The sequence below is a fragment of the Manis pentadactyla genome, chromosome 5 (genome assembly GCF_030020395.1).
Source record: "Manis pentadactyla isolate mManPen7 chromosome 5, mManPen7.hap1, whole genome shotgun sequence".
Lineage (NCBI taxonomy): Eukaryota > Metazoa > Chordata > Mammalia > Pholidota > Manidae > Manis > Manis pentadactyla.
In genome coordinates, this window is record NC_080023.1 from 20,794,243 (window position 1) to 20,866,331 (window position 72,089).

General features: G+C 44.8%; 2 long non-coding RNA genes across 4 annotated transcripts; one reads left to right on the top strand and one right to left on the bottom strand.

Annotated features, from left to right (window-relative positions):
• Positions 1 to 772: 772 nt before the first annotated feature.
• LOC130683773 (uncharacterized) lies at positions 773 to 32,948 on the bottom strand. Of its 2 annotated transcripts, none has more exons than XR_008997708.1 (4): positions 32,853 to 32,948; positions 8,165 to 8,237; positions 4,124 to 4,311; positions 773 to 807 (listed from the first exon to the last, which is right to left on the bottom strand). It is a non-coding gene; the product is annotated as an uncharacterized LOC130683773 (long non-coding RNA). The 2 variants fall into 2 exon arrangements; XR_008997706.1 differs by lacking the exon at positions 773 to 807 and adding an exon at positions 1,568 to 1,753.
• On the top strand, positions 10,345 to 58,875 carry LOC118920119 (uncharacterized). Of its 2 annotated transcripts, none has more exons than XR_008997704.1 (3): positions 10,345 to 10,438; positions 22,714 to 22,803; positions 58,583 to 58,875. It is a non-coding gene; the product is annotated as an uncharacterized LOC118920119 (long non-coding RNA). The 2 variants fall into 2 exon arrangements; XR_008997705.1 differs by lacking the exon at positions 58,583 to 58,875 and adding an exon at positions 52,258 to 53,057.
• Positions 58,876 to 72,089: the final 13,214 nt, after the last annotated feature.

The following is a 72,089-nucleotide window of genomic DNA, read 5'->3' on the forward strand; positions in this document are numbered from 1 at the left end:
CTTCTATTATCAAGCATTTTGAGTTTTGTGCATGAGCAACAGGAGGGAATGATAATTTCTAATGGAAGGGTGAAGGAAGGCTTCCCGGAGGTGGCATTTGAACCAAGCTCTGATGGAACTCCTTTAAGAAAGATACAGAATACTTTCAAAACCAATGATTTAAAAATTTGTTCATCCTTCTAATCACTTAGCCCGACTCCTCAGGTCCCTTTTCCATCTCTGCATGCCATCATTCACCCCATCCTGACATTCGCTGTCCACCACAGAATTGGGGTAAAGGGGTTCACATGAGCTCCTTTTCACATTTGCTATCAGGAGGGGACAAGAGGCCAAGTCCCCAACTATTCATGGCATATTGAAAAAGGAAAGCAAAATACTAGCCCTGTAGTTTCAGTTGTCCCCCCAGTATTGTCTGTGTGTCACTGGGTGGCCTTGGTTTTGTCTGGCAAGAGTTTGTTTCTGTCGCTTTTCACATGCTTTGGGTCTACACTCATCTTGGCACTGAGATGTCCCTCCAGCCTCGCAGAGGATGCCTGGAACTGCACATCAGAATAAGCCAAGGAGTACAAAGAAATGTCTCAGTAATTTCTACGTTATTTTGTTCTTTGTATCAAGAATGAGTTAGGTGAGAGAATTCATTCATCTTTTACTACACTAAGAGGTGACAGAGGCAATTTTTCTCATAGTATTCAGGGCTAAAGTAGATTGTCTTCTGGACTTCCCTGTGACATTTAACTGAAACTAAAACTCACACACACACACACACACACACACACATACACATCTTCCTTTTGAGAAGATCACCCCCTGAAATAAAAAAAATAAGTAGTAGTTCACTGGAAGATGCAAAAACTTAATTTCACATGGCATTTTGAAAGGTGTGTGTGCACGCATGTGTATTTTAGGACTCTTTTAGTTGCAAGATACAACCCAACTTAAGGTGGCTTAAGCAAAATGGGGGTCTTAGTTGTTTATATAACAGAAAAGTCCAGGGTAGTTGGTCTTCAGTCATGGCTGTAGCCAGATGCTCAGATTTATGCAATGAATTCTTATCCTGCTCCATCACTCAGCTCTGCTCTGCTTGTCAGACAAGCTCTCCCCACCAGCATCTTCACGCTTAATCCTGTCAGCATAACAACCATGACGTAAGTGGGCTTCTTCCCCAGTTGTCCTTGCAAATGTCCCAGGCTGTGTCTCAAAAGCGTAAACTGGGTTTTGTGTCCATCCCTACACTGCTGTTGCTGATGGATGGAACAGACCTTGACCACACCTTCCTGAAGCAGGCTGGGAGGCAACCCCCAACCAAACTACAGGGACTAAAATTTGGTGGGGGGTAGGATTGATTCTGCAAAGAAAAATTAGATGGTATTACCAGAAGGGAAACTGGGCAAAAACAAGAGATACCCATTGCAATGGAATGCCTACTTCATGGTGACATACGTAAAAGAAAGAAAAAGAAAAGCAGATGCTGGCAAAGAGCAACGGGCAGGGCTCTGCTGGTGAACTGGGGTTGGCAGGCCTGATTTTCAAACCAGTGGCACTATTGGTAAAAACAATATCTCAAGACTCTAGACATTTCTTTTTTAATTTCATCTGAGTGTCCAATAATTGCTGATGTTCACAGATGTCACTGTCAACCAGGGTTGCTGGTCGACCATGAGCAGCAGGCTGTAAGCAGGCAGCTATCCATTAAGACTGAAGGGAAGAGGTTCGGAAGCCAAGGCAGAGAGAAGTCAGGATCTTGGCCTGTGCCCTGCACCATGGAGGAAGGAGGGAAGGGGGAGATACCTTGGCAATTTGTTTTTAATATTTTTCTTGTTCTGGATACCATGAAAACTGCATACATTGGCTTCTGACTAATGAAAACAGATAGGAAGCCAGGCTGGAAACCTGGCCGTGTTTCTGTGCACAATTAGGTTTGTTTGTTTAGGTTTCTTTTTATTTGTTTTCAGATGACTCAGATAGGAATACTGCAGGCCTTTCAAAGCAAAGTGTTCTTATGTGTGTTTTGGGTCTAGGGCTTCACCAGAGTGCAGAAAGCCTTGGCTCCCTGAGGCTATTTTCCTAGCCAAAGGTTTTTCAAACTTTCAAGTGGAGCTGGAGGAATGCCGATATGAGCCAGGTTATTTTTCTTAGCAGACCCCAGCTTAGGATTTCAGGGGATCAGGGATCACAAACATATAAACACAAAAGTCCCCAGACAGCACACAGGGCACCCGTTGTGCTGGTCTCTGGCACTGCCTCCCCTTGATGGCTTTACCATCTGTGCACGTCGGTCCTCTCTGGAAACCTTTTCCTGAAGCAGCCTCTGTCTCTCCAGACAACCAAGTCCAGAGATGGACTTACCCTTCCAATCTTTCTGTGTCTGTCTATAAGCCATTCAGCTCTCAAGACTCCTCTTTCATGCCGCAGTTTGGAGTCTGAAGCCTCCTGGGAAATGCAGAAATATTTACAATCTGGGAACCTGCCAAGCCCCTGGCTGAGCTCCTCTGCCTATGGGGAGAGATGTCCATGGAGATGGCTTGTTCCTGGCTAGGTGACCCCGAGTCCAGGGCATTGGAAAGGCCTTGGGAGGGGCTGAGAAGAAGTCTCTCTCCTCCTAGATGAGCAAAATGCAAACCAAGCAATGGGGAGACCACTCGTCTTCCTTCTTGGAGGCTTATTTCCAGCAGCCCTGCCTCTGTGTGATGAGTCAGAGGACAGAGACAGCCTGAAGTAGTCCTGGTTGTTTTCAAATACTAAGGATTTATGTAGGCAGCAGAAGCAGGTTTCTTAAGCATCCTGGAACTTACTAGGTCCCAGCCTGAGTCTCTGACAGTCACCGGTGCTCAGCTGCCAATGTTATATGCAGAACAGCCAACATGCTGGCTGGAGAAGCACTTCCATACTTGAGTCACTCCAGTGAAACTTCTGTTAACCAACACTTTGAGTTTTAATGCTCTTCTCCCTCTGAATGGTCTATAAACTGTTCCACTTTTAGGACTGTCATCTCCCAGTTTTTGAAGTTTGAAACCTCCTGAAACTTTTAGATGAAATATTTACTCTATCAAAATTCACACATTTCTGAAATTTCTTTTTCAAACCACTGTCTTCCAGAACTATATGCTGGTGTCAATCAGAATTGTACCCAGTCTCCTGTACCTGCTACAGCTACACTGGTGGGCCCCGACTGGTAGTGACTATGCCAATGGCTCTGTGTCTTTGCAGGCCTTGAGTTGGAGCCTGAGCAAAGGTTGTTTCATCAGCAGGTGAGCCCAGGAAGCATGTGAGGGAAAGAGGAAGTGACTCTGGGCATCTGGAGCTCAGTCCTGCTGGGGACCGTGTGAGAGGCTATGGGAGATATGCACAGATGGACCCGCTGGTAGGCAAGGAAGCTGGTCCCCATTGGCAAGTTAACTCCCTGTGACTTCCAAGCATGCTCCTGCAGCCAGAGAATGTGCTCAGGCAGAGACACGAAGCCTTAGACCAGTGTGGAACAGGCGGGGTCACTTCCAGGGTAGGTTGAGGGGATATGGGAGGGGTACCATATCTATATCATCTACTGTAACCTAAGATGACATAAGGAAGGACACAGTCATCAGCAAGAGGCTGGATGGTTTTCATTCAGCTATGCTTCTAAAGCGGGGGAGTAGGCTAATATTAATACCTATTAGTTGAAATGACAGGGCTGAGAAGCAAAAGGTTTTTGTTCAACTCTCAATTTGCTGTTAATCCATTTATTTAGCAAATATTTGCAGATTGCCTACTTGCTTCAGGCTCTGTGCTCAGTGTGGGGGTGTAGCAGGGAACGAGCCAGGCTCCGGCTTCTGTCTCAGGAGGCGACAGTCCACTGGAGATGTAAAGAGTTCATGGCAAGGGAGTGTGACAGTATGGCTGCCTGGGAGCCATCTTCCTTCCCAAGGCTGGGGAAGAGTTTTGCAGAGAGCAAGAACAGAATGTGAGAGTGCCCCTGGCACCAGTGCAGGGGGAGGAGGGTCAGGGCCAGTCAGCAGCAGGTGGCCTGATAAAGCTGGAGGCCAACACAGACCAGATCTATAGGACTTGGTCAGCCACACTTGTTCATGTTGCATGCCAGCGCAGTAAGGAATCGCTTGTTGTTATCACTATTATTGAACTAACTTACTTGTTTCATTGCCCCTTGAATCCCACCTCTTTTTTCTGAATTCAATTTCCTGCTTACTGAAGGTCACCTTTTAGTAGCTTTTCACTGATGTCTGTGATGGGGGACTCTCTCAGTCCAGGGTGGATGTGGTTTTGTTGGGGCCTAAGCTTATGCAGTTTTGCCCTCTCTTTAGGAAAAACAATTCAAACCTTGAAACACAAAATTAAGAATGAAAGTAAATATTGACAATGAGAAAAGAAACCACAGCAACATTTAGAGAGCAAATAAAACAAATATTACAAAATCTAGAAAATAACATTTTTAAATGGACTATAATTTTTTCCAACTTTTCTTCACATTGGTGACATCGGAATGACCATGGCCTTTTGGGGATGTGGCTGGGAGGAAGATGAGTCACCGTACATTGACTTTGAGTTTCATGGGATATATTAGGTGGTTTGTAGTCATTTCCCTATATAGTTCAATTATTGCTGGGTGTGAAGATTTTGGAATGGCATCTAGAAATTCTCCTACCATCCACATGCTGCCTTGCCTGGCACATAGTTCCAGAGACTGGGTGGAAATGCAAAAAGTCCTATAATGCCCAATACCAAAATTATGTGTATGGTAGAGAAATAAGGTTTCAGATATATAGAGCCATCTATATTTTGTAGACTGTGAAAAATTCTTCTAATACAGAAAGGTAAAACTGTTCATTCTTATTTAATGCCTGGTCAAAATAGAAGGGATTTTCAATCAAGAATATATTTGAGAATGCAGAACTCAGCACATACAATTATTATTATTTTTTTTTTTAGATAATTATTTTTTTATTGAAGGGTAGTTGACACACGGTATTACATTACATTAGTTTCAGGTGTACAACATAGTGATTCAACATTTATATACATGACAATTCTAGGTACCAGCTATCACCATACCAAGTTGTTACAATATCTTGACTATATTCATTACATCCCGGTTACTTATTATTTTACCATTGGAAGTGTATACTTTTTTTTTTTGTGAGGGCATCTCTCATATTTATTGATCAAATGGTTGTTAACGACAATAAAATTCTGTATAGGGGAGTCAATGCTCAATGCACAATCATTAATCCACCCCAAGCCTAATTTTCGTCAGTCTCCAATCTTCTGAGGCATAACAAACAAGTTCTTACATGGAGAACAAATTCTTACATAGTGAATAAGTTCTTACATGGTGAACAGTACAAGGGCAGCCATCACAGAAACCTTCGGTTTTGCTCATGCATTATGAACTATAAAGAGTCAGTTCAAATATGAATACTCATTTAATTTTTATACTTGATTTATATGTGGATACCACATTTCTCTCTTTATTATTATTATTTTTAATAAAATGCTGAAGTGGTAGGTAGATACAAGATAAAGGTAGAAAACATAGTTTAGTGTTGTAAGAGAGCAAATGTAGATGATCAGGTGTGTGCCTGTAGACTATGTGTTAATCCAAGCTAGACAAGGGCAATAAAACATCCACGTATGCAGAAGATTTCTCTCAGAACAGGGGGGGTGAGGTTCTAAGCCTCACCTCTGTTGATCCCCAATTTCTCACCTGATGACCCCCCTGCGACTGTGCCTGTCTTAGGTTGTTCCCCCCTTGAGGAATCTTAACCGTCTCTGGCTAACCAGTCATCTTCTGGGGCCATACAGGGAAATGTAAAGTTGGTAAGTGAGAGAGAAGCCTTATTGTTTGAAATGGTTAGCTTTTTATTTCTTTGCATATTTATGCCCTGTGGCTTCTATGCCCAGCATTTGTCTTGAGGTATCTTTACCACTTGGAAGAATTATGATACTCGGTAAATTTGATATGAGGCACGAATTCTATTTAAGGGTTGTAATTAGGAAGGAAGAAGAAAAGCTATAGAAGTAGCAGGCGGCAGAAAGCACATACAACTATAAACACACTATATATTTACAGCTTGTATGTGAAAGAAATTTCTAGAGGTTTTCCGAAAGTTGACGACAATCTGAAATATTTATGTGCCTTTAAAAAGAAAGAGTAATAAAGCTGAAAGAAAAAAAATCTAAAATAGAAAGCAAATTTGATTAACCATGAAAGAAGGAAAACTGATTTTCTTTTTCTATTCTGTCTATAGAATGTGTTATTACAAAATCATCACATGAAGAGGTGATTAAAGAATACATACCTAAAAATGGAATAAATCTAAATGCAATATAGTATCCTGGATTGGATTCCAGAAAAGAAAAAGGACCTAAGTGGAAAAACTGGTGAAATTGGTGAGTAAATTGGTAGATTATTGATGATATAAAAATTCAAGGATGTCAGGATGCCATTGAAGAAAGCATTTGAATATTTGGATTTCCAAATATCAAAGCTAAAGTAGAAACTAAAGGGCAGATTTAAAGAGCAAATGTGGAGGTTCATGTGTCACTTTGTTGTGCCCCTTGGATACAACCCAGCCCCCTACCAGGAGGGCCCATTCATAGTCTAATGGTCACTGCCAAGGCTGCAGTTTGGCATCAACTCATGTGCCAATTACTCGTGTGCTAACCTCTCTCTTTTCCAGTGCCCTCTTCATTTTTGACATGAGGGCACTCATCTTCCTTACAAACTCCCTTATGTGTTTGAATTTCTAGGTGTTTATACTGTGAGGGTCTCCAAGTTAGTTTAGCTCACCAAGTTGCCAGGCTGGGTTTCAGCAGGGGAGTGGCATGGTGAACTTGGTGACTTAGAAGGTAATTCTGGCTTCAGTGTAATGGATATGAGGTAAAGAGCAGAACAGAGACAGAAAGATCCAGTGAAATCCTATTGCTGTAATGTTGGCCATAGGCAGAGAAAGAGCAGCCTGAAAGAGTAATAATAGTGAGAGGGAGAGAAGTGGAGGAATTGAGATACTTTAGAGGTCAGAGGAGCAGAACTTGGTGGTAGAGCGGCTTTGACCACAGAGGGAGGGGGAGGGGTCGAGGATGCACACAGTGTGAGATGGGGCGGTTGGGTGGGTTGTAAGAGGCGGAGGAGAAGAACCCCTGTGAGGAAAGATGAGGAGTTCAGTGTTGAGCATGCTAAGTGCTAGGTGCCTGTGTGGCATCCAAGGGGACATAGCCAGTTTAAAGTATGACATACAGGTTGGGAAAGAGATCTGACCCACTAGACACGTGCATGTGGGACTTGCAGTGGACTTTCACTCTATGTAGGGCTTAGGATGGGACCTGGCACATGGACTGTGAGGATGGGCTGTTACTAATGGTCACTGTGGTAGAGGAGGCTGGCATCAATCACATTAGGTAATGCAGAAGTGCAACTCTGCTGAGCTGATGAAGAAAAACACAGGATTTTAGTAATCCTATAACGGGGACTCTGACACAATCAGGAGAGTCGAGGAGGGCTTCTTGGAAAAAGCAACACTTGAATGATCTGAAGGATAATTAGAAGGAATTTGACAACAAGAGGAAGGAAGAACATTCCAGGCTGAGGGAACAGCATGCCCGAAGCTCTGTGGAGAAGGGATTGTGGGCAAACATAAGAAGTTAAACCATTACTACGGCTGAAGAAGACCAGAGGAGCCTGTGCCTTAGGAAAGACAAATCGTCTCTCTGAGAAAATAGACTACACAGTTAACAAGTCCTCCTTATAAGTCTCAAATTCTAGAGTTCTGTGATCTTTTTAACTTCACATTTTTGTAAAAAGAACCCTACAGAAAAGTTGCAATAAAACAATGAACTACCATAAATCTTCACTAGGATTCATGAGTTGTTAACATTTTCCCACATTTGCTTTCTCTGTGATCTACCTACATATTAATCAATACACTACATATACATATATAATATCTATATCTATGACACCTATGATTAGTGTTGTAGAACCATTTAAGAGTAAATTATAGACATCATGACCTTAATCCATAAACATTACAGCATGTATTTCCTAAGAAAAAGAATATTCGCTTACATGACTATGGTATAGTGATCAAATCTGGGGATAGGTTTGTGAACCAGAGTTCTGTAACTTCTTTAAATATAGAGTGGATTCAATAGCAAACCTGTACTGAGCACCTACCGTGTTCCTGGTGTTATCCTCTGCACTGAATATTCAGACTGGCATGATCCTAATCAACAGGCAGATATTTCCACTGACATGCAGAGAAAGCAATGGCAGACATAATCAGGTGTTCCAGGGGGATTTACAGGAAGGAAATCTGAGCAGAAACATCTAGTTGTCTATCCTATATCCATTCGTCCCTTCTTTTTCACTAACTGAACCTCAGTAATATTGGGGTTACCAATGTATCCAACTCAAAAAATGCATTTTCTGATTTCTCTTTTGAGAAACCAAAGATATATAAGCAGAAGTCATTGATTGAAACTTCTGGGCAAGCTTATTAAATCAGCCAAAAAAGATGGAAGGCATATGCTTTAGCCCTTGACCCTTCCTCCTTCCTGGTGCTAGGAATGTCCTGTGGTAGCCAGAGCTTCAGTAGCCATATTGAGGCCACGAAGTGATCTTAAAGATGGAACCCAATCTTAGGAATGGTGGAAAGATAAACGGATCCTGGGTCATTGGTGATAAAGTAGAGCCACCATACCAACTCTGAACTGCGTACTCCAAACTCTTTCAGAGGGAAGAATTAGCTGTTTTATTTAATCACCATGAATTGGGGTGTCTGTTATATGTTGTTGAATCTAGTCCTAACTGATATATCACCAAATCCAGTTGGAGATCTAGGGACAATTCCCTGCCGATTATGAAAGATAAGTGGGAAATAGTTTGGGTAAAAGGGTAGGAGGCGGCTCCAGAGTGTATTTAGCTGAATAGCAACAGAGGTCACTGAAAGGATTTGAGGAGAGTCTCAGTATTGAATTTTAGTTTTAGGAAGCAACAGAGTAGAAGTCATCTTGTTGATAGCTACACTGAAGGGAGGGAAGCCTGAAGGCAGGGAAGTAAGAGAGATGATGTGACAATCTGTGCAAGGAATGCTGTGATCCTGAAACAATGCTGTACAAATGTTGAAAAACAAGGGCTCTGCTGTCAGCAAGACCTGGGGTCCCATCTGGGCTTTGCCACTTATTAGCTACATGACCCTGAGCGAACGACTTCTCAGTGCCTCAGTCCTTTCCTATTTTTGCAAGATTGTTAAGCGTGTTAAGCGAGGCCATATGTGCACAATGCTCAAAGCAGTACTGGCACACAGTAAGCACCCACTAAATTGTTATTGAATCCGTGGCAATGAACTATAGACTCTAGGCAGTAAGTAAAATAATGAGACAGGGACTGTGGGCTTAGACAGAATAGGGGGCGGGCTTCCAGAAAAAGCAGGGCAGGATATTTACAGTCAGAGCAGTGTCACTACATGCAAGGAAACCCCCCTCCCAAAACTCTGTGTTAAGCTCTAAAGTCATTCTTCAGTGAGATCAGTTAATATTCCCCAGATAAAGAAGAGTAGCACATGTGTTTATCATGCTAATCATTTGTAATCATGTGTAAGATTCACTTTAGCATGCTAAGAGGCCCAGGCCTATGTGCTGTCTTTCCTCCTTCAGATCTGATGAGATGATGTTGCAAACTGGGCAACTAATTTAGCATGCAGACCCAGCTGTAAATAACACAGTAAAAGGCAGGAAGGATTCCACCTTAAAGATAAGATTGCATTTTAACACCCAGGAAGTTAAGAAGTAAGATTCTTACTCTTTAGCAAACAATACCTCAGCCCACCTTGGGGGCTGGGCAGGTGGCCTTGTTTGATATGCTCCCAGACCAAGACGCTGGTATCTCAGAGAGAAATCATCAGAGCAGGAAGTTCCTTGTGTTAAGTTAATTCTAAATATTCAGGAACCGCTTAACAAGTCCACACCCCTAAGCCTTTTTTTCAGGTTCCCCAAAATCCTCAATTGCCTATAAAACCCCAGACAATGCACGATCACCGGCTCTCTTGTCCCCTCCTGACGTGAGCCAGGAGCTCTGTTCTCTCACTGTATCTCTCAATAAAAGCCTCTCTCTGGCTCTCCTACCTTGGGTGTTGGCGAAATTCATTCTTTGACTCCGCAGACAAGAATCCCGGCATTAATAAGAAGGGATCAACAGAATGCTGAGGCCGGTTGGATGATAGGAGGGGAGAGTAAGAGCCAAAAATGTGTTAAGACAGTCTTGTAGATTTGTCTGGAAGAACCAGCTTGGGAAGAGACACAGTCAGGACCTGTAGAGCTGGTAGTAGTTCTTGCTGTCCGCATGCAGATGACCAGTGTTGATGTGCATGGGCAGTGGGGCAAGTATTTGGACTGGAGACTGCCCGGGGTATACAGCTGGAGCCCCGGGGGAGGAAAGCCCAGCCCTCAGGTGAGTGTGGAATGCAGAGAGAAGGTCAAGAGGGAGCCCTGTGGCTGATGCTGGTGGGCAAAAAGGAGCCAGCAGGGCAACTGACGAGGACTAGGTTCAAGGTCATAAGAAAAGTAGATTGAGTGTCCCAGGAGATTCAAAGGAGAGAGGATATGCTGAACCAAACGTAGGTAGCACCAAATGATGCTGAGCCATCACATAAGGTCTGAGAAGTGGGCATTGGGTTGAGGGGTACAGAAGTCACTGGAGACCTCAGGGTTAACTAAGGGTCACCAGGGCCATCCAACTCAGGGTGATGATGGGTCTGGAAGGCAGAGCGTGCTCAGTGGAAAGGGAAATAGAATTACAGATCAGGGAGAAAGTCTGTGCGAAGGAGAGGGAGTTATACAGTTAATAAGGAGAAGAAAAAGGAAGGAAAGTGAAATGCTAGAAAGAGACTAGGAAGGTAGGTGTGGGACTAATGTCCAGGAGAGGACCCAGAGCTGGGCCTGGGGCTTTCCTGCGTGCCCAGAGCATGGAAGGTGGTCCATGGTGGTGCTGGGAAGCCAGTGCCCAGTGGGGGTACGCTGAAAAACTGGGGAAAATCTCCAGTCTGAGCTTCCGTGGACAGAGGAGGCAGAGAGACAGTGGGGAAGAGGCGGCGAACAGTGAGGATCCCTGTCCCTGAGACGCACCCAGTGCCGGCCTGGTGCCAAGCCTCATCCCTGTTCACCAGGGAGCACCCGAGGCCCAGGCAGCCTGAGGACCGGCGGGCCCCAGTGGAGCAGGGGTGTTAGCCAGCCGTCTGAGCGGGCGCGCCCCCTTCACCACCAGGCCCCGCTGTGTGCGGGACAAGCCGGGGAACCGCTGGCGCAGACACGGGCGGACCCCCGGAGCCAGCGCGGACTAAGTGACTAAGAGCGCAGGCACAGGAGGGCCAGGAGGAGCGCGGCCGGCCGCCTGGGAGGGGCCGCCTGGCGCCCGCCGCCCTCGCCCCAGGCCCGGAGTGCGGGCCGCGCGGCTCCCGGAGCAGCAAGGGCCGCGGAGCGCCTCCCGGGAGGGGGCAGCAGCGCCCCGCGGAAAGCCGCCGCTCGGCTCCCAGGAGGGGCTGCGAGGAGAGAAGCCGGTTCCCGGGGAGCCCCGGGGCCCAGCCGGGGAAGCCCTGCCCTGCCCTGCCCTGCCCTGCCCTGCTGTCCGTGCCCGCCCAACCGCCCCAGCGGGCGGAGGCCCGCAGCCCGCCCCCTGGGCCTCACTCGGGGGGGACCCCCTCCCCAAGCCCTGCGTCTGCCCCTCTCCCGGGGTGCGCGCTCAGGGCTTGGTGACAAGACTGCTCCTGCCCTCTCCGCCCTCCTCTGTCCATGGAAGCTCAGACTGGAGGTTTTCCCCAGTTTGTAGCTTACCCCTACCCAGGGCACTCTGGCTTCCCAGCACCACCACGGGCCATTTTCCACACTCTGGGCACGCGGCAAAGCCCTCGGCCCAGCTCCGGCTCCTCTTCTGGACGCCAAGCCCACACCTATCTTCCTACGCCTCTTTCTAGCTTCTTACTTTCCTTTCTTTTTTTGCCTCTTTACCTGCCACTACTGCACAATTCCCTCCTCTCCTCACCGCCCCCCGCCAGCGCCACCCCCCGCCCCCACCTCGGGAGCTGAGGCCCCTCTTTTGGCTCAGGCTGCTTTCCACAAGGCCTCAGCCCTCAGCACGACCTGAGTGGGGGGCCTGCAGCCTGCAGGGAGGCCGCCGCTCAGAGCCCACCATGTGAGAGCAGCCACGGGACCTTCCCCCTCGCCGGGCCAGAAGAGTCCGGCTTAGGAACACCGCTGAAGTCCCAAGACCTCAGAGCAGCCAGGTTGCACAAATACAACTTACCACATTCCCGATGTGAAGGGAAAATAGAGTATCATTATTTCGCTCAGAACTAATCTGGTCTTTCTCCTCTGAGCCCCACCCACTAGTTAGTGGGATGGGGAGGATAAACTAAATGTCAATTCCAGTTAAAGTCTGAGCTGATATTTTAAATCCTTCAGATACTGTTCAATCTTTAGGAAAAATACTCCACATCTCTGATAGCCCCTGCTCCCCTCAGCCTCCCACCCTAGAGTCACAGGTGGGTGGGGCCAGGGGGGCCTGCTCCCCTCACGGCCCCCGGAGCAGCGGGTTCTTTGGCCCCACAAAGGCTCTTGGATATGTGCTATCCTCTGTTCTTTGCGGAGATGTCCTTTTTCTTGCCTGGGCCTTACTTGACCTCCTGGCGTCCAGTACTGTAACTGTGGCCTGTTCTTACAGACCAAGCAGTGCTCTTGGTGGCAGTTTGGTGTCCCTCAGCCTCAGCTGGGCCATAGCTCTCTCCAATGGCTCTCCAGTCTTAGCTGGAAAGTCTGCTCCTTAGACATGGCGGGGAGATCTCTTTGTATCAAAACAGCTCACCCTTTGTCGGGCCCATTGGCTCCCAACTTAGCATCTCACTCCGTAGAACTGGGGGTGGCCTACAGAAGCTGACCTGCAGGCCTCCCCCAGGCTGACCCAGGGCTCCTTTTCTGTGGCTGGGCCCTGAGTTCTAATGGGGCAGCTTCCTACCAGAGTACCGGGAGCGACACTCACTTCTCTAACACCCTCCCTCTGCAGGCCCAGAGATGGGGACAGCAGGGCCATTCTGCTGTGTGGCTAATCTGAGTCTGTCCACTTCCTCCTCTTTTTTTTTAAATTTCTAAGGTACAGAAAAAGGGTGTGTTTTCTTTTACTTCTATTTCCTCCTTTCTGACACTTGTGATCCATAAATGACTGGCTTTGGTATGTTCCTCTGAGCTTCAGGCTTAGTCTTAATAACCTAAGGGAGGAAGAAGAATAATTTGGAAAAATCCCTTCTCAAGATAATGGTCTGATTCCTAAGGCTGGAATTTTCTGCATAATCCTATTATGAATGACCAAAACTGAACATTACCTGGATTTCCTCTTGGAATTCCTTCCATAACCTATATGAATCTGCACAGACATCCCCCACCCACGTCCTTCTCCTTGTCCTCACCGCACACACACAGTCATGCCTCCTGCGGTAAGCACATGGATATCAAGGGTGAAGCCCACAGTGGGAAACAAAGAGAAAAGCATATTAGTGCCTTAAAGTGGGATCCCCCCTCCCTCTCTTGCAATCTAAAGAGCTCTGTTCTCATCAGTTCCAAATGACTTCACTTTTCTTTTTCTCTTGCTCTTTCGTAAATCCCCAGGTCTTGGTTCCTTCTCATTTTCTCGAAGGGCCTTGTCAGCAGCCTCTCTCCTCTGAGACACCAGGTGCAGACACATTTGTTTCCTACCTGCTGTCGTCACCCTGAGGCACCCCCCAGTTCCCCTGCAGCCTCACCTGCTGTCGTGTATCTTCAGACAAAGCCCACACCTTAGGCCAATTTACAGGTTACCATTCCTCTGATACCCAGGCTGCCTTTTCCACCTCTGAGTCAGGCACGTGCTGTGCCTCCGCCTGACCTTCCATTCATCTAGCCTTTTGCCACGGCTTATCTCAATATCACCTGCTGGGCAAAGCCTTTCCTGACTTTATTCAGTCAGTATGATTTCTCCTTCTTCCGAGGGCCTGAACCACGTTGAATCCCTCATGTCCTTTCCTATATTTCTGGCCTTGTTTGCATTTCTCTCCCAACTACACTGAGATCTGATGGCAGGGACTGTGCATCACTCAGCTATGTATCTTCCATGGGGCTACAGGTTAAATTAAATTGCATATGATTATGAACAGGAATAGCATAAGACCAAATTGTAATGTTGGTCTAAAGCATGTCTACTCACACAAATGATCTCATCTCTTTGGCCTCAGTTTCCTTATTTGTTAAACAACAAGTTGGTTTTCATGATGTCTTACATTGCCTCCATCTCTGATGCTCTGTAATTCTACCCATGCTATTTTATGACATGTGTGTCGTGTGCATGCATGTGTGTGGTGGAGATGCAGAGGTCACTAACTGGGGGGGCCAGGTGGAGTATTGAATGGCACAGGCCCTAAATTAAGACAAACCTTGGTCCAGAACCAAGCTGAAGCACTCATCCTTTGGGTGACCTTGAGCATGCTGTCTTCTCTGAGTTAACTGGAAAAGGAAGATATTTACTGAGTGCCTACTAAGTACACATGTTGGGTTGATAGCTGGGGATATGGAATATGACATGTCCTCTCCTTGTAGGAGGCCCGGAGTCCATTAGAAGAAAACACGCCTGCAAACAAATGTAACCAAGTGTAGAAGTTCTCCACAGGAGGATGTCCAGGACAGTGGGGGCACCAAGGAGGAAGGAATAGATAAGCAGATTCCAGGGGTGATTTAGCTGGACCAGGAAGGTGTCCTGGAAGACAAGAGACCAGAAGGGAACATTCTGGAACTTTGGGTAGAGGGAGAGAAGCAAGTGGTGCCAGGTCCGCTACTGTCATCATGAGCCTTCTTTGACCCAGATTAATAAGGCGTAGGAATCTTGGATTCTGAATGCATTTCCTGAGAGGTGGTCACAGCTGACATTTAGACCAATGACACTGAACCTGGTGGCCTAACTCCAAACCCCAGTCTCTTTCCTTGTGGCCAGTGAGACATCTCTAATACCTGAGGTGGTGGCCTCTGACTCTCCTCAGGTACCTTTGCACAGCTAATCTTTCAGGGAAGAGCAGTGCTAGAGAAAAGGCAACTAGTTCCCTCAGAAGCAACCCTTCATCACACTGGAGCCAGGGACAGTGTTTTATGTACCAAATCCACAGGAGTTTCTACCAAGGGAGCATCTGAAAAACAGCACTAGCCAGAGGAAGCTGTTCCAGTGCTATCCCTTTTGACACTTGGCAGGATTAGCAAAGCACCTCTTCCTTTGGAGAGTGGGAAAGTTTCCAGAATCCGTCTGCTGGCAGAAAGGGAGGTTGAGCAAACAGGCATATTGTTTTCTCGTAACTGTCTCTCTTGTTAATACTTGGTCGGCCAGCCATGCATTTTTGGAGTGTTACATAGGCTTACGTTCAGCCTTCATCAGAGAACAATTAGGACGAGTGCGGAGAGGCCAGCGGGTCAGGGACCACAGATGGGCCTCCACTTCAGCAGGTTAGAAGTTCACTGCTCCAAAACGAGAAGATCTGTCTTTGGCTGGGGTACTATGGCATTGAGTAGAAAGAGGCAGAATGGAAGGAAGTCAGAGGGCCTCTCCTGTCTGAAATACCCCTTTGGGGTGGTCTCTATCTCAGGCAGTTGATTTCATTTTCCACAAAAAAGCATGGATAGCCGTGGCAGAATCAAGAAGCTAGAGGCCTGGTGCCGTACTAAAATAGCAGCACCTCTGTGTTTCCAGCTGAGGGATTACTCCTTGGTGAGCCAGAGAGCTTTGGAACATCATTTGGAAGTAAAACCACATTTTTTTCCAAAAAAAATTTTTAGAGGAAACTTCGCATGCTATGAAGTCAGGGCTTAACTCTTGAAGGGAAGCAGTAGAGTGATGACTACTGGATCTTTGCTCATGTAACTCATGCTGCTGGGTGGCAGGTGAGTTTCCTTTGGTAAAAGGTCAGCTGAGGCACCTTCAGTGAGGGCAGGGGGCACTGTCTTCCAGAAGGGTTGATTAACAGGATGAAAGTGCTGGCGAGTTGGTAGAAAGGACAAAAGGTAGAAAAAATTGTGTCAATTAGCCTTTGCTTTATAACATACGACCCCAAAACTCAGTGGCCAAACACAATCACCACTTCATTTACTCAGGGTTATGGGAGTCAGTGTTTACTCTGGGCTCAGCTGGAAGGTTCTTCTGCACCTGGGAACATCTGGCTGCAGTCATTTGGCAATTCAAAATGGGGTGGATAGTCTAAGATGGCCTTCCTTTTCTAGCAATTGATTCTGGCCATTAGCTGGGCATGCATCTCCAGAGACCAGCCTCAGCTTCCTCACATGGTGGTTGAATCCTAGAAGCAGCAAGAGAGGCGAGGGCTCCACTCACAATCATTTTTCTAGTCCCTGCTTGTGTTACATTCGCTGTCCCATTAGGAGAAACATGGTGCATGCCAAGCTCCAAGTCAGTGTGGGAGGGGACTCCACCAGGGTGTGGTCCAGGGAGGGAGCTCTGGCTCCATGTGGAGCCATTACTGTAACTGTCTACCCACAAGAAGGAAGCAAAACTGAAATGGAATTGAATGCCCTAACCTCAGTGGGATGCAAACCATGCGAGTCAGAGTTCACATGAGCTCAAGCTGAGGGAAGAAAGACCAGAGAATCATCTTGTTGGGTTTTTGGAACGAGTGTGCTATTTCCTGGGGATGTTGGGGTAGGAAGACTTTTGGATTAGTAAGACTTGAATAATTCAAGTCGGCGTCACTTTCAGCATCTCATTAAATTAACAACATCTTCTTCCTTCATTTTACATATACATCAAAATAGGTATAACCTGAGAGTCCTCAGTCCTCCTCAGCCTATGGGAAACTTGGTGGTGTAGCCATATAGTCTAGGCAGGAAAACAGACACCACTTCCAGTTTCTACAACAGAGCAAATTGGTTATACTGGTGACAGACGAGCAGAGCCAAATAGGGGCCAGTGAGGCAACCCAGGGCTGAGCAACAGCAGAGAGTCACTGCCACCTCAAGGCCAGATTGGCAAAAGAAGAGGCCAAGTTACAAAGCCCAGGGACCATAGTGACTCTGTGCAAGCTAGAGCTACGACGGACCTGACTGGCATGAGCTAAAGCCGCAGAGAAGACAGAGTCATTGCTGGAGAAGCTACCCAGACACTAGCTTCTTCCTTTCTTCCAATCCTCTGTCTCCTGCAAGTGCCTCTCATTGGCTCCACCTGGCCAGAAGCCCACTGCTACAGGGGCTCATGGTCAGTTCAGGCCACCATAACAGAAATACCCAGAGCCTGGATGCCTTAAACAACACTTATTTCTCACTGTTCTGGAGGCTGGGAAGTCCATGATTAAGACACTGGCAGAGTTGATGTCTGGTGAGAGCCTGCTTCCTGGCTTATACACAGCTGTCTTCTTCCTGTGTCCAACATGACAGAAGGACTGACAGACAGTTCTCTGGGGTCCCTTTCATAAGGACAGGGATCACATCCATAAGGGCTCTGTCCTCCATACTTACCTCCCAAAGGCCCCACATCCCAATACCATCACATTGGGGGTTACAATCTCGACATAGGAATTTGAGGGGCACACAGACATTCAGCCCATGCTAAGGGGCCTCAAACCCACAGCCTGTGAGGGCAGCCCACTGTCACGCAGGGCAGAGTGGGATCGGCAAGGAATGAGTCCAGGGCAGAGGCCCAGCACTAGCTCATGGGGCACATTCATGGCAGCAACCTGCATATTGTCCCTGCTCAGTAGAGCAGGAGTCCTGGTCCACTCACCGTCCTGCTGGTACTTTCTCTGCATCCCCGGCTGTATCTCATGTGAGCTCAAGAAAGACTGCCCAGCCCTCCAAAGTGATGTTCAAAAGCCACTGCAAAGGAGTGCTTCTCCCACTGAGAATGCTACCCAGTCTTCACCATCTCAGTGCTGCAAACCTTTGATGCATATTGTGCACCCCTGAGCCCTCCAGGAGATGGCACCTTACCAGCCATCTCAGAAGTAGGAGCTGCCCTCTGCACTCTACAGTTCTCTGTATCACACAGCTCTTTATAAAAACAACTCATTCTGCATCTTCCTGCAGCCCCTCCTCAAACTCACATCTCTGGGACAGGATCAGGAAACAATATCCAAGGCTGACTCACCTTTTGCCCATCTAGGAACATATCACCAAACTGCCTTCTCATTCTCCTTCCACCAGAATGCTGTTCTGAAAACCAGCTCCTTTACCAGCTACATCCAGTCATACACGGATGGACAATAGCTTGGACCACATCCTCACATGCAATGTGCACCTAGGCACAAACCCTGCTCACATCGCTAATACCATAACTTCTGTAAGAGTGCAGAGGAAATAATAAAATCATCTTTGATGAAACACCTCCAAAATGTCACATACTTTATATTTAATTCCTTTACTCCTGATGACAATGGCCTTATTCTCATTTATAGGTGAGAAAACTGAGGTGCATATGAGGGTTGTTCTTGGCTCCAGTTGCACAGCAAATAAGCAATGAGGTCAAGGTGTTAAGTCAGGTCTATCTAATGCTGCAGCCCATGTCTTTCCCCTACCATGGTGCTTCTCCACATATATGAGTGGCATTTTATTCTTGTCTTGGCACTATTTCTTATTTTCCCTAAGAGACGTGAGCAAGTTGTTATTTCCACGGTCTCTAGTACCTTTGAGCTCCAAAGTATACCATCTACTGTTGAGTAGTCCCAAGATTGAATTTAGGGAATATCTAAAAATCATCATGAGCAGTTTGCTATTTCATGTTTCCATGCTGTTTTCCAAGGATTATTGTTGTCATAAAACGGGCATACTGATGGATAGCCCCTGGAGATGATATAGCCAGGGATCTGGAGGTGATTTAGCAATGTCGTTGGGAACACAAACTTTGGTGCTAGGCATAGCCTTGGGAAAGGAATTTTCCATGTGCACACAAAGCTACATTGTAGCTGGGAGAATGGGTGATGCCAACACAAGACTCACAGCCAAGGCAGGCCAACCCTGTGGAATCTTAGCAGAAAGATCGATCTGGAGCATAGGGAGGGGCCAGGAAGGCAGGAGACCAGTTATTGCAATGGTCCCTCTGGGTGGTAATCCTCCAGTTCTATGTCAAGGTTTTCTGTACCCAAAGGGCAGGTGTGAGCAGCACACAACAGTTGTTGGAAATAAAAAACTCTCCATCCTTCAAGTCTGCTGGGCTGCCTCCTGTGCTCTCTGATAACCAGAGTGTGAACCTGAGAACTGGGACCTCTAGCTGCCCTGTTCACCAAAACCTGGGCTTTATCCCAGGTGCCTAAGCATAGCAGGTGGTTAACAAACACTCACTGAATGAACAAATCAAATGGATCAACTTTAAATTCCATTATAAATTTTATCTGCACAAAGTCTTTCTTCCCATCACCATGCTCAAAAGGTGTGAGGTTACAAACACTGACTCAATTCATTTAAAAAATACTTTTATAATATCAACAGAAATATTATAGAATGACTAAAAATTGAAAAAGGAAAAAAATTGCCCATAATTGCTGCTTTCAAAGTAACTGTTATGCTGCATGTTTCCCTCACATCTCAGTTCATGTGCTGGTCTAATTTTACACCTTTGCATTTATATGTCCATCCTATTTTGTTTCTTCTAATTTTTTTAAACCACAGAACATTATTTCATAAGTATTCTGTGTTACCACCCAATCTCCCTAATTATTTTTGCAGCACCCTATTACATAATCTTAAAGTCAGGGCTTCACAAATCCAATTCGTGCATCAACACTCTATAGTACCATTGCATATCTATTCAGGAGTTTCTTCCACCTTCTAAACAAGTCTCTTTCTATGCATCTCCTTCTGGCCTCCCCCCCATGTCTCCGCTTCTTTTCACAGCAGAACTTTCCTTAAGTGTTGTCTGTATCCCGTTCTTCTTGAACCACCTCCACTCAACCTTCATCCCACCACTTCACAAACTGCTCTTATCAAGTTGACAATGACCTTAATGGTGCCAGTGGACAGTTCCAGACCCCACCTTACTTAACCTATTTTCTCCTGAATTCCAAGACAATTCCCCTTATGTCCCTGACTGCCCTTCTCAGTTTCCTCAAGCTCCCAGTGTTGGCAGGTTCCAGAGTTGAGTCCACAGAGCTTGTCTTCCCTCTGTCTGTACTCACTCCCTTGCAGTCTCACCCTCGCTCCTGCTATCTGTGTGCCCTGGGGACTCCCAGTTCCCCGTCTGCAGCCCAGAACCTTCCTCTGATTTGCAGACTTTTCTAACCACCTGCCCATTGGGCGTCAGCACTTTCATTACTAATAGGCTTCATTCATAACCTTCACGTATTAAAAAATGAGTGAAACTCCTGACCCTCCTCTTTAACCTTCCTCTCCCAGAGTCTTCCCATCTCAGTAAATGGAAATTCTATCTTTCCAGTTGTTCTGACCAATGGTCTTGGCATCATCTTTTATTCTTCTCTTTCTCTTCCACCCTACTTCCAATCTGTCAATAAATCCAATGGTACTACCTAAAAATGTGTATAAAACCCAGTCACTTCTCATCCTCTCCACTTGTCAAAGCCACCATCCTATGACATCTGAATACTTTAAGAGTACCCTAACTTCATCCAGTTTTGCTCCCTACAGCTTATCCTCAATGCAGCAGTCAGCGTGAGTTCCTGTTAGTGTAAGTCAGAGGAGCTATGCTCCAAGCAGTCCAAAAGCATGCATGCCATCCTAGTCTGTTTAGGCTGCTATAACTAAACACTACAGAATGGGGGGTTTATAAATGCCAGAAATAAAGGCTGGAAATTGAAGATGAAGTGCTAGGGTCTGGTGGGGGCCCTCTTCTGGGCCACAGACTTCTTGTTTTATCCTCCCACAGTAGAAAGGGCGAGGAAGCTCTCTGGGGTCTCTTTTCTAAGGGAACTAATCCCATTTGTGATGTTTCTGCCCTCTTGACCTGATCACCTCCTGAAGGCGCCACCTCCTAATACCATCACATGGGCATTAGGATTTCAGCACAAACATTCAGACCATAGCGCATGCCGTCACTCACAGAATGAAAGCCTAAGTTCTCGGAGCCTGCAAACGCTTCTACATCTGACATCCACACCTGGACCTTGTCTTTGCTCTCATCCCAGCTTACTCCACTATCCTTAAACAGAATTCCTTACTGTTATTCATACACCATGCTTCTACCACAGGACCATTGAACTTGCAGATTTCTCTGTCAGAAATGCTCTTTCCAGAGATACCTGACCTTCCAACTCTTTCCAATATTTGTTCAAATATGAGGGCTTCTCTGACTACTCTGAAAAGCAGTGAAAAGGGCGGTCCAATCCTCTCCTTTCCTATTTCTCTTGCTTGCCTTATGTCTTTTTATATGATCCTACCATATAGTTTACTTACTCATTTTTGTACTGTGACCCTGAGATAGAGATTTTTATCCTCTCTTGTCCACTGCTCTATATGCCACTACACTTGAACAGGCCTCTGTTCTGTCATTCATATGCCATGCTCAGTGTCTAGAACAGTGTTATGACATATATTTGTTGAATGAATTAATCTGGGGTCTAGCACCAGAGAGTTAAAAGTGTCACCCATACAACATGAGAACGCAGAGCCCGACAATGAAGAGCAGGAGCTGCATCTGTGCCTCTATTGTGCATTCATCGCAGTGATCCAGCCATCACAGCTAGCCTCAGGACACAGCTGTCAGCTATTTGAGGGTGAAGACTGTTGTATCATCCCTGAGCTTTTTTCTTTTCAGCTTTATCAAAGTGTAACTGACAAATTAAATTGTAATATAATCAGTGTCCAAAGCAATGCTTTTATATACATAAACCATTCCTATACTCCTACCACCCAGCAAGAGGCCTGCAGTATAATAGTTGCTCATTAAATATTTGTTGATTGTTAAAAAGCAAGAAAAGGACTCCTGAAAATAGAGTCTGGAAATACTCATAACCAGCTTTATCGCTTTCCCAGTTTTGCCTTGGCCCAGCTGTATACTAAATTTATTCACTTGTTTACTTAATCAGTCAACAAATGCAGCTTTGCAAAATCATGTGATGGTTATTATTATAAACAGTGTTTCTCCAAAGGAAAATGCAAAGACTGATTCCTCTAACTCTTTCCCTAGAAGTGTTTTTGTTCCAAAGAGAAACTTCAATGCGCCCATCCAGTCAGCACGAATGTCAAATGCACTCTGTCTGGCCAAGCACAGGGCGTTTTTAGCTCCATTCCCTGCTCCAGAATTTGGAACAGCATTTCCCTCCCCCACCAGAGTGCATTGATGGCTGCTCACCACACAGCAGATGTGTGGTCACACACAATTAAGTGGGTGCAGGCCGTTGGTAGACAGACGGCATGAAATATGCACAAATGAGCCAACAAGCAAACAGTGGAAACCGGAGAGGCGAGATGGCTATGCGCGCCCCACCACTTGCAGAAGGCTGACATCGCTTTCTTTCCTCATTTCCTCGCACTTGCTCAGAGCAGCACCAATCGCCCTGCTAGTGCTATAGTCTCTCTGGTTTGCACACAAGACACCAGGAGAGAGACCAAGAAGCTCACCTTGCCTGTGAGTAAGAGGAACCGTTCTTCATGCCACTGACCTTTTGGTGACACCTGAGTGTAGTTATTGTAGGAGTTCAACAGCAGTAGATATTTTGGCGGAACCTCCTATTCAGATTGAGCAGTTGACTTGATAATTCATGTCTCTTCTAGAGGAAGAAATGCTTCCAAAGGAAAATGAAACTGCCATCTTTGCACCAGCTCAGTCCTCATCCCAGAGGGGCCTGTTCCAACCGCGTTCTGGTCTGTGCCCATTCGGTTCCTTTGGGTTTTTTCTGCATTGTTGTATTTTAAGCAGACAGTATGCAGTTGTAGTCACAATTGTGTGACAGTTGGGGGAGGACATGCTACTGGATTCTAGTGGGTAGAGTCCAGGGATACTACTAAATATCCTATCATTCACAGGACAGACCCCACAACAAAGAATGATCTGGCTCCAAGGTCAACAGTGGTGAGGCTGAGAGCTCTGTGCCAAGTGAAAGCAGGTTCCTAGGCTACACACTGCGTAATTCCATTTCCCTGACGCTCTGTACGAGGCCAAACGACAGAGAAAGAAAATACACCAGTGGGAGCCAGGAGCTAGGGCTGAGGGAGAGGGCTGACTTCCAAGGGGCACAAGGGAATTTATGGCATGGAGATGTTCTCTATCTTGAGTGTGGTGGTGGTCCCACATATGTATGTTTGTCAAAACACACAGGACTGTACACTGAAAAGGTAAATTTCATCGATATAAATCATACCTGTAACAAACAAACAAAATGAAGCAATTTGAACCAAAGAAACTATGGAGAAGATGGGAAAAAGTAGCCACCAAAAATCTGGGAAACAGGGGTCAATGTGGTAAGACAAGAAATGAAGGGAAACACAGAAAGACATATATATATTTTTAACACTAAATTATTGACTTCCCTTCAGCAAATGACACCTTATCAAAAGCGACTTTTTTGTGATGGACTAAAACCTTTATAAAACAGCTTGATTGAGGTATAAGTATCATGCAGGGAACTTCACAGACTTAAAATGTATAATTTGCTATGTTTTAACTTACATACCTGTTAAACAACAGTCATGATCGTAGTGAATACATCCATCACTTTCGAAAGTTTCCTGCTGTCCCTGAATAGCCCTTCCCTCCCGGGAAAATAACAACAGCACCAAAGTCATAGAGTTGGTGTGAGAATTTACATGAGATTCGAGGGGAGAGAGAGAGCCTCGTATACCCCTTGCCTTTTTACTCTGTGTGGAGGGAGCTTTTGTGGAATGACAAGAACTGAGTAGCAGAGCGCCTGGATCCCATGGCTAGATTTACTGCTTATTCTTGGTATTGGATGCAAAGGAGTTGAAGATTTAAAAAGTCCCATAAGCAATGATAATGTGCTCAGTAAATGCTTGTTGAATGAATGAATAAATGCAACAGATCTGTGAGATTAAAAATCTGGCTTTAGAGACCAGAATAACACAGTGGAAGAAACAGAGACAAACAGAAGACATGATATAATCACATGGCACTAAATACAAGTGCATTTTAACTAAAATATATATCAAATCAAATTTGTGTTCTTTCCCATAACACACACTCTTCTTCCTGAGATCCCTGATCTGGAAGCCTCGAATGCCCATTCCTCAAGGTCACACTCAGTTCTGTAGACATCCATTCCTGCTGATTCCCTTCCTCTCTGGAAGCTTTCACCTCCTCTTCACCTCCATGGCAAGTTCAGCTCTCATCCGCTCTTACATGGGCTCTGCAGTAGTCCTCTTAGCCTTTCACTTCTAGTCTTTCTTCTCTGAAGCCTAAACCTTTCCTAAAACGCCCCAGTACTTTCCTGCTCCAAACCTCTACTAACTTTTCATTCCCCTAAGTTAAAGCTTCACTTCCTTTTCATTACCTGGACTAAGTTTAGCTTGTCAGTCTGACCCACACATGAAGTTTTGTCCATACCTATGTATTCACCTTTCTCCAAATATACCACAATCATTCCTTTCTCTGAAACATTTTTCCTTAAATTTTTTTTATTAAGGTATCATTGATATACACTCTTATGAAGGTTTCACATGAAAAACATTGTGGTTACTACATTCACCCATATTATCAAGTCCCCCCCATGCCCCACTGAAGTCACTGTCCATCAGTGTAGTAAGAGGCCATAGAGCCACTACTTGTCTTCTCTGTGCTACACTGTCTTCCCCATGACCCTCACACACACCATGTGTACTAATCATAATACCCCCTCAATCCCCTTCTCCCTCCCTCCCCACCTGCCCTCCCCCATCCCTCCTCTTTGATAACCATTAGTCCCTTCTTGGAGTCTGTGAGTCTGCTGCTATTTTGTTCCTTCAGTTTTGCTTTGTTGTTACACTCCACAAATGAGGGAAATCATTTAGTATTTGTCTTTCTCTGCCTGGCTTATTTCCCTGAGCTTAATACCCTCTAGCTCCATCCATATTGTTGCAAATGGTAGGATTTGTTTTCTTTTCATGGCTAAATAGTATTCCACTGTGTATATGTACCACCTCTTCTTTATCCATTCATCTACTGATGGACACTTAGGTTGCTTCCATATCTTGGCCATTGTAATTATTGCTGCAATAAACATAGGGATGCATATGTCTTTTTGAATCTGAGAACTTGTTTTCTTTGGGTAAATTCCTCGGAGTGGAATTCCTGGGTCAAATGGGATTTCTATTTTTAGTTTTTTGAGGAACCTCCATATTGCTTTCCACAATGGTTGAACTAGTTTACATTCCCACCAGCAGTATAGGAGGGTTCCCCTTTCTCCACATCCTCACCAGCATTTGTTCCTAGTCTATTCAATGCTGGCCATCTTAACTGGTGTGAGATGATATCTCATTGTGGTTTTAATTTGCATTTCTCTGATAATTAGTGATGTGGAGCATCTTTTCATGTGTCTGTTGGCCATCTGAATTTCTTCTTTGAGAATTGTCTGTTCATATCCTCCACCCATTTTTTAATAGGGTTATTTGCTTTTTGGGTGTTGAGGCATGTGAGTTCTTTACATATTTTGGATGTTAACCGCTTGTCGGATATGTCATTTACAAATATATTCTCTCATACTGTAGGATGCCTTTTTGTTCTACTGATGATATCTTTGCTGTACAGAAGCTTTTTAGCATGATGTAGTCCCATTTGTTCATTTTTTATTTTGTTTCCCTTGCCTGAGGAGATGCTTTCAGGAAAAAGTTGCTCATCTTCATATTCAAGAAATTTTTGCCTACATCTCCTTCTAAGAGTTTTATGGTTTCATGACTTACATTCAGGTCTTTGATCCATTTTAAGTTTACTTTTGTGTATGGAGTTAGACATTAATCTAGTTTCATTCTCTTGCATGTAGCTGTCCATTTTGCCAACAACAGTTGTTGAAGAGGCTGTCATTTCCCCATTGTATATATATGGCTCCTTTATCATGAATTAATTGACCATATATGCTTGGGTTTATATCTGGGCTCTCTATTCTATTCCACTGGTCTATGGGTCTGTTCTTGTGCCAGTACCAAATTGTCTTGATTACTGTGACTTTGTAGTAGAGCTTGAAGTCAAGGAGTGTAATCCCCCTGGTTTATTCTTCCTTATCAGGATTGCTTTGGCTATTCAGGGTCTTCTGTGGTTCCATATGAATTTTAGAACTGTTTGTTCTAGTTCATTGAAGAGTGCCATTGATATTTTGATAGGGATTGCATTGAATATGTAGATTACTTTAGGCAGGATGGCCATTTTGACAATATTAATTCTTCCTATCCATGAGCATGGGATGTGTTTCCAGTTATTGGTGTCTTCTTTAATTTCTCTCATGAGCATCTTGTAGTTTTCAGGGTATAGATCTTTCACCTCATTGGCTAGGTTTATTCCTAGGTATTTTATTCTTTTTGATGCAATTGTGAATGGAATTGTTTACTTGATTTCTCTTTCTGCTAGTTCATCATTATATATAGGAATGCCACAGATTTCAGTGTATTAATTTTGTATCCTGCAACACTGCTGAATTCAGTTATTAGATCTAGTAGTTTTGGGGTGGATTCTTTAGGGTTTTCTATGTATAATATCATATAATCTTCAAACAGGGACAGTTTAACTTCTTCCTTACCAATTTGGATGCCTTTTATTTTCTTTGTGTTGTCTGATTGCCATGGCTAGGACCTCCAGAACTATGTTAAATAAAAGTGAGGTCAGTGGGCATCCTTGTCTTGTTCCCGATCTTAAAGGAAAAGCTTTCACCTTCTCACTGTTAAGTATGATGTTGGCTGTGGGTTTGTCATATATGGCCTTTATTATGTTGAGGAACTTGCCCTTATACCCATTTTGTTGAAAGTTTTTATCATGAATGGATGTTGGATTTTGTCGAATGCTTTTTCTGTATCTGTGGAGATGATCATGTGGTTTTTGTCCTTTTTGTTGATGTGATGTATGATGTTGATGGATTTTTGAATATTGTACCATCCTTGCATACTTGGAATAAATCCTACTTGATCATGATGGATGATCTATTTGTATTTTTTAATTTGATTTGCTAATTTTTTTTTAGTATTTTTGCATCTATGTTCATAAGGGATATTAGTCTGTAATTTTCTCTTTTGTGTTGTCTTTGGTTTTGGTATTAGAGTGATATTGTCCTCATAGAATGTTTTCCTTAATTTTTAAAAATTGTGATAGGATCTATATAACATAAAACTTATAATTTTAGCCATTTTTAGCTGTGCATTTCTGTGACATTAAGTATATTCACATTGTTCTGCAACCATCACCACTTTCCATCTCTTAAACTTTTCATCATCTCCAGCTGAAACTTTGTCCCCATTAAGCACTAACTTCCCATTTCTCCTTTCCCAGGATCCTGGTAACCACCACCATTCTACTTTCTGTTACTATGAATTTGGCTATTCTAGGTATCTTATATTAATAGAATCATGCAATGTTTGTTATTTTGTGTCTTTTATTTTATCACATGGCATAATGTCTTCAGGGTGCATCCATGTTGTAACATATGTCAAAATTTCATGCCTTGTTAAAGTTAGATAATATTCCATTGCATGTAGAGGCCATATTTTGTTTATCCCTTCAACTGTCAATGAACAGCTGGGTTGTTTCCATCTTTTGGCTGTTGTGGATAATGCCACTTTGAACACTGGTGTAGTATCTATTTTTCTGCCCATGTCTTTTTATGTTACATGTTCTTTTTGGCTGGAGACTCAGCCCATAGGTATCTTTGATCCCTCTTTTTGAAAAACTCCTATTGATCCACAAAGAACCATTTCAAAAGTCCCTCTCATGATCTAATCAAGGAGAGGAGGCCATGCCCTCCTCTGCACTCCCTCAGCCCACATACTATGCTTTCTTACAGTTCTTCCTTCATTGAATCACACTGTATTCCTGCTTTACTAAACTATAATTCAGTAAAAAGGAAGCTTACCTTGTTTATCTTTTTCCTCCAGATAACATGCCTAGCCCAATGTTGGAGCTCCATAAATATGTAAGAACAACTATTTTAGGGATTGCCTCTGGGCTCTTCAAGCCCAACCTCTGTTGGAACTCAAGGAGTATTAGTCAGTGTTGACTTTTATTGTCCATTTGCTCCAGGGAAAGATCCAACACAGTGATCCAAACTTAGAAGTACTTTCGGGCTGCCACAGGGTCCTTATGTCCTTGGAAGTCTCTGATGAAGTGACTCACCATGTTTAACCACTCTGAAATGCAACCCTTTTGACCCTGTTACACATCTACCTACACAGCCCTGATGGGAAGGCTCAAGCCAGCTGAACTTTCCTTTGTATTTTCAACCTGGCCAACTCATACCTTTCTACTTGAGCCCAAGGCTGAGAACCTGGGGAACAGAGTGAGTTTTAGAGTTGGAATGAACTCCCATTTCAGAATTAAAAAGCGTTTTCTCAGCTCTTTGAAGAGCCACTCTCCTACAGGCAAATAATTTAGTAATTACAGGAGAGTCATGGGAAACCTAAAAGATATGTCTTAGCTCCCCAGCCACCCTCCATTTCCCCCTTTCCCTGGCTCTTCTCCCACCCTCTCAGCTCAGTCTTTCCTTCCCAGATATCCTAGTGTGTAATCTTGGCTTTTTCTTTGCCTATGATTTGGACTGTCAGAAAGGAGAAAGCATCTCACCTGCCTGAGATAATGATATGTCCAACATATCATTATGCACAGGATTTATGTTGCATATCCATTCATTCCTTTACTGACTTTTGTCCTCCATACTGGAGGAATCCAGGTATAGGCTCACATATGTGAGGGGGGAACAGTTGGGGGGTGGTCCCTCCAGTAACCAGGGAAGCACATGCACACATGGGTGCTTATACCTGTGAAGAAAGTTCACTCACCTCCTAATAAAGTTCAAGTATTATAGTCTAGCCCACTTCGAGTCTGGAGTGTGCTGAGGAGTCTCAAGTGGACTACTTGGACAGCTCAACTCTCCCCATGTCATAGTAACCTCTAAAATATTGGAACTAGGGGGAGGGAAACTACTTTTCCTTCTGCACTTCTAGGTGCTTGGCCAAGACAACCCTGTAAAAAAAAGACAGATTAAGAAGAAGAAAAAATAAAAACAAGTTTAATATTAAATCTTCTGTATACATAGAGATCCAGGAAAACTGAGTAACTCCTGCAATGGCCAAGCCACCACCTTAAATACCATTTCTAACTAAAGACAAAAGAAGATATTGGGGTGAGCTAGTTATAATAACAAGAGCATGGTTATGTAGATATAAGTCCATGTTTTCTCCATTGATAAGTTTCTAGAGATTTAGAATTATCCTTTTCTTTGTTCAGGAAAGGAGATACCCTTAAAAAAGATTTCCCTTATACATGTACACATCTCTGACAAAAGGTTAATTCATACTCCACTATCAGAGCTTCTCCTGTATCTGCTTTTTTTGAAAAATAATCAGCTTAAAATAATCCTTATGCCAAAGAGACATATTTTGGGGTGGCAACCTCATCTCCCCTTCAGGACAACTCCACAGCCACCCTTCAGCCAGCAGAGTTCCCGAGAAGCTCCTGCTTGGATCCTATCTCAATTCCTTCCTAGCTCCTTGAGTTTTTCATTTCCTCTTCCCACACTTCCCCTCGCCATCACAGCATGCCCCTCCCTGGGGTCAGTCACTCTCTGCTGCACCAGTCCGGCTGCTGGATGGGGGTCAGAAGGAACTTGGGGTCTTGCAGGTTGAAGAGGAGAAATAAAAAGTTAAGATGGACATCTGTTCTGATATTGGAAGGTCTGAAAAACATTCCACGTATGTCTCCACGTATAAAAGTAAATCAGTGAGCAGAGTTTCAGCACCTACTTGTGGCATAGAGGTGCTTCTTAAGTTACATTAAACAGTGTGTAACTCTCTCAGTCTTGGAGGAAACAACTCTGAAAGTTGGGGGCCGGGGAGCAAGAAGAGAAGAGAAGCCCATCCTGTCCATAGTGAAGATGAAGGAGAGGGAGATGGATCACCAAGGATACAGGTGCAGCCATCATGAGGCCTTGAGCCAAGCCAGCGGCTCCAGGCCTAGATAACTGGCTTGTTGGCTATGAAAAACTAGAGCGGGTTTTAGGAAAAGATAATTACCACTTTAGGCTGGGCTGATTTTGAGATGGCATTATCAACTCTTACCTGCTTATACTAGGGTGTGTACATCTGACTGTAGTCTTGCTTTGAAGGCAAACTGACCAGACCTGATCATAGGCTTCTTAGTCCTCTTAGCGAGAGGCCAAAGTCCTCAGTGTGACCTGCTGTACCTCGCAGGCATTGCCCCTGCCCACTCTCTAGTCTGCCTCCTTGTAGTCTCTTTCCTGATGGACAGTGCACTCTGTTAGGCCAGGCGATACATCTGTCTTGCTCTTGACTTCATCTGCAATGCCTGTCACATAGCTGGTTCTGGAGACAAAGGTTAGGAGAGAAAGAGAAGGGAAGAATGAATAGCATCCACCTGGAGATTCTAGCAGGTAGTTTGAGCTATAAATTTGTGACTATTTGCACAAAGAAGTGCGAGAAAATACATTTGTATATAGTGAAGAGAGATGGTAGCAGGGGACAACCCATTGGGGAAAAAGACATTTCAAGTGGCCCCATGAGTGAGGAAGGATAAACAACCCCAAAGGAGGCTGGCTAAGAAGGTGCTATGACATCTTACTATGCTGATGGACAGTGACTGTAATGGGGTATGTGGTGGGGACTTGATAATAGGGGGAGTGTAGTAACCACAGTGTTGCTCATGGAAACCTGAGCATAAGATTATATATCAATGACACCTATTTAATAAAAAACAAACAAACAAAAAAGAAGGTGCTATGAATGGCATAGTCAGGGGACCAGCAGAGAGCTGAAGGTAACAGGAAGGAGTGTCAAATGCTACCAACAGAGATCATGGTGGGGAAGTTTTAGCTTTTAAGACTAAAGACACTCAGCCACAACAATGCATTGGATTAGTTCCTGGTTTGGGAAAAAATAAAAGTAAAGTTAGCTATGTGGATATCTGGAGGAAGACCCTTCAAGGAGAGGGATCAGACAGTGTGAAGCCCTCAGAGGGGGACCATGCCCAGCCTTTTCAAGGAATGGCAAGGGCCAAGTGTGGCTAGAGGGAGGTGAGAAAGTTTAATGGAAGGTATAGTGTGTAGGGTCATTGTAAAGACTTTGGGGTTGACCCAGTTTTCAACTTGTTAAGTTTGAAATGTCTATTTGACATCCAAGTGGACATGTTGAGTAGACCATTGGGTACACAAGTCAGGAAGTTCAGTGGAGAAGCTAGGAAAGGAGATCAAAATTTGGGAGCCATTAGTACATTTAGCGATTCCAAAGCCACAAGACTAACGAAATCACCAAGGGAATAAGTGTAAAGAGAAATTTCCAGGAGTGTGCATTGGGGTTCTCCAAGGCAAGAGGTCAGGAGAAAACGAGGGGCCAGCCAAGGCTATTCTGAAGGACTGGCCAGCACCAAGGAGGAGCACCCAAAGAAAGCAGTAGGGTGAAGCCCAGTGAGGACAGGGTCTCCAGGAGGATGTGCTTGTCCTCTTGCTGGAGGTCAGAGATTATGCCTGAGACTTGAGTTTATCCTCCCAAGGCTGACCTTGGTCATAGTAGGGCAGCTTTGGTAGGTGCAGTGGGCAAAATCCCGACCAGCTGGGGTGCAGGAGAAATTAGGAAGGGAGTAATTGAATACCATCAGCTACACAACTGAAACGGGAGCAGAGAGATGGGGTCACAGCCAAAGGCGAAGTGAGGTCAAGAGAAGTTTTTGGCTTTTAAGGGCTTTTCTGTTTTTGCTTTAAGATTGGAGAAACGATAGTGAGTCTGTCTGCTAAGTGAGTGAAGTAGTGCGTAACTCAGTGCAGATATGGGTCAAGCGAAGGTCCTCCCCTTTGGAGGAGGTCTGAGCAGGTTTATAGACTGAGAGCCAGGTCATGGGTGATACCCTGGAGAAGAGATAACAGGAGAGGCTAGATAACAAGGCAGCTGGCCTCCCTGCCTCCAGTGGCTGTGTCCTACCCTCCCATTGACACCAGAATCTGGCATCCCCCACAGCCGCTTTGCCTGGAGCCCAGTTAAGGCAAAGATACAAATTTGCAGGCCACGGCCCCATGAAGTCTGGCCTGAGGACTGCAGCCCATTTGGAAAACGTTTTGATTTCATTTGTGTTTTTCAATTTGATTATTAAGTGCTATTTGCACATGGACAGGGGGACGGTCTGTTTTTATTCGCTGAGCCCCCTTCCTCCCTGGCCTGCGTGCCTCCCTGGTGAGTAATGGGGAGGCTGCTTTTCTGGAACACAAGGGAAAACTTCCAGCAAATTGCAAAAGCATGTTCCTTCCTTGAAAAATCCTTTCACACTTGTTTTTTTACTCTGTTTGTAAAGTTCATGAAAAGCCTCCATAAGTACTTTAAAAGGCCTCAACTTTCTTTGTTCTCCCTGTTGAACTTTCTTTTCCTTTCTTAGGGGGTTATGTAATTTAAAGGCATAATAAACAAAACATACAGCCAGAGGATGGAGCGGTGTAATGAGGGGATGAAGCAAACTTTAGAAATATCAGGGGTTTGCAGGTTGGAGGTTCTGCGGGGGCGGAAATTCCACGTGCAGTTTCAGGAGATGACAGCCTAGCACTTCCTCAAGACCTCTTAAATTTGTTTCTGAAGTTATTAGCATTTAACACAGCATGAGGGCAGCAGGGCAGGCAGAGAGAGCAGAATAATAAAGGCTCAGGAAGAGCCACAGATCCTTTTAGATACATTTCAGGGGCCTGAAACATAAGGGGAGTGGGAGATGGGAAAACAAGAAACTGTGATACCTGTTGTTGATAATTTGCAAAGAAGGTTCTCAGGGCAAGCTGGAGGGTGTCATCTGGGCTGAGAAAGGCAGATAGTTGTTAAAGGGATGCAGACCGTGTAAGGAGTTCCTTCTGCAGAGAGAGACATCGTTCTGCTTTGGGTCACTGTCAGACTAGGAAGCTTTCTGAATATGGGCAGGGGGAGGAAGGAGCAGGAGGACTGGGCTCCTGAGGCTCAGGGCTGCAGCTCCCAGGGCTAGCCAGGGGGCACCCTGGCATGGGGGGGCGGGGGGGCTCTATGGCGGTGCTCAGGGCAGCACCCTGTGCCTCAGCTGGTTACTGATCTGTTCCCTGATACTGGGACCAGCCTGTCCCCAGTATCTGAGTCTATCTATGACTGTATGTCTGTCCTCTCTGTCATTAGCCCTCTTGGCCCCAAAGTTGGTAAAATAGTGATGGTGCCCACCCCCCGCCCCATCCTTATTTATCTCCTGTAACACCTGCTTCCCTCCGGGATGCTCTGCACTTCATTTCCCTCATTCACCCACCAGAAAGAACTCTCAAGAAGAGATTGAGAAGAGGCAGGAAGGTATATTTTGACAAAGGCCTGAGATAGAAAAACACCATTTTGTTCCCCTGGTGAACTGAAGACGTGGAGAATGGGCAGAAAGGGTGGGAATGGAGGGCCTTCTCCAGCCCTTGAAATCCTGGGGTACACGCTGTCCCCTGATGGCTGCCATGCCCCTATTCCTTCCTAATCCAATAACCAGCTCTTGGGGACAGAGACCCAGCCTAACTAGTGGTGTCTGCCTGGGGTTCTGGGATGTTCCCACGGGGCTGGTTACCCAGCACTGGCCCCGTAAGTGACAGAAAAAAGCCTCACGTCTCCTGTGAGCCTGGGAGAACAGCAGCGCCTCCTATCCCTCCCTCAGGGGCTGGCCTGCACTCAAGGACCCCCTGTCAGCCTGGCTGCTCCCTGGCTCTCCCTCTACCCGTCTGGCCAGTTGTCTCCTCTTTGTCCCACCTTCTCCTCGCCCCCTCTCTCTTCCTCTTCCTCTTTCTGCCCCTCTGACCTCCAGATTCCCCCTCTCCTTTCCACTCCCTTTGGCAGAGGGCCGGGGAGTAACTGGGAGTTGGCCCCAAGCTCTGGACCAGTTTCTTGCTAAGCCGCGGTTTCCCCCCAGGGCCCTCACCGCACTGCACACTTGGGGCTTTTTCCCCTGAAACAGCCTATGGGCACTAAGGGGAGGCTGGGACAGTAACTGTCTTTTTTTGCTCCAGCTCCATGTACAGCCACCACCCACTCATACCCTGCTTCCCCTGACGTGACCTTCTATATTTATCTCCATTTTGCAAATGGAGAAACGGAGGCTGGGAGAGATGAATTTACCTGCTCTTCAGAACTCCTGCTACCATAACTGCACCTAAGGAGTCACTTTATAAATGCATCTAATTCTGCCTTCATAGGAAAAATCTGGTCAGCATGGTGGCATCAGGGTTACTAACCTTCAGTTCTCTGATCCACCCACCTTGCACTTCTCTCACTGAGACTCCCAGTTTCCTCATGCTTGCACTGTCCCTTCCTCCAGCCCCATTTAGCATAAGCTTTGTGCATGCTGTGGCTCTTTGCATATCCCAGGCTGCACTAGAACACTGAGAAGAGTGAGATTGTGTTTGACTCACTTCCCAACATCTCAAGCTTTCCTGGTCAGCCACTTGAATGTACAATGCATTTGTATGTCCTTGCAATGGAACTGTTTCTGCTTTGCATAGGCAAGGCTGTCACCCCTTTGCAGCCCATCTGCTCCCTCGATTAGCTTGCATATAGGGAAGCTAGTGAAGTTGTATTAAATGCAAAGGAGGTCATCACTTTGAAATGTCCTGGTGGAGACATCTGAGCCAGAACCCTGTGATTATTCATCCGAACTGACTGGTCCTGTACAGGTTGATGAGTGAAAGCAAACTTTGTTCAAGCAGCCAAGAGAAGCCATCCCCTTTTGGCCCCTGGAAAGCTCTGTTTAGGGCATGCTGGTTTGTATGCACACTGATAGCTGTTTAATATCTGGGCTGATGGGCTTGATAGAGTGGTTGCCACACAGCCAGCACACGCAGCCCAGCATGGTTAGGAGGGAGTGTTTACGGGGCTCACCGCTAATGACTCCCATTTATGGGACATGTGTGGAGCAGCTGACTGGGGCCGGCCAAGGCAGGACATCAATAAGGCCTGGGTTTCATAGCCCGGCTGCACGCACAGGCTTTCCTGAGCAGCTGCAGGGATGGTTCTGGCACTAGCTGCTGGGGAATCCAAGGCTCCCCGGAATTCAGGCCTTTTAGTGCTAACAGTGTCCTGACAAAGATGCCTTTGCTAGGGAAGCTGTTGGCCAGACTGATTGGATGAAGCCAATAATAGTAAATATTGCTCTTGTAATAATTAAAATTAACATTTATTGTTCACTTGCCTCATGCCAGGCATTGTAGAAAGCATGCACGTATATATTTGTTTCTTTCATTTAATCCTCAAACAAGAATCCGAGTTTAGTACTATTTCTTTGTTTGCTTTATCTTCATTGTACAGAAGAAGAAATAGGCTCAGAGAGATAGAATATCTTGCCCAAGGCCACAGAGCTCAAGTTTAAATCCTGGTGGTCTAACTCCAGGGCCCAGTTACTTAGGGGTGGAAAAGTTAATTCTAGAAGTTCACTCACACATCATTTTAGATCACAGTTATGGTAGGATGGCAGAGCAGTTAAAAATATGTATTTTGGTATTAAAAAGACATAGATTTGAGCTCTAGCTCTGCCCCTTACAAGTTAAATTCCTTAAGCCTCAGTTTCCCCACTAAAAGTAGAGATAGTAGTAACACCTACCAGAAAGGTATAGAAAGCCTTAACCAAGTGCCCACCACAGAATAAGCTGCCAGTGAATGGGTAGCAATGCATTCCACTCAACCTCCACCCCCTGAGTTCAGTGGAACCATGAATCTGAGTTGGGCCCTAGAGGCAGGAGTGTGAGCTAGAGCTCTGCTTCTGCAACTTTCCAGATGAGCCCTTAGATAAGTCGTACAACCACCCTAAACCTTCATTTGCTCACCATAGAATGAGGCAATAATAGGACTGATACAAATAGGAGCAATTGCAATTGGGGTGTCAAGGACCACACAGAGTGGGTGTAATGGAAATGCTTTTTGCATCTTCCAAGGCACATGGAAATGTTACTTGCTGTCTTTGGAAACCCTGGTTGGATTTCTCCCTTTTGAGCACAGCCACCCCTCACATTGCACGTAGTTATGAGCAGCAAAGGAATCAGAAACCTGATCTTCGAAGTTCCTCTGCACTCTGGGGGGAAGAGAGGACCAACAAAAATAAAGCATTCATTAAAAACAAAAGTGACATGGCAATATACACACATACTTGTAGATAATCACTTACAGCCGCATGGAGACCCGTGAAGGGGCTGTAGGGTTCTGCCAGAGAGCTTGGGAAGACATCTGGGAGGGTTTCTGGAAAGGATGGGGTGGGTGTGGGAGGGCATTTAGGGCAAAGGAAGGAGGTTGCCCTCTGGAGTGGGAACATGAGTTCACTGCTTTTTCATCTTGTATTCCCTGCATCCAGCACACAGTAGGTGCTCAATGTGTGCTTGCTGAATGAGAACAGGAAGTGGAAAGAGGGAGTTCAAAGCAGGGGAAGTGAACAAACAGTGTGGTGGTGACTCAGAGGTAGGGCAGGCGCTCCACTAACTGCTGAAGCCATGAGTTTATTTTTCATTAGGGTTTTCTGCCAGGGCCGGGGCCCTGCAAAGCCCGGAGAGAGAGAGAGAGAGAGTGGCAGCCTTTGAACAGGCAGCGCTGTGCTTTTTCACTTCCATGTGTACCTTACACACACACAGCTTCTGACATGGGATACCAGCACGAGGCTGCTGAGAAAGCATGAACACTTTTGGTTGCCTCCCCCAGAGCTGTGTCCCTCTTCTTACTTGCTTACAGCACCTCAATGCTGTTATGATCGCTTCCCCAGGAGTGGTTACTGTGGTAGCTTTGTGGGATGTCAGCTGGGCTAGCCTGGAGTTTGTTTCCCAGAACCCCCTTTCCTGCATGTTCCCAGCTGGGCCATGAGGGAGATCTTCGCCTAAGATTTGGAAGGCAGATGCAATCTCGGTAGGTTGGGTCACCAAGCTCATCTCATTGTTGAGGATTCGTGGCCAGGCCCGCAACTGATTCACCTTTTCTGAATCCCCCTTTGGTCTCCAACGCCACAGATCTCAGTGACAAAGAGCACCAGCTTCTCCTACAGGACATCAAGATCAAGGCCATGAGAAATGACCTGGTTCCACTCCATCCTTGTGGGGGTCCAGCTTACTCTCTCCCCCTTTACACCCATCTTCCCTTCCCCACTTCCTCTCCTGTGGTCTTTGAAGCTGCAGCATCAGATGCAAAGGCAAGAGGCCTGTAGAGAGGGTTTAACCAGCTCTCACATTTGCGGAAGGTCAAAGCCCTGCAACAAATCCGATTGTTGATTTAAACGGAGAACTGCTTTTTAGTGGTTCTGCAATTCCGATTGAACCCTGACTGATACAGAGACCCATAGACACCATACCCCAGCTCAGGGTGAATTCTGAGCCGACCATGGCGTCCCCAGTCTGCTTGTTGGGGATGGATTTAGGTGTAGGCGTATGACCTGGTTCTAGGCAGTGATGGAAACTCCAGTAGGGGGCAGAGGTACCCCTAAACTGGAAAAGAGACACATAAAAAAGACTGTGCTCTTCTTCTACTAGATTACTTGTCTGGACAACATAGTTGGAACTGAGGTAACCATTATAAACATGTTGGGGTGTTATCCAATGAAATAACCTGAAGACCAAGATAGAGAGAAAAGATGGGAAGAATCTGTGTCCTTGAAGGCATAGTGGAGCTGATGGGTTCACCTCCTCAAAGCTGCCTCTACTGTTGGAGTCCCAGTTATGTGCGGTAATTCATTTTCTCATTGTTTAAACCAGTTAAGGCAGGGTTTCTATTTCTTGTTGCCAAAAACATCCTAGTCCAATCCTCACCCCAAAAAGGAGCCTCAGACTTTCTTCTTGCAATGGATCCATCCATTAAGAGGTTTTCCAAAAGGGAAATGATCAGCTTGGAATAAGTGTGGTATCTGGCCTCCCAGAGCTTAGTCTTCACATCAGAAGGAATGCAAGATGAACACTCCAACCATCAATAGAGGATTTAAAAGTAAGCAGTAGATTATAAGATTACCAAAATGGTTTCCAGAATAAAGCCCAAGGAAAAGTGGGGTAAGGCTTTCATTATGGTAGTTAGGAAAATAAGGCCTATCAATAGGATGCAACAAAGCCCAATTCAAAGAGGCCCAGTCTTTACTTGTCATCTCTCAGCTCCCCCTTAGGCTTTGTGATGCTGTAATGGTACTTGGCAAGCCACATTTCACAGACCCTCATGCCTGCTGGCTTCCTGTGAGGTTCTACCGATAGGAGGCACTAGAAGGAGACTGGGAGGTAGTGTCTCTCGGGCAGCAGTAGACAGTGGGCCGTCCAGAGCTCCTGCAGCACGCCCCTGTAAAGCAGCTGGAGCCTACCGTCAGCCATGGCCTGCCGGGAGCAGAGGACCCGCTGCACGTGCCCCCTCAGCCACCTGGCCATGTGCTCTGGGGCATCAGAGCAACCTCCTTGGCGGTGTGAGCACCCATCAAATCTTGCCCCCCACTCCACAGTCTAAGCACTTCGTGGGTCTGAATACAAGTTTTCCCCAGGAGACAGCACCAGTCTCAGCAGACACCTCCCACCCCAAGATCCCAAGCTCTGATAGACACCCACTCCCCCTTTTGCTGTCGTCCTCAGGAACGGTGAATCTCTAGATTACCTCAGCATCGTCCTTTTGATCAGTCACTTGTGCAACAGGTTCTTTTATTATATCCCTATATTTTGAGATATCTAACATGGTTTCTCCTTTCCTGACTAGACCTCAACTGTAGAGTAAATTTATTGGGTCACGTAACCTAGAAGTTCAGATTGAGAATAGCTTTCAGGATGATTTATTCCAGAGGACCTCAATGTTTTTTTTTTTAAACATCTTCTCAAAACTGCTCTTTCCTGTGTGTGGATTGTTTTCAGGATGGCCAACTTCCAGGTAGCAAAACTGGCTGCAGCAACTCCATTTCTCACATCCATAAACTACGCTGTCTCTCAGGAAGAGAAAGAATGCCTTTGTCCCCAGTTCCTACATAAGAGCCCCAGACTTCACTCTGCCCACACTGGCTTCACTGATTCACCCAACCAATCACTTTTGTTGGGTCCTGGGCCCATTGATTGGCTTAGGCTAGATCACATGTTCCCTGCTTAAAGCAGAGTGGCTTTAGCTTGGGACCATGGGGCCCACAAATGGAAATCAGGGCTTCCTGGGAAGTGATACAGACTTATGTGAGTGTAATTAACAACTGTCCCCTGCACTTCATCTCAGATTGTCCAGAGAAGCCCCAATTTCATATTTGTTGTTGTTTTTTAAATCCAATACCTTCTAAAATACATAACCAAATATATGGTGGTGACTTCTTTGATACAACACTAAAGGGACAATCTATGAAAGAAATGATTGATAAATGGAACTTCATGATCTTCAAAACTGCTCTATGAAGACTTTGTCAAGAGAATGAGAAACAAGCCCCAGACTAGGAGAAAATATTTACAAAGGAAACATCTAAAAAGGATTGCTATCCAAAATGTACAAAGAACTCTTAAGATTCAACAATAAGAAAACTAACAACCCAACTAAAAAATGGACCAAAGACCTTAACAAACACCTCACCAAAGAAGATATACAGATGGCAATCAAGCATATGAAAGATGTTCCACATCATGTATGATCAGGAAAATGGGAGTTAAAACAACAAGATATTACTACACACCTATTAGAATGGCCAAAATCCAGAGCACTGACAATACCAAATGCTGACAAGGATGTGGAGTAACAGGAACTCTAATTCATTGCTGGTGGGAATGAAAAGTGGGGCAGGCCCTTTGGAATATAATTTGGCAGTTTCTTACAAAACTAAACACACTGTTATCATACAATCCAGCAATTTTGTTCCTTGGCATTTTCCCAAAGGAGTTGAAAACATATGTCTACACAAAAACCTACACCTGAGTATTAATAGTAGTTTTATTAATAATTGCCCAAACTTGGAAGCAACCAAGATGTCCTTCAGTAAGTGAATAAACTATGGTACATCTGGACAATAGAATATTATTTAGCACTAATAAAAAATGAGCTATAAAGCCATAGAAAGACATGGAGGAAACTTAAATGCATATTACTAAGTGAAGAAACCAATCTGCAAAGGCTACATACTACATGGTTCCAGGTATATGACATTCTGGAAAAGGCAAAACTATGGAGATGATAAAAAGATCAGGGTTAGAAGAGGAGGGATGAATAGGTAGAACATAGAGGATTTTTAGGGCAGTGAAAATACTCTGGATGATGCTATAATGATAGATACATGTCACTAAGTATTTGTCCAAACCCACCGAATGTACAACACCAAGAGTGAACCCTAAGGTAAACTATGAACTTTGGATGATTCAATGTGGGTTCATCAGTTATAATAAATGTGCCACTCGGGGGGGATGTTGATAATGGGGGAGGCTATGCATGTATGAGGGCAGAGAGTCTATGGGAAAACTGTACTTCCCTTTCAAATTTGCCATAAACCTAAAACTGTTCTGCAAAATGTAGTCTTGAAAATAAATAAAATAATTACATATATCTAAATGTAACTTTATTTTTATTCCTTTTTCAAATGTCTTCACAAATGAGAAATAACCCTTTGATTGATCCTGGGGTTTAAAAGTAATGTTCCTAAGAAATGTGAGGAAAATGTAGATCTTCAAGGTCCAAACCACAGGGAAGCTGTCTCCTCTCCTTTTTGGTCAGAGAAGTAATAAGGCCGATGTTGATCAACTTACATTAATTTGTGTTCATTGGAAACAACCTGAGAGGGCTTATCGCTCCGTCACCCAGCAACAGCACCCGGACACTCAGGAGCCGTAACGATGATAGACAAGCCACTATCATCCGGTGTCAACTGAAAACATCTCCTAACATTGTCCAGACCTCCAGTCTTTTTAGGAACCTTGTTCTGTGAAATAGAACTATTACTGTCTTTTACGTTTTCTTTCCCCTCTTTCTCCTTTTCTAGCTGATAAAAGAATTAATGCCCAGGGAGATCATGCAGCAAGGCCAAGACTCTAAGTTAGAACATGAAGTCACTAGCTCCGAGGCCATGTCCCGACACAAGGCCATCTTGTTTTCCTGATGAATCTTTATTCTCTCCGGAGGCCCCAGGAATTTCAGAATCCTTTCAAGGGCAGTATTTTATCATCAGAAAATGTATTTTATCTTACTATTGTTTTCTGCCTGAGCTAACAATACCAGGGAACCACATTCACTAACCCTCATAATGGCCTTTGCCGTGTGCCAGGCAGTTTTCTAAGCCTTTCACAGCTATTAATTTATGTAACCCTCAAATGGCCTTGTGAGGTACATGCTATCATTATCATCATCCACAGTGTGCTGACGAGGAAACTGAGGCACAGGGAGGTCAAGCAACTGGCCCACAATGGCTCAGCCAGCTAGAGTGAGCGCCGTGATCTTGGAATGCTACCCTACCTCTGAGACGTGCCAGGAAGAAAACCAGACTTGTCAGAGGCAGGATAAGGTGAGCAAGAAGGATGGAGGCAGGCGGTGGAGGGGGAGGAAGGAAGGCAAAGCCTCACTCACTGTGTTCTTGTTCTCATTGCTCCAGAAGCACAATTTCCACCCATAAGTTAGTTATGCCCCAGTCTTTTCACTCCCTCTTTGTCAGAGTTCTAACTAACCCTGGCCCCTCCTAGGGTACCACGGGTCCAGGTCACAGGGAAAGGCGCCAAGGCAGCCTCCCTCGGTGTCAAGAGCAGGTAACAGTGCTTGGAGAAACCAGTCCCGAGAGGGCACCCCTCAGACTAAACCATCAGTTGGCAGCTGTAGCATCTGAGTGACAGAACGAATCTGCTGCAGTGACAGCCACTCTGAACCCACTGGAAGCTTGTGGGGAGGTGTCAGGAAGAGACACAAAGCTCTGTGCTCACCCTGAGACTCGCCAATGTGGTCACCCATCCATCCAGCTCATCTGTAATGACTGAAGTGGAAAATGATCTTTTCTCTTTGCCTGATCCAGACTAACTCTCAGCGAAGATGCTGACCCTTAGAAGGTTTCCACATACGTTGATTGAGCTAAAATGCGTACAACATGGTCCCTGACCTTCAGGAACCTGTTCCCCTGGAGACAAACCCCTGCTAGTTATGACACAAGTGACAGAGCTGTACTAGAACAGTAGATGCAAATCTTTTTTATCTTTGTCTCTAACATGTAAAAGTTTGAGCACACAAGCTGGTTATGAGTACCGCACACCTTCCTGGCCATGCTTTCTGCTCCCTGGATGGCCCCTTACCTGGGAAAGCACCACCCTGGCTTCCCTACCTCACTAGGCTATGTCTTCCTAGGTGGTCAACAGCCACCGCCATGGTCAGTCCCTGTGCCTCAAGGGTGTCCCACAAAGCCCTCCTCAGTGCAGATGCCAGGGCAGCCTCATCCTTAGTCTCAGTCTGGCAAGTTTCCTGTTCACTTCTCTTTTTCTTTTTTGCCTCCTTACGGTCTCTGGAGAGAGTGCAGCGCTCACACGCATTCATTCTACTCCAGCCAGGTGGGCCGCAGCGTGCTCTCCAGAGCAGGTCCCCAGGCTCCGTGCACACCACAGGCTGGCCTGGGAAGCCCTCTCCCTTCTAATGGGTCCCCACTACTCCTGCAAGGCCTTAACCCAATTATTAGCTCCCCTCAAAGCCTCCCATGGCAGCCCTCTTGCCATTCTTGAAACAGCTCCCTTCGAGAGATGATCAGCTCTCACAAGAAAATGATAGACAATCTTAAGAGACAATTTAATTATTGGACAGGAAAATAAGGCATTAAAAAAAATCAAAGCAGAAACATTTGTGAAAAAGCCCTGGTAAATACTGTACAGGTTATTCTTTTAACATGAAATGAATAGGTAAAGAAAAGAATTCACAACAATTTTTTAAATGTTGTTCTGAAAGACACCTGTAAATACATATGCTCATTCCTAGGCGGCCTATTTCTCTCTGCTTTGAATGCCAGGAGGCCCAGAGCTCATTGTGCTGATTGGGGAGCTTTCCTCAGCCTGAGGTTCGAAGAGGAAGTTTGCCCTCTTGGTCTTGGCTTTTCTCCTGTCTTTCCTGAGAGCTCCTGAGGGAGGCAGAGCAGAGGGGCTGAGAGAGCCCCGATTTCCTGGCCCCTCCGTCAGGTCCCTGCTCCTTCACTCACTAGGGATGTGCCTTCACTCGGGCTGGGTTCCCTCAGAGGATGACCTTGGGACAAAGATGTGAGTGCAACATAATTCATCTGCTTGTGGATAGCAGGAAACACCCAGAGGGGCCAGGAGATGTAAGGACAGGAAAGGAAGGGCGCTCCCCCAGGATGCTCTAAGAGCAGGTCACCACGGAGAGCATCTGAGGGTTCATGCCAGCTGGGACCTCAGGGAGACTGTGGCACTACCCAAGGGGGCAGGAGCCTGGGGGCTTTAGCCTCAGCTCCCATCGGACACAGGTCGAGGGATGCTCCCCGGGGCACAGCTGCCCCACACTCTGGCTTGTGGAGCCCAGCTGAGCTGGCCTGTGGCCAGAGAAAGGCCTCAGGGAGGGAGCCTAATGTTTGTCGTAGGAAACCAGCAGGTTGGTGGGTGTCTAGGGTATAAGGGAGGGGCAATGACAGCATCTGTACGACCACACAAGGTGAGAATAGTGAAAACGGGAATGCTCACTTTCGCCTACAGCTGGAAAACTCTGTGACGTACTATGTGTGAAACCACTGCGCAGGTCTAAAAGCACCGTACCCGTGTTCCGTTCGATGCTGTCCGTGGTGATGGTGATGAAAATGAGGACTCATAAGTTAGTTTACTTGCTCCACCGAGGAACCTCTGACCAGAGAGTGGGCTCCCCATAGATTTTTAAGTCTTTACTGGGTAACTTCCCAAGGTGGCTGGAAGAGGCATTTCCTCCATTTGGGGGGCTTTCTCCCAGAGTGAAAAATAAAACCCTGATCAGGATTCCTTCTCCACCAGTGCCAGGCCTCACAACCTTCAGCAAATAAATGGGTGTGTCTTTTATTTTACTTCTGACATTTTAAAATTCAACTTATTGAATAGGTTGTATATTTTCATGGGGCAAATTCTAGAACAGATTAAGAGCTATACAATGAAACCCCCATGGCCCCCCACTCACTCAGTTTCCTTCCTCCCACAGAACACCACAACTATTTGTTTCCTGAGTACCTTTATAGCATGTATGTGTACGTGTATGTCATGTATTTGTATTTACATTTATATAAGTTGGGTTCTTATTTTCCCTCTTTTTTTTAACAAAAGATACAACCAACACAGGCTGTTGTTCACCTCGCATTGTCATTGAGCACTGCATCCTTTAGCTGTACATGGAAAGCTTTCTCTCCTTTTCTTAAACAACTCTGTACTGTTCCGTGCTGCTTTTTGTTGCAGAAAATACTAATTTCCAACAATCAATGAGCCTGTGATGGGCCAGCAGCATGCACATGCTTTACACATGTGATCTTACTGAAACTTCACAGCCCATGGAAAGAAATAGGAGCTGCAAGAGACCACCACTATTTTACTCTAAGGAACAGGGGCTTATTGAGAGATCAAGTACTTGGCCCAAGGTTCCCACAGCTAAGTGGCAAACCAACCTCCCCTGGAGGACAGTCTGCCTGTCAGACTCCAAGTGGGTCCCTACCCACTGAACCACCCTGCCTCTCAAGGACAGACCAGGAACTGCAATGAAAGCAGTGAGCTGAGCAAAGTAAGATCAGTAACAACTGGGGTATTTATTTGGTAATGTGCCATGGTGCATTGTGTGCATTTTGTTTTATTTGGGTGCCTATTTATAGAACTTTCTGCATTTTTGCCTTTAAGGGATCCCATTTGAGGCATCAGGCATGAATGAATAGCTGAAAGATGTTGCTCTTTGTTAGGACAGGTCCAAGAATTTGGGAGTGCTGCTGGGGAAATGCAGTGGGGCAGTTGTCCTGAGTGACCTGAGCACTGGGGAGCTCTTGGGAGGGTTTACACTGTGGGGCTGGGGCTGGAGCCATGGGGAGGCCAGGGCAGGTCTGTGTTAAGAGAGGAAACTAAGAGGGTGGGAACTGAAACCAAGAACTGTGTGAAGGTGGAAGGGATATTTGGAATCATTTGATTGAAGGCCACATTTTTCAGGTGGGAAATAGACCCAGAGCAAGGTGGTAGTGCTCCCAGTTCATGGGGAAGGGAGCTGAATGAGAGGCCAGGTCTCCTGATCCCAAATCTAGTGCTTCTTCTACTACCACTCTGAAGACGAAAGCAAAGAGGGTGTGTGTATGTCTGTGTGTCTATATGTCTGTGAGGTCTGAGGAAAATACATTTGGGCATAAAAATCTGTGTGTGAGCACATAGCACAAGCTAAGGGGAGAGAAAGAGAAACTCAGGCAAAGAAGAAAAAGGGGAAAAAGGACGTATAACTCAGAAATCTTCCCCAATACTCATGTAAGTCCCAAGGATTTCCAGCCTGGAATTTTGCCATCTTAATTTCTAGGACAATATTTGACAACATAACTGGCATTCATTTCAGGGCTTATTGCTTATTTTTATGACTCCAGCAACTGCCGATTTTACAGTTCTTGGGCTCTTTGGCAGCTTCACAGAAGTTCTCAGTTTATTCATGGCCTCGGTCACTCCATATGTGCAGGAACATGTTGCCATTGCTTACGCAGCACCCATTTACCCTTTTTCAGATAAAGTCAAACTAAATGATACGGGCTGAAAGTGGAGAGAAAATTGTTCCCTAAAGGTCTTTTGCTTGACTTTTGGTGGAAGAAGTTCTTTCCTCTACAGTTGCTTGGCATCAGAATGTGAGCCTGGAAATGAAGGGGCCCATTCATTATATGAGCATCCAAGAATGATAGTAGAACACAGAGAATGATTCCAACTGATACCTTTAGAGCACCTGGACCCATCTGTGCCTGAAGCAGGTCCATAGGAACTTTTAGATTACAGGCATTAAATGACTTTTTTGTGTGTGATCTAGTGATTGAGACTCGGGCTGCCTGGGTTTGAATCTTAGATCTGCTGCTTATTAGTAATATAACCTTGGGCAAAACTTATCTCTTCTGAGCCTCAATAGTCTCATCTATAAAATGGGATAACAGCACCTATCTCATAGGGTTGATAAGAGGATTAAATGAGTTATCATATGAGAACTATTTAGAACAGTGCCTAGTATATAGTTAGCATATTAGTTGCTATCTAAAAACATTATTGTATCTGTCAGTTATGTTGCAATAACAAACAGCCCCAAAGTCTTTGTGTCTTAAAACAACAAATTTTTCTTTTTTGCATGTACTACAAGTCCCCTGTGGATCAGCAAGCACTATGCTTATCACAGTTTCTCAGGAATCCAAGATGATGGAACAGTTGCCATCTCTAATGTTGCTGGTCACCATGACAAAGGAAAACAGAGCATAAAAAAGGATACACTGGCTTTTTCCCCAGAAAGGGTACATGTCACTCCACACTCACGTTCATTGGCCAAGTCACATGGCCACACCTAGCTTCAGAGCAGAGGGAAGACCAAGCCTGCCATGATCTCAGAAGGGACAGCCCCACTGACCCTCATTTCTATTGTTACATTGTAATTGGTAGAGTATTGGACACCTGCAACTGAAAGATTCACAAGTAAATAAGAAACCATAAGTTTCCCTTGTTTTATAGTCAGCAGGGAACAGTTGCTATGACACAGCCCTAATCTTATTAAAGCCCTTTTTCCCAAACCACTCCAACCACTTTGAAGTCTGTTGGTCTTGACAGTCCATCTTCCAGATGCCAGGACCACATCCCTGACAGGGTCAGCAATCACTTGCTGGTTAAATCCCAGAAAAGTGGAAAGACATTGTATCATGGGCCCAGAGTCACAGGTCTACAAAAGAAAGTATTGAGGGGAAAAAGAGGGAAAGGTCTCCTTGGGAGAGGTGGTATCTTAAGTTCCCTGGAAGCACAGTTGAGAGGAGGATTCCTGTCATTAACTGTGGACTGTCCTCAGGAGAGAAGGGGGCATGGTGGAATTTGGAGAAGGCAGAGGCAGGGGCAAAACAAGGATGTGGCGCCAGCTGGAGTCTCGCTCAGCCTAGTCGCCTGGGCAGCTTGTAGAGAGTGGGTCCCACCTGAAGGCAAGGAACTGGCCCTTTGTAGCCCATTGTGATCAGTCATTGGCAGCAGGCTAGCCCTATGAGGGGAGAGTTAACCTTCTGGGCTAGGCAGCCCCTGTTGGGTTGGTTAAGGGTAATTTCTGGAGAAGGGGCAGCTATGAGCCGTTAGGATCCAATGCTCAGAGCAGCTCAGTCAAGGGGGTTTGGCTTGGGCACTGCCAGCATCTACTACAGGAGGCCAAGAAAGCACTAACAGGACCCTGTGCCGCTTGTCCTACCACTACCGCTGCATTTTAGAAGCATGGAAGATATTGACATTAGTGGGGTAAAAAATGGCATCCATTCACTTCCTAGATTAAATATAAATTCTCTTATTCAGGTTTATGTCCCAGGACTCTCACAAATCTAGCTTATATGAAGAATCACCCTGAAACTTATTATTTTACGAATAACCCTTTGCCTTTGCTCAGATTCTTTCCCTTCTTCTGCCAAGAGTGCCCTCTCTACTCCCAGACCTGTGAAATCCTATTCACACTTCAAGGCCCCCTCAAATACTGACTGCTTCATAGAGCCTTTCCTGGTCACTCAGCAGGATCCGCTCTCCCTCTTTGAAACCTCACAGCCCTTACTTTCTAGAGTGGATTGCAGTCTATGAATTTGAACCATGTGATAAGTGTTATTCTCTAAGTCTATTGTGGACACTTTAGAAGGAGTTGAGTCTTTTTCTCTTTGCAGCATCTGGCAAACACCCTAAACAATAAAGGCACTTAGTTAACATATGTGTGATTGAATGGCTACCTCAGGGAGATTAAATGTCCACACATGATCAAAGCCCTTGTTTTATGTACACCGTCCATAAGTGACATTTCCTGAGTCCTTGATCAGTATGTGCTGTGCATGAAGTATTTTCTTTGTATTAATTATTTCACTTAACTTTACTGTTAATTATCTCCACCCCATAGATAAGAAACCAAAGCTCAGAGAGGTCAAGCAATTCTTCCAAAGCTACACAGGTAGACTGAATGGGCACTTAGGTTTGTCTAAATTTGGTAATCTCTGTGATGCAGCTGTGACAGGGACAAACATAAGCTTTGCAATCAGATGTGGCTCCAAGTGCAAGTTCAGCCTTGCCTTGGGTATGACACTGAACACACCTGCCAGGAACTGGCAAGATGCTCACCCATCTCATTCCTTTTTCGTCCTGGGCAAACAGCTAGGCCGGTGTTTCTCAGGTGTCAGTGTACCTGTGATTCACCCGAGGCTCACTGAGAATGGGGAAACCAGCAGCAAGCATCCGCCCACCCCCACATAGCACAATGGGAGAAATTCTGTGATAGCAGTTTGCCCGTAGTAGAGAGAAGAGGGCAGGAATCCAGCAGAGGTAGGATTGAAGTAAGGAAAAGTACCCCAGGAAACCTTACCCCAGAGCCGAGTCTGAAGGATGAGAGGAGAAGTTAGGTAAAGAAAAGAAAGGGGAAAAAGAGCATTTTGGGTGGTGTGTTGAGCACATACAAAGCTAAGGAATTAAGAGGGCCCACAGGAGCATTTGGGGAACTTCAGAGTGGCAGAACATGGCCAGTGGGCAGAATGAGGGACCACGGGCAAGAGTCAGCACTAGAGACTAAGAGGAGGGCAGATCCAAGAGACGCTGTCACTATTTACTAAGGATAATGGCAACCACCGAGGAATCTCAAGGTGTGTGACAGCGCCAGCCTGACTTATGGAAATCTCTCCCCTGCTGCTCTTGGGGAGCCTGTATCAGAGGGGATGGAGTCGGGGGCTGCTGGGTTTATTTTAGATGAGGAGGCTTCTGGGTCCTATCAAGCCTCACTGCCCAGGACCCTGTAGCCGACAGTTTGTCCACATTCAGAGCCCACACTCTAACCTCTGTGATGAAGCTGTGATAGGGACAGACACAGGCTTGCAATCAGAACACATGGCTTCAAGCATGAGTCATGACCCTAGAAGTCAGGTTATGTACCCAGGGCATTTCCAGAGTCAAGGAGTCACCAAGCTACACAGTTGGAGATGGCCCTGGGGATACAAAGCAAGCACACTGGGGAAGGCCCCCAGGATGTGGTGGAGAAGAGAAGGCAGGCTGACAATTGAAGGGCCATGTGCAAGACAACCACCCCAAACTCCAGACATCGCTTCCTCGGAATCAGTCTTAGTTCTCTCTCTGCCAGGCCGTTGTTCTCCACCTTTCTCCTGATGAGGACTTGCACCAGCCAGACCCATGCCCTTGATAGACCCAGGGTTCTACACATTTCCTGCGGTCACCTGTACCTGTGACCAAGAGTGACATTCACAGAGGGAGAGCCATGACACAATTCTAATTTGTAAAAGAAGTAAATCACACAGAACTTGATACCTTCCTGTTGGTGGCAGATTACAATTTTGGATGTCAGACAATCTGTTTTGCGCTCTGACTCCCTCACCTTATAGGCTGTGTGGTCCTGGGTAAGTCAATCTCTTTGAGCCTTAGCTTTCTCATCTGCACAATGGGCATGATAGAATATACCACCTACCATGGGGGTCTTGTTTTTAGGATTGGATTCAATTATGCAAACTAAACGCTTGGCTATGCGCTTGGTACATGGTAAATACTCCATAGGTAGTAACTGTCTTATTAATGTTTTCTTCGTCTTTTAGCAATATGTCTCTTGTTTGATGGGAACCCACAATATGTAATGACACTGTGTTGCCAATTAGTATTTTAGGGAAAGGAATACCTTTTTTGTATGTGTTTTGTATGCATGGATCCTAATTGATGCATCTTTATCTTTGGAAGTCATTAGATTGTTTCTTTTTAATTATACTATAACTCAAAATTTGATTTAATTCACCAGCCTTCCCTTCTGCTCGTAATCAGCAAGGCTTTTAGAAAAAGCTCTTTTTAAAGAAAGTCATAGGTTCTGTGCAAAAGCTCAGTTCAATTTCCTATTTATAGGCCTGTCATTTTCCAGATCTGCTGGGTGAAAACCATGTTAGTGGTGGGGCAGAAAAAGCTGGCAATGCCTTCTTGCACATTGCCAAGGGGAGTATTCAGTCCTGAAACAACCTTTCAGCGGGCCACACACCTGGGCTCCATGTGACCTGTCGTTCCTGCTTTTCTTCACTACCCATGGGGGCAGAAATACCTTGAATAGGGCCCCTTCCAATGGTCTCTCCATCTGCAAAAATGGGAATGCTGCCCACTCATCCCTCAAAGGATTTAATTAGTTCACTTGTTGGCAGGTCCACCAAAGATGAAAAGAGAAAGAAATCCTACTGCCTGATCCAAGCCAGTGTCCCAGAGGCAACAGCCGTCTAACTCACCCCGCTGAGCCCACCCTGACCCTCAACATGTCCTCTCCACAACAGATACATCTCCCCCAAATGATAATCTGCCCATCACTTCCTAGGTCAGGAACTCTCAGTAGCTCATGGTTCCAAGACCAGGATCTTTATCAGTCCACAAGACCCATGTGTCTGGCTCCTGCTGACCTGCGGCCACACTGGGCTCTTTCTGCTCTCTGCTCAGGCCCGCCAGTCCTCAGGAGCCTTCGGGATGTGTGGATTCCCCTCCCCACCCCTCACACACCTTTGACTATGCTGACATCTCTGCTGGAAGATCACTCCCCTGTCTCTTCTCCCACCTGTAGTCACCTTCAGATCTCACTTCTAATGTCACCTCCTCAGGAAAGTCATCTTTGACCCCCAATTAGTGCCTTGATCTCCTTATTTTTCTCCCTGCAGGCCTTATCACTGCCTCCCCAGGGGGGAAACAGCTCCACGAGGGCAGGACTCTGTTTCCCTCCCTTTTTCCGAGCACCTATGGACCACAATGCCTGCGTGGCATCTAATGAGGAATCAGTGAGCAATTTTTTAAAATAGCATTTTTATGTTAATATGGGGGGTCTCGGATGAAAAGTTCTGTTTTTAGCAAGAGAAATAGAGTATTAGAGTTTGTTAAGTCACTAATTTGATCATTGCAGACAGAATTCTTGCCAAGCTGTGTACTTAAAATATTATGCTGTCAGGAGTTACTGCCCTTCATCTTAAATGTTCTCTCACATCCCTCAAACTCATGCCTTGTTAGGAGCCGCTGTTCATCATTTCTTCACCTGGGAAATCTCAGGTCTCTTGGTGATACTTATGCCACAAAGAGGAACCTTGGTCAAAATCAGATAGAATGGAGGCCCTCAGGGAAAGAGGGTTTCATCTCTCACCTGACTACCGTTGTATAACACTCCAGGGTCTTGGTGGGGGCTGGGAGGGTGTATGCAGGGACAGGGAGGAGATGCCCTAAAACATGCTTCTCAGAGTATTACCAGCCCACATTAAGTATAGAAATACTAAGTACAAACTGTTACTGGCTCATGTTAGTGTAGAAACTTTTAGGGCAATTTGACTTTGTCATGACATCCAAGCACATGGTCAGTGGCCTGTCTCAGTGAACAGGGCTGTAAGGATCAGGTTAGGTGCTACTGAATTTAGGTGGTAAGTCATATACAGTAGGACCACAAATTCTTCCTCAGTATTTTGGAAATTATCAAAACCTTGGTTTTCACTACATATTTGAAAAACATGTTACAAAACATGTTCAAGAAGTACCTGGAAACAAAGAAACACCTAAAGGCAGGAGTGCAAAGGAAAGTAAGCAAATGCTCACTGTAGGTTGCCATAAATCATGGGAAAAATCCCTGAAGATAAATCGTGAGTTGGGTCTTAAAATAAATTGCTAGCAAATATTGAGGGACAAGGGGTAGGAAGGCACTTCAAGAAAGAGGAAGCACATAAGCTAAGGCATGGAGGGCATGCTGGTTATGTGAAGGGCATGCACATTCCTTGCTCATTAAACTGAAATAGAGAAGCCAAGAGACTGGGTTCTACCATTTGGTAATCAATATAACAAAAGTTGATTGGCAGAAAGCGTCACTGGATATAGGAAGAGCAGTGGGCAAGTTTGAGAAATAACAGAATATTTATATAGTCTCAGAGTATCTGCCCTCCATATTTTTATGAATGACAAGGCAAAATGGTAACCCTACAATGAAGAAACCTGGCAGGCACCACTGCAACGAGGTGGTCAAAATTAACATTCCGTGTCGGAAGAAAAATCAAGCTCATGTGCCTCCTAACAGGATGCACTGGGAAGAACACAACATCACATTTGTGTCATTCCTGCCACAAATGTATAACTGAAACTACTCAAGAGGAAACATCAGACAATCTCTAACTGAAAAGCATTCTGTAAGACAGCTGACCTGTATTCTTCAAAAATGCCAATATGGAAGACAAAGGCTAAGCAACTGTTGCAGATTCAAGGTGACTGAAGAGATGTGACAAATGGATGCAACATATGATCTGGGATTTTCTTTGGCTTTAAAGGATATTATTAGGACAATCAATGAAATCTGGGTAAGGTCTGTCCATTAGACAATGATATTGTATGAATGTTAATTTCCTGAATTTGATCATCACACTATGGTTAATAAGGACAATGTTCTAATTTTTAATAAATACACACTAAAATATGCAAAGGGGTGTCATGTTTCAAACAGTTCAGAAAAAATATTGTGTGGATGAAGTTGTAGGTATAGGTATGGTAGATACAGAGATAGAGGCCAAGGCAGAGTGGTAAAAGTTTAACATCTGGGAAATCCGGGTGAAAGGTCTATGGGGATTCTTTGCACTATTCTTGTAACTTTTCTATGAGTATGAACACATATCAGAAGTTAAAAGAAGAGAAGAGAGCCATTAGGCTCCAGTCCCTGTCTGGCCCTGAGTGAGTGTGTGATTGATTAAGTCTCTCCACCCTCTGGATTTCTTCCTGCCTCTTCCAGCCCTTCCAGTTGGAGTCCTCATGGCTTGGTCTCTCTTATTCCAGATCCTCCCAAATAATTTCCAGATTTACACCTTCTCTCCTCTTCTTGTGTCTATGTTTCTCTCAGACATGCACCCTAATAGCTGATCTGTTGGGTCAATGCTCCTTGAGATCTGGGGCAGCTATGTACGGTTTGCCAATCCCTACCTATACCCCAGACAGTTCAAGATGATTAACATTTATTGAAGGTCCCCTATGTGCCAGGCCCTTTATTTCATCATCTCAATAGCCTAAAAGGTAATTTCTCCAGTCTCACGTCATCTCCACCTAAATTCGAATGGTTCCAAAGCCCTACCTCTTTGACTATAGGAAGTGCAGCATTTAATGTATTGCCCTCCCCATATATTCCTGGAAAAACTTGGGGCCACTTAGATGTGCCCACCAATCCCTCTTGGCTGGCAACTTACCTCTACAGCTCTCAGAACTAGGATTTTTGGATTTAGGTCCTCACTGTTCCATGGAGGGTCCACTCCAGGTTGGCAGGCCCATCTCTGTCTCCACTGCTTGGGTACCATTAGAGCTGAAAATACCTGTAGCTCAATGCCACAGATCTTGGCACCACTTAGAGTAAACAGAAGAATGTTCCTTTTGTATTCCATTCAGTTGTTGTGGGAATTAGGGGGTCCCCTCAATCAGCTGCTCAAGCTCTAGTGGTGTGGCATTCATGTCAAGGTGTTTTAATTACTGGGTGGGACTGAATTCTAATATCAGCCACAATACATTAATGGGGCCACCTCTTCTCCAACACCCAGGCCAGTTTGCCAGGCCCACCTCTCCAAGTGAGACCACTTCCCTTAGTGTGAGCTATTCCTAGCTCTTGTTGATTTGACCCTCCCTACAAACTGAATTTTGCATATATCTGATATAGAGATCGTGGTTGTATATAGATATGAAGGGTGTTGCCTGTCATCACTGGCTGAAATATCTGAGGGTCAGATCCTGACCAAGAAGGTACCCTATTTACATCTGATACTCAGAGAAGTTTCTTTGGGTTTTTTCACAGGTTCCCACAAGTCTTTGAGCTGCAGGACCCTTTCCAGTGCATTGGGTGGTCTTCTCTTTAAAGTGGAGCATAGTCAGCAATTTGGTAGAGGCCTTCCTCCTTGAGGGATTGCTAGTTAAATGAGGCTTTTCTGGACTGACCTAGAATTCTGGAAATATTTTGGGCCACTGTTCATGCTGTTGCTGCTGCTGCTGATTTCATGCTTGAATTATCCAAGCCACTTAGTTTTCTTTCCTCCTCATGTCACTTTTCCTCACAAGAACTTTATATGTATTTACCCAAAAGACAATGACATCAAGCATGGCCCATTTTATATTGTTCTGGAAAGTGCTTGAGGGAGGTGGGGAAAAAGTTGAAATTACTGACAATGTGGTTTTATAGATAAAGCGTGGGTATCAGAACCAGACAAGCCTGGATTCAAATCTGGGCTTGTTACTTACTATTTGAGTAAATGTTCAGAAGAAATTCGAGGCCCTCATCTCTAAAACAGAGAAAAAAACCATCTAGCTCTCGGGGCTAAATAAAAAAAAATTATTTTAAATCATCAGCCCTAAAAAGGAGCTCAATAAACCTTAGTTTCCCTTGTCTTGAGTGAGAATTTAAGTTATCTATATTTTTTGGTTTATTCCTCTTATGGACAACCCTAACATCAGCTAAGGAGTACGCCTTGTTTCCATGGAGACATATTTAAGGTAAACAAATGTGCAAAGGGGAAGCACAGACACCCATCCTACGCCCACTCGCAGCCAATGCACGGCCTCAGCATAAATGTTTCCAAAGAAATGTTTCACAAAGCTTTCGGGGAAGGCACCAGTGCTCTTTCAAAGTCTTTACATGCTTTTTCATTGCATGGCTCTTGAAATGAATAATAATTTGAAACAGATAATAATGAACTTCACGCAGCAATGGATCAAAAGTGGAATTATTGAGCTCACCATTGTCTACTATAATTAGGCTGACATGCTGTTGAATCCAAACGGATGGCTTTTTTTTCTCTTTCTTCTGTATGTGCACATTTATTTGAACAAAAACTTTAAATAGGCAGAATATTATAAGATTTCTGGGCCCCACATGGTTTCAACTCTAATCCAAACAACTTACGTTCTTCTGAAACTCTGATTTTCCTTTTTTCTTGGCATCATTATTTTGTATGTTGCGTGGGAGAATTACTTTCCTCAGTGCGCATGGAAATATAAGCACATAAATCACACACCGAATTTACTTAACAAGGAGGAATCATCCCACTGTCCCTTCCCACTGAACAGTACCTTCTTAGGGAAAAACACTGCAAATCCCATAAAAGACCAAAGTGTCTCCAATCAAATGACTTTTTAAAATTCCACAAAATAATTTCTGCCTTAAATAGCCTATTAAACATACCAGCAATTAGCTAATAGATATCTTTTAATTAGATCTAACTTTAGATCTCTCTTCAATCATGGCAGAAATCAAACTAGCTTTATAGGGATGTAAACATTCATTTGAAAATCTATTAACAGTGTGGTTTCCTCTACTCCCATCTAGCACAAGGACCAACTTTTGATTCACAAAAATCAGCTCATGTCTTACCCAGGACATCTGTCCTCAAGATGTGACACTTAAAATGGTACAGCAGAAACACAAGTCACCAAAGATAACAGCTCACAGAATTATGGCTAACAATGGAGGACAGTCTTATTGACATCAACCACATAAAGAAAGAGAAAGGGCATCTAATAAAGCTGATATTAGCTGCTTTATCAGTTATGGGTAGACGTCTTGGCTTTTCTAAAGGCTCTCACAGAAGAATTGACTTGGCCCATGTTACAAAAGCCAGGCAGAAAATTCTGTGCCAGTGAGGATACGGACAGTGGTAGAAAGAAAGATTAGCAGAACAATATTCCCCAAATCAGAATATCAAGGTGCCCATGGGTAGAAGAGTTAAAGCTACCATCCTCAAGGTGGGCTCTGAGTCTTAGCTAGTGGGATATAAGGCGCTACAGTCACCATAGGGAGAAGGTCTAGCCAGGCCACTGATGACTAACGTCACTAGCTCCATCCATCAACACCTGATCCAGAGCAGAGGACCAAACGGGAGCTTAGGGAATCCTTCCCTTTGTCGTATACACAAATCTGTAAGAAGAATTGAGCAGTTCCACAAAACCATAGAATTGCTGAACACTGGAGCTCTAAAAGTTGCAGAAGGGGAAACTGCAGCTGGAGGTGGTGAAATGACTCGCTCAAGGTCACAGAGAAACCACTACCACCCTTCCCCACTTGTGACTTGAATGGAAATAGTCTTTTTCTGACATGAAAAAAAAGAGAAGAGTGAGTACGCTATGTGTCAGCAGAAGTTATGCCACATGCAGCTATATCATTGCCCAACAAAGGAAATGTGGATTCACAGAACTAGCTTCCTACTTCTAACACTATTTTTCCTGTAATTGGGTAAGACTGGGGGCAAACTCTGGTCAAACACCACGAAGATGAAGGGAAGCTCTGTGTTCTTAGATGTGTGAATATAGGGCCAATTAAGATTGCTCAACCAATTGTCAATTCAGTATTACTTGAGGTATGGCCAACATGGGCTAGGTATTTTGGAAAACAAAGAAAAAGCATAAGACATGGTCTTTTCTCTCAAGAAAAATCTGCACAACTATAGGAGGTCATCAGAGATCAAGTACAAAGATTGAGTATTGACAATGATCCCAACAGGAGTTCAGAGATGGGAGAAATCACAGGGTATTGACAGATAGTTTATGGTGGCTAGATTGGCCTGATACCCATGGTTTCTTCAAGGCTGGGCCTGGGTAGGGGTACAGGTGTAGAGGGAGAGATATGTTGGGGGTATCTAAGTAGAAACAAAGTTTCTGAGGTAGGAATTAATGTGGCTGCAAACACTCTGGTGAGAAGACCCAACTGAGGGGCCTAGAAGTTGGGTTTAAGGACACAAAAGAAGACAACAGTGAATCCATAGGGAAAAGCACAATGAATGACTCACCAAATCATTGGCTGATAGCACCACAAAACACAGCACAAGGGACTAGGCCCATTTCCTCAGAGATTCTTGTTTCACTGGCACATTAAGAAAAATCAAATTTATGATTTTTAGATGTACATATGCCAGAATCATTGAAAATTTATATCTGTTATAGCAGGACTAATATCTTGACCTCTGTACAAAATACAAAGTTGGTCTGAGCCATGTGAGGGATCATTTCCCCTTCACACCATCACTCCCCAAGAGAAAATTGACCAGATAGTTTTAGAAGCTATTTCTAGACCCACAAGGTACCAACTCAACAAAATAAAGTAGTGCTCATGCTATTAAATATCCAAAAAACTACCCAAGTGCATTTATATGCCTTTGAACATCTTTTTGACCTTAAAGGCTTTCAACTTGTCAACTCGTTCCATCTGAAGGCCTGCCTGTGGCCTTCCTATTATTACTTCCAATTTCTGGGATAGAAGGTAAACTGAGATGTAGAAGAACTATGGAGTCATCTAATGGGAGACTATTTCAATGCTAACACATGCCACACCCAAATGCCTACTACACACAAAGACTATTTATAATAAATCTGATTTTAAGCCTGGATTTACAATGAAGTTCAAAGCAGAAAGAGCAAAATTCCAGATTCAAGAAAAATTACAGCTGGAAAAATAATGTTAAAAGAAATAAACTAAGAAAGCTTTCCAAGAAGTTACTCGATTTGGGAATTTAAGGAAGATGGAGGTTTGTGTCCAAGAGGAAACTGCTTCGGGGACATGGAGGAATGGAAAGTCTTGCCTTCAGCCTATTTTTATAGACCTGCTTCACCCATACACACATTTAAATCAAGAGAATGCATTCCTGTCCATGGCTTCCAACAAGGCACATGCAAACTGAGGCCTCTGATCACACTGTGTACCTGCCATATGCCAAAGCTTCAGCTGATAAGAGGCTTTGGGAGGGGAAATGTTAACTTGCCCCTGGCCTTTGACCCCAGGCAAATATGTACCCTCTTCTTGCAAGAAGACTCCACCATATACACAGCAGGTAGCTTCAGGTCACCCAGGAGTTGTGTGTGTTTGAGGGGACAAGTGAGGTGATTGGTGGGCAGAAATTCTCTCCCTTTGCCCTTTTTTACCTTGTCTTAAGTGGGAAGGAACTTTGGATTCATGGTTAATTGCTGCTAAGCATAGTCATTTTCTGTCCAGAGGCTGCAGAGGTTAGCAAGAGGATGGCCAAACATGTGGAAAGGATATTGCCACTGCTCACTCACATTCCTGTGGCAGACATCAGCCATCAAGCAGAGCATTCTTTTGCTTTGAGCAAAGACTCAACTTCAGAATCCTTCTCAACCCAATAGTCCAGGCTACCCTCACTGATTAGAGTTGACAAGTGATTTGAAACTTACTTGCCAGCCCCAGGGTCGAGAGAAAGAAAGAGAAAAGGAGAGAGGGAAGAAAAGGAAAAGCAACATTTACTAAGTACCAACTACATGCCAAGTAGTGGTATATCAAGGAAGGTATAGGTCTGCCCTGAAGCAGAAGGGTTTTTCATCTGATAAAAAAAACAGACGTTATAGGCTTTACATGGTGCTTAAATTCTCCACAGGCAATGCAGCCCTTATTGTCTGCACCCTGGCTGGACTGTTCCCACTCGGTGTATTACTGGGACCAAGAACCACTGCTGGTATATCCACACAGCTCACCTCTGAGAACAGCCTGGTGAGGTAACAAGGAACTGGAGTCAGGAGAGCCATCCTTTTATCTTTGTTCCACCCTTAATTGTGGTCAGACTGCATTTCAGTGTCCTCATTTGTAAAATGGAGACAATAAAGCTGTCCCTTTCTCAGAGCTTTGTAATCTTGGTTAGTGCTTCTACAACAGTGAAAGAGCACAGATTCTGGCATATTGGAGGAAATTTTTAAATGACAGTTTTTTTCCTTAAGTTACTAACTAAACTAGAATGTCCTTACCTCAGTTTTAAAACCATTACACTAATAATGGAAACAATTCATAATATACCAAAAAGGGGTGTCAGATTTAGAAAAAAATAAAGGATGGCCCATTAAATTTGACTTTCAGCTTAAAAAAATGAATATCTTCAGTATAAATATTCCCAAATATTGTCCAGGACAGACTAATACTAAAAAATTCATTTTTTAAAATCTGAAACTCAAATTTTAACTTACTGTCCTGTGCTTTATCTGGCAACGGTAATAACAAATCTGGAGGTGTGGAATGAATAGGGGAAGAGCTCTTCAGAGGAAAAAAAATGTCATACTGAAAGGAATGTTTCTCAAAATTGATGATTTTCAAATTTTTTTCAGCCACATTCCACGGTAAGAAAAACAGTTTGCATCACAATTCAATGTACATATACAAATGTGAGTTAACTGACAAACGTTTTACAAAATGTTTTCTGTGGCCAGTACAGCCTGGCACTTCCTATCTTCTTCATTCTCCCCTTTACTACTTCTCTTTTTAAAAATCCCAAGTCCAGCCTCACTTAATTGATTTCCTGACCCCCTAATGCAGAGGTCAGCAAACTATGGCCGAAAGACCAGATCCAACCAGGCACCTGTTTTGTTGTATGGCCTGTGAGCTAAAAATAGTTTTTACATTTTTAAATGGCTGGAAAAAATCAAAAGGAGAATGATATTTCATGACATGTGAAAATTACATGAAATTAAAATTTCAGTATTCATAAATAAAGTTTTATTGGAACCTAGCCACTTGCACTCACCTATTCATCATCTACGATCACTTTCCCACTATCATGGCAGAGTTGAGTAGCTGTGAGTTGAGAGTTGCCTGCTGAGTATGACCCACAAAACCTAAAATACTTACTATTTGTCCCTTTGTTCAAGGAGTTTGCTTACTCCTGTCCTAAAGCAATGGGTTGCAATCTGCAGTTTGAAAAGCTTTGCTCTTAACAGTTTTGCCCTCAAAGCATCTATTTCTGTTTATATGACTGGGCAGTTTTTTTCTAAGAATCTCAGATCAACCTTATTCTTCTCAGTTCCTCATAAGCTAAACCCAGATGAACAGACTCTAGCCAGAAAACTTATTTTTGGCTTCCTTTAAAGTGTGAGGTGGACTTAGTCAAGGCCCAGACTTTGCAAGAATTGAGAGAATGTCATTTACCATTATCCTCAGTCACTTGAGGCATTGTGCTCCCAGAGAAGGAAAGGATTATGAAAACAAGAACCAAGCATCAAGCCCTTGACCTTATTTAGGCGCTTGATACTTATTACAGAGTTCAGAGCTTCCAGAGCCAAGGTGTGTGATTTGCAAGAACTAGGTGTGCTTGAATCTAAAGGCTAACCCCTAAGTAAACATGGCATGAATTTATATTAGAGACAAGAGAATGGAAAGCGAGCAGACCATGATCTCTCTGGCTGGAGAAAGAAGAGAGGGAGAAGAGGGCGCAGAGGCTGACAAGTCCCTGAGGGGTCCTGTACCATGCCTCCTTCCTGGCCTTATGACTTTCAGGGGGAGGGTAAGAAATCCCCAAGACAGAGTTAGGGAACACCAAGACCTGAGAGAATTTGCACCTTGCTCTGCAGGAGATGCCTGGAGTTAGCGGGGGAGCCTCACAGATAAATATCAGCAGTCAGCAAACTACTGCCCAAGCCCAAACCCAGCATGCCGCTTATTTTTGCCAGTAGTTTATTGCAACAGGGCCATGTGCGTTTGTTCACAAATCAGATGGGACTGCTTTTCTGCTACAGTGGTAGAGTTAAAGACTTGCCTAAAACATTTACTGTCTGGCCCTTTTCAGGACAGAATTTGCCAATCCTTGTTCTGTAGGCTAGGCACTGGTGGGGGCGGCAGGGCAACAGGGCCAAGCTACTAGGGGTTCCTGAGAAAACCCTCTGATTTTCCCACAACCAGATATATGCAGAAAATATTCTAAAATTTTCCTTCCACTCATCTCCTCCAATGGGCACAAAATGGCTAAAAGAAGACCAGCAGATCTGAGCAAGGCTTAAAGTTGGGACGAGAAGGATACATTTCTGATGGAGAGCTCCTTAATGACCAAGACATGGGCAGGACGCCAGGCATGGCCTTTGGGAGCCAGTGAAAAAGGTACCAACAGCCAAAGACCAGGCTGCATCAGACTAAGATGTCCATGGGCCAGACCACCCCATCCCTTCCCACCCATTCCAGGACCCCATTTTCTACACCCAAGCAATCCTAAGCTTCCAGGATCTTAGCTGCAATCCCAGGGAATGAAGTGTTGAATTAAGTGACTAAAACCTAAAATGACTGAGTTAACACCAGAGTGCTTTCACTCTGGAAGTCACTATTAAGTTTCCTGCCACTAACAGAATACAGGCTTAAACTAGAAATGAGGATATAGATAAATGAAGAGCGTTACATTCTGTGTGCACAATTGGAAGAAAAGGAAAACTGACTTTCCCACTTCAGGAAACTGGACCTTCATTCACAGCAATTCAGGAGACCACAGAAGTTTAAGTCCCAAAGGCTCATGATTTAGTGACTCCATGCTGAATTCTTTTTCTATCTACCTCTTCTTAGAATAAGACAGTTTCAGCCAGTCTAAGTCTCCCAATGATTTTCCCCATTCTACCCTGAACTTTAGAGAGAAAATCCTATGCAAGCTTGAATTTTCACCAATAGGTGGTGTTAACATGGAGAGCTCTGGTTCTGCTTATCTGATGGTGAATCAGCCAGACAGTAATTAAAGCTCCCTTCATTTACTCTTTCCTCCACTGCACATTCCCTCTGGTCTAATTGAGCCTGGTTATTTAGTAAGCCCGGAGTGGTTTCACCTCCAGACTAGTCCTCCTTCTCTGGAATGAGATAATGGGAAGCATTCCAGAGTCAGGAAATATGGGATATGGATTTTGGCTATCCTTACTAATTAGATGAATTGGCCAAGATCTCAGGTCCTGGGATCTTCATCTTTAAAAATACATGAGTTGGACTTGTTGAATTCTTGTTTTCCAGGCTTGAAAAGCAATTCGACAACCACAATGAGATAGTGTTTTTCACTTATCAAATTAATAGATTTTAAGAAAAACTCAAGGATTCCAAGAAAAAGGCACTTTGACATAGCACTGTGGGGAATGTAAACTAGTACAGATTTTTTGGAAGGCAATTTGGCAATATGCAGCAAGAGTCCTAAAAAGGTACACCCTCTGTCCACCAGTTCCACATCTAGGAGTTAGTCTTTAAAAAGTATGTACAGACATGTACAGAGACGTAGCTGAAAGGATGTTCAACAAAGCAGAGCGTTTTGGCTTCTCTGGGGGCTCAGTGTGTCTTTGTCAGCTAGTTTTTGAACCTTCGTCTAGTCCTTAGAACTACATCATATAAGCAATAAAGCAAACCGTTGCTTAATCATATAAAAAGCAGAAGAAATACAGCCTAGAATTTCTTGAATATTTTTCTGTGCCGGGCACTATGCTAGTTTTCTTGAGTTCATTCTTTAATTATTATTACATTAACCATATACAAGAGGAATTCATAGTCCTGTTTTACAGTAAGCGAGCCTGAGGTCAGACAAGTTAACCTTCTTGCCCGAAGTCACGCAATGCTGATATGTGGAAGAAGAAATGCATCTTCTGCTTTATAAAGATCAAGTTCCCTGTGGGTTACAGGAAAACTTTCCCTATAAGGGAGGCAAGAGGAGGGAAATGAAGTGTGTGACTTTGACCCTTCCTGAGAATTGGATCTGGCCTCTTTCTAGCCTTTAAGGAGGAATTGTCATTTCAAAGCTTCTGCCAATTCTTTGTGCTACTAAAAATGGAAACCGAATTGATCTGTGGGACCAAGACATTTTTGTAGGAGAAAAGCACTTAATTGGGTTTTTAGCTGTATGAAGGAGATTCCATTCTGGAATGGGAGATCCCAGACAAGGAGACCCTCCAGTTCTGTCCTGGCCAAAGGAGATGGTCAGTAGTTCTGACATTAATGGGCTTGGGGATTCCTCTGGTGGAAAGGAGGGAAGAGGTGGCTGGACTCTCACTGGGGAGGAAAGACACAGTCAAAGCAAGCCAAACCTCGGTGCAGAGGCAAGGAGGGAACAGGGCCCTACTCAGCAATCAGTTGAGAGCCTAAAGATCAAGGCTGAGCAGTAGGCACTGGGTGGGATGACAATGACCCAGGGTCTCAGGGTGTGGTCATGGCTAGCACTGAGCTTAAGTTAATCTCCAGTGCACTGAAATTCCTTCAAATTTTCGTTCAAGCCAGGAAACCTCATGTTAGCGTTGCCTTAAGGGTGGAGAAGGCACTGAATCTGTTTTGGGGGCCGGGGGCACCTTTCAGATGGAGAATAACAAGTGGCCACCGACACAATGTCTACACCCTTGGGAGAGCCCTGGGTTTCCTGATATCTCATGGGTTGGAAGCTGGAATAATTTTATTTACATATTTTAAAAAAGGGTGACCCTGGAAGGTTGTAATAAATTCAGGGACACTTGAGTTCTATGCAGTTATTATGTTTGAGGGGATGAGACTTGGGCTGGTCTGCGGGACAGCTAAAACCATGGAGCAGGATGCCTGTTAACGCGGTTCACCTGTTGTGGGGCCTCTGCCTGACCACAAGCGCTTGGCGGCAGGCAGCAGGCTAGGTGATTACAGCATTAGATCATGTTTATAATGGGGAAAAAGGCTTCTCCTCTCCAGCTGACTAATCAGCTTGCCATTTTTATTGCATGATCAGTATCAGGAGAGAGTGATTCTGAACTCTGTCAGCGTCCCGGGTGTACACTGGCATAACAGAAAGAGCAGTTAGATCAGCGAAGAGAACAGGTGGAAGGATGAGGGGACTTGCTAAGAAGGTCAAGGCAGCCTGGTCCTTGGAGGCACAGGAAAGGCTGCCAGCCCCCGTAGGAACAAGAACAGCTACTCTCGCAGAGCCAAGTATTCTATAGGCACTTTGCACCTGCCTTTTTCTTCTTATTTTAATGTCAGAAGCATTTCATGCTCACTATCAATCTATTAGTTTCCTAGGGCTGCCAAAGCAAATGGCTACAAACTTGGTGGCTTAAAGCAGGAACTTGCTCGGGGTTCTGGAGGTGGAGTCCCAAGCGAAGGTGTTGGCAGGGCTGTGCTCCCTCTGGAGGCCCTCTGGGAGAACTCTCCCTCACCTCTCCCAGCTCCTGCAGACTCTACGGAAATCCTTGCTGTTTCTTGGTCTGCAGCTGCGCTCTCCCAACACTGTCTCCATCTTCACGAGGCTGGCTTCTGCTCTTCTCCCCATGTGTGTCACATACAAGGACACCTGCCACTGGAGTTGGGCCCACCTGCACAGTCCTGTGTGACTGAGCACCGGCCACCATGCAGGTGTGCCAGATGCCCGGGGATGGGGTAGGACCGGGAAAGATCACTTTCCACTCTATCCTGTTTGGAAGGCTATTTTTAAGTAACAGACATTGCTGCCTTTAACTGTAAAGATATGGGGCTGTAGGCTGGGAAGTCAACGGGCATGAGAAGCAATGGGATAATAAAGATAATGAAAAAATTGCCTTTGTGTGTCTGTGAGTGAGTGTGGAGTAATGGTGTACACACCCTGCTAGGGATGAACTCTTTTTTTAGTTTATCAACTTCTCTTGGGGTAACAAACTTCATTGACTGGCTGTGTATCATTCACCTTTCTCCATGCTCACAAAATCATACATACACACAGGAATAAATATTCACTGTTTTAAAAACGGGAATAGGTTTATCCCCAGCTATCATGCCCCGTGACTGTCCTCAGTGTGTGGAAATTCCAGCTTCGGGGGTGTACTAGTTTCTTAGGGCTGCTGTAACAAGTTCCCACAAACTGGATGGCTTAAGACAGCAGAAATGTATTCCTCACAGTTCTGGAGGCCAGAAGTCTAAAATCCAGGTGCCAACAGGGCCAGGCTCCCCCTGGAGGCTCTAGGGAAGAGTCCTTCCTTGCCTCGTCCTCGCCTCTGGGGGCTGCCAGCAGGCCTTGCCCCTCCGTGGCTTGTACCCCGTCACCCCATTGCTGCCCCCATCGCCACGTGATATTCTCCCGGTGTGACTGTGTCTAAATTTCCTTCTTCTTCGATGAACACCAGTCACTGGATGACGGCCCACATCAATCACTATAACCCCGTCTTAACTTGATTTCATCCACAAAGACCCCTTTCCAAATAGGGTCACATACACAGGTTATGGGTGGAAGTGGATTTGGGGGAGACTTTATTCAATCTGATACAAGGGAGGTATTCTTTTGAATTAAGTGTGATGTCTTGAAGACTCATGTTCAAGTTCTAAAGTGTAAAGAGCTTGTCTGTAAAGAGCTAATGCGTCCAGTGCCGTGTGAATGTGGCTGGCAGGGTGGGCACAGTGCCGGGGCTGGGATGTTGACAGAAACCTCAGGATTAGCCCAGGCTCTTCACCCCCTCCTGTCTCAGCTCACACGTCACCACCAGTGACAGCGCTTGAGTCCCCTCTCCTCAGCGTCATTCTCCTAAGGTCAGGCACTGAATTCCTCACCTGCGCAGCAGCATTCCTGCATGAGGAATTTCTTCACCTCTCGTCTTGCCCTCCTCCAATCCACTCTCTGACCTGTAGCCAGTGCGACCTTCCTAAGCTGAAATTAAGGTCATGCAAAGCCTGCTCATTGCCTTCAGGGCACGGTCCATGCCTGTGCCGGCATGCCAGGTCCCCTGTGACCAGCAGCTTCTTTCCCAGGTGGGCCCAGCATTTACCACAGCCCACAAGCCTGTGTCCAGTGCTCCTTGCCATTCTCAGAGCCAAACGTGCCCTTGAACACCTCTTACCTTGACACACGCTGCTCCTTCTGTCTGAAAACTCCTTCCTTCCCTTCTTTACATGTATGGTGGGCGGAAAGGAGACTCCCTAGGAATATATGTCCATGTCCTGACTCCTAGGACCCAAGAGTGTGACCTTTTTGGAAAAGGTCTTTGCAGCCAAAATTAACTCAAGGATCTCAAGAGATTGTTCTGGATCACCTGTGTGGGCCTAAATACAATGACACGTGTCCTTGTAAGAGAAAGGCACAGGGAGAGTTGACAGCGACACACAGGGGGGAAGTCCAGATGAAGACAGAGACAGAGACTGCAGTGGAACAGCCTCATGCCTGGGAGGGCCTGGAGCCCCCAGCACCTGGAAAAAACAGGAAGGATTCTCCCCTAGGGTGACCAGAGGGAGTGCGGCCCCATCAACACCTTAAGCATGGACTTGTCCTCCTGAACTGGGAGGGAGTACATTTCTATTGTTGTGCACCACCCCAGCAACCCTAGGAAACCAACACCCATGGGTTGTCCCCATGCGTGCAGGAGGCTATGCCAGCTGCTGACGTCCCCACGCCACCTAGCTGAGCAGGTGAGTGGGGACCACATCAGGTTCACACTAGGACCGCCAGACTGTGTGCCGTGCGTAAAGCTGCCTCTTGCCAGAAGGGGCACCGTTCTCTTGGCCACACAGGCACCTGAGCAGCCAGCAGCCCTGATTCCTAGGGGTTCTTGAGGGCTCTGCTTGTGGTTGTTCCTCCAGGAACCCTTCTGTGGCTCGCACACCCTCCCACAGACTAGTCTGGGCACTTCACCGGCTGTAATGGCACCTGATCATACATTTATCCTGCTGTAGGACAATTGTCTGCTCACATTTGTGTCACCCCCTCTGTGTCTTGGAAGCAAGGACTGTTCTTACTCTTCTCTTTCCCTGTACCTAACATAATAGGTGCTCGAAAGAGACCGAGACCGATTGAATGAATGAGTAGGAGCACACAATGGGGTGTTAGTGAGCAGAAAAGGCAGTCAGCAGCGGCTGCTGTTCCCAAAGGGGTGCTGAATAAAGGCAGTTTCATGCACATCACAATTTTACCTAAACTAGCCATCAAACAGAACCGAAAAATAGACTTCAATACAGAACATCACCAGGATATTAACATTTTACAGATGCTATATCTGATCTTGTGTCTTTATCTTTTCCACAGTTGAGGCATCAGTGCCTGAGGATGTTTCCATTTGGGCCAAACACATGCTCCGCATGTCCAAGGGGACCCAGTGCACTGCATTCCGTGCACACACACACATGAGCTCATGCAAGTCCCAGGGTGCTCATCTGGTCCAGATTTGAAGGAAACTATTTAGCTGGATGGAGAAAAACAAATCATGTATCAACTTAATACCAAACAGATTTTGTGACATACTGAAACTGCTTTTGATAATCTACTAATATATCAGAGGGGCTAATGAACTATAAAAGAACTAGCTAATCATCATATCTTTGAGGTCTGGACAATGTTTGTGTGGGTTGCAGAGATGACAGAAAGACAAAAAGATGCAGGGAGCTTTAGGGAAAGTTATCCAAAAGGCCCCTTGAGAAGCAATCTTGGCAATTATAGCAAGAGGTGTATTTTGCCAATTTATGAGCATAAGCAATGTTTTTTTCTGGCCTAAAGTCAGGGTGGACTTTTCCAGAGCTGAGGAAGGACCATGCCTGGCAATCCTCATCCATGCAAGGCATGAGAAGCCTAGGATGCTGCCAAGGAAGGAGTCAACACTGGGCCATCTTGATTGTGAATATCTCAGCCCACTGGTGGCTTCCTCCCCAGTGTGGGTAGCTGCCCTCAACTATCACTTGACCAGAAAAGCAAAATGGGGAAAATGAGGATTAAAATGATAAATTAGCTAAGAATTTTTGGCTACTAGCAAAAACCAGTGGTGTTGGCATAAGAAAGGTGATTGCAAGGAAGAATATTGGAAAGGTTCATCCAATGAAATGGAGAATTAACACACCCTGGGAAAGGCAAGGACTGAGACAATTCAGTGTCCTCAGGGGCAGGAGCTGCCATTCATAGGACAGCTTCAAGTTCTCAGTGGTCAGTTCTGGGTGGAGAGAAGCTGGCTGACCCAGTTTGGGAATGGATTAGATTGGAATAGATTATTCAGCAAAGGGCAGGGGCCGGTGATCCTCAAGCAGGATGATGTGTGTAAGTCGGCGACTCGGAAATGGGTGCTTCCCATAAATGCTCACCTGGAGAACACGCTGGGAAGGTTTTAGGGCATGTGGGAATTTAATACAAGGTTTTGTTTGCTTGCTTTCGTTAGTGAAGGATTTTCAGCTGGTTGTGTGTGGGGAGAGTGGGACTGTCTCTTGGGATAGGGGATGGCATTTGCAAATCTGTGGAATTCTGTTGGACTGTCTAAGTACCTGAGGAGAAGGGGAGGAGAGGCAAACACCACTCATCCTTAGGAGGAAGGACCCAGAAAGCTCAACTTCTTGCAACATCCCCACTGAGAAGCAGTGCATTACAGCAACCCCAGACCATTCCCGGCTGAATCTGTATGAAACTCACTCCTGTGTGATCAGAAGGAATATTACTATTTATATTTGCTTTTGTTTTGAGATAAGGTTGTTATTTGGGGTGTTTTAATTTTAGCCTATTATATTTTTCACTTAACTAAATCATTTTGTTGACATTATATCAAGGGACATTTTCTAAAGTCCACGAAAGGCTGCAAAGGCCATTTTTCAGAGTAAAATCATCCTTTCAGATGCTGTACTCACATCAGAACTCCAGGAGATCTCCATTTGGGCTCCTCCAGGGGATACTATAAAGAGGTTCTCAGTTATCAGCCAAAGCCCAGGGTGCTCCAGTGCCACCTGCACATAATGCATAAGGAAGAATTTGGGACCAAAGACCCATGCAGAGCCCATTTCCCTCTATTGTTGGAGAGAAATAGTAAAGGGATCATGAAACCTTTGTAGCCAAGCCATCCTGTGACCCTTTTAAAAACAAGAGTGAATTCAGAAATCAGTACTGTTTGGGCAGGAAGCTCCAGGGAATGCACGGAATTTTTTAAAAAGGTGTTTTCAGAAAAATGTCCAGACAACTGGGGCAGCCGCATTGGTGAAGATGAAGGTGCAAACGTAATTAATTTCATTTCATTTTTATCCAGGAAACTAGAGGAATGGCTAGAAACAAGCTCACTATTTCTGGCGTTTGGCTGGTTCCCTCTCTTTTGGGACACTCCCCTCTCCAGTCAGAGTGCTCTTTTCATTGGGAGGGAATCACCTGCTCTCGAATTGCTACCATTTCTTTGAATCATGGTTGGCAATTAGGCACTCAGTGTAACTATTTACCTTTGGGACTCCTCTGGATATGTGAAGAATTCCCCATCTGTTTTGCTCCAGATATGGGCAGATGAAGAGGTAGTGATAACCTATAGATATTGCCTCTTGTGCTGGGAAAGAACCTTTTTGCGGTTGGCCAAGGAGACATTCACCAGAGATGGCAAATAGAAGTATGTCTTTGGATTTCATCTACTTCTGCAACTGCTCTGGGTCAGAGGGAGTGGGGTGGGTTGGGGGTGGGCATGGGAAATCCTACCTTTTAAAGGTTTAAGACAACCTATTACTTAAACAGAGAATTGTGGAAACTGGTGAAAGAATAGAAGGTTTTCATCATAAAGTAATTAAAGAGAAGAGGAATTTGAATCAACAAATATTTATTAGACATTCGGTGCTGTGCTAGATGAATCATCGTCATAATAACAATGATAAGAATAGCTCATGTGACTGTCCTACTTCCAGATGCTGGGCACTGTTTTAAGTATATTATGTAAATTAACTCATTTAATCTTCATAACAAACCTGTAATGTTTACATCTGTTAGATCATCCCCACTTTAAGAATGCAGAAACAAGTCACGGAAAGGCTAAGTACCTTCACAGAATTAACCAGGTAAATGATTAGAGTCAGGATGTCAACTCAGACAGTAAGTCTTCTGAGTGTGGCTTTAAATTGCTGTATTTTAGTGTCTCTTGGGATATGATTTATATTCTCAAGAAAGTTACAGGGAGATGGACTCATAAATAGATAATACCAATATCATCTGGAAGGAAGACTATGGATACATGTGAGGTATTTGAGAAGCCCTTGGTCCAGTCCAGGGACAAAGGCCGCCTGGAAGAGGTGGTTTCTAACCAGCATCTTGAGGAGTGGGCAGGATGATTGGATAGGTGAAGGAGCAGAGGAAAACCAAGCAAGACAGCAGGAATAAACAGGGTGTGCATGGAAGAAGTGACAAGCAGTTGGGGGTAGGAACGGTGGAAGGTAGGACGAGGGTGGAGTGAGTGACAGTTGGGAACTTAACCTGTTAGAGGCCCGCCATATGCATCTAGTGAATGAGCACATGAAGGTCCAGCCAAGCATGGCTTGGTGGACCAAGTTAAGGCGTCTGGTGGCTATTGCAGGAGTTCAAGCACCGGTACTATGATATGAGAAGTATCACTTGAGCAACAGCTTTGAAGATACTTTTTTTTAGACTGAGAAGAGGGCAAGTTTATTTGCCTTCTCTAGCAGTTCTTTGTAGGGAGGCCTATGTCAGAAATAGGGTCAAGGGGCTTGGTCTTGAAGTTACAATTTTCTTTTTACTAAAAGTCAGTCTGTAGTCCAAACATAGTATTTATTTAGTTTTCTCCTTCCACAAATTAAACCATGACATCATCAGCTTAAATAATTTTAATATATGCCTGACTAGGTTTCTTTTCTTTCCTCTTTTATTTTTCTTTCTTCCTTAGTTCTTTTCTTCCCCTCTTTCTCCTCCTCTTTCTTTTTTTAATCTTACTTATTTCATCAAGTGACTAAATTGGCCACACACCACACCTCAGTGTCACCACAGGAATTAAAATGGGGACATGAAGACAATGTAGGAGGCACTGTGATGAGCCAGGCAAGAGGTTAGGAGGAGGGCCTCAACTGGAATAATAACAGAAATGAGAAGAGGGGGCATATTTGAGAAACAGTTTAGGCTTAAAGTGGGTCATGTCTGTGCAGGTGGTGAGCAGGGGTGGTAACATAATTAGAGGAACCAGTGTGAATTCCGGTCTCTGGCCTGCATGGCTGTCAGGTACTGAAATAGGGAGCACTGGATGAGAAACAGGCGTGGGAAGGAAGTGGTGAGTTTAGTTTAAGGCAGATGGATTTGAGGTGCATGTGGAAGCATCCAACAGGAAGTAGATAGGTCTGAAACCAAAGGAGTGATGACAGAGTTGGAAATGTAAATTTACTGCTTTCAGCTAGAGGTTGTGATAGCTAGTTTCAAAGATGACCACCATCAATGTTTTCCCCACTGTAGGCACATGCCCCATCCCATCCCCAAAGGGAGTGTGTTTTCACTCCCTTTGAATCCCATCTAGACTTTTAAATGGTTAGAGCAATAAAATGGTGTGGAAGAGACATTCTGGGACTTGTGGGCTTAAGCATTAAAAGGACAGGCAAACTTTGGTGGCTTCCTCTGGAACATGGCATGGCCTACAGCCACCATGCTAGGAAGCCCAGACTATACACCATGTGATCATGGTAATGGATGGTTGGCAAAATACCAAACCCAGAGGCTTCCAAGGAAACATAGCCTTTAGTAAGGATCAGAACAAGACCCTTTTAAATGGTTTCCTACATAGCAATAGAAATTGAAATTGGTACCTGAGAGTGGAGTGTTGCCATAACAAAACCTAATATATATGACACTGTCTTTTCAATCTGGCAACAGGCAGAAGCTGGAGGGCTCTTAAAAGATACAAAGGCTGAAAGGGCAGTGAGGAAATTGCTCTTGAAGACCGGAGACTAGGACACATGAGTTATGGGTTGGCAGAATAATTCATGAAATGTTGCTTACAGTAACATAAAAGGTAGAAGAGAGAACCTAGTAAATGCATGGATCTGGCTAAGAAGATTTCCAGGCAGAGTGGCAGCTTCTTTTAGCAGCCAATGATAAAGTACAAGAGAAGCAAAAAAGCTTAAGAAGGAACTATGTATGACATTTCAAGCAGAATATTTCAAGCAAGGTAAATATTTCCAAAGCAAGACCTGCTTGATGAGAAATTAAAAGATGATTTCATATTTGCAACTTCTCTGGCAACCAGGAGATTCTCAAAATAAAAAATGGCCATAGGCAAAATACCAAACCCAGAGGCTTCCAAGGAAACATAGCCTTTAGTAAGGATCAGAACAAGACCCTTTGTAAGACCCTTTGTTGACAGTTCAGAAAAATGTAAGGTGATGTGTCATAAACTTCTCAACTAGATAAAAGGACTTCCTAATGGAAAGCTTCCTAGAACCTCTTGGTCAGACATTAGAAGTTCTGAGAACCTTAAAGGTTT